A 72,089-nucleotide genomic window follows, 5' to 3' on the forward strand; every position below is an offset into this window, starting at 1 on the left:
TGTCTAATGGCTCGCTCCATATTTATCTGCTACATCAATGAGTGCTTCCAGTAAGAGTTGAAGCTCAAAGTTAACAAGATTACAAAGAGAGTTGGATTCTTGTCGAATCCGCCTATCGGCAAGGAATATTCGAGTCGATATTTAATTTTAATTGTCTGTTTTACTTGTTTTGGATGTTCGGATTTAAAAATAATTAACTTCTCGCTGGACGACGGAGGATGGCGTCGAGCAGGGTATAACCCTGCCTGGTCGTGCAGTTTGCGCGTTGGACTGTCGTTTTAATTTTACCTTTCTTTTTTTTTCTTTGGAAGGGGGGAGATGTACTATTATTATTATAGCTTTTATATAGCGCTACTTTCATGCTTATAGCATGCTCAGAGCGCTTTTGGTCCAATCTCATTTGTGGACCGGTGGGGGGGAGGGGGTATCTAGGACTTGGTTTTCCGTGCTGCCTTTAGGCGCTCAATAAACACAACTCTGCCCAAGAGTCGGGTGTCAAACCTCGAGCCCCCTTCTAGGTAGCCAAGCCAAGCCATGTTCAAGCGCACTTAGTCTCTCGACCACTCTTCCCACCATCGGTATGCGCGATGGGCAGTCGTCTCGATGGTCCTTGGTTCATCCCCTGCTCGCTGCCACCCCCCCCCCGTCATCCTTCGGAAGAGTGGTCTAGGAAGTAGATGATCTAAATATCTTCAATTTTGAAGGAACATCCGAATCATACATTTTTAGACAATATCCAGCCTATGGAAAAGATATATATATATTAATGTCAATTAAATGAAAAAAAACCTACTTTCATAAAATCATGCATCTTTTATTAGCTGCGTTGTTCCTATCGAGACTTTAATTTAAACACAAAGTGTGATCACGTTCATGTCATTATTATATTTTTCTAAACAGTAATAAATTTAAATTAAAAAAAATATTTAATTACATCTAGAACATTTGTTTCTTCTTTTAATCCACGCATTTCTTTTTTTTTTTTTTTTCTTTATTAGTTTATCAGCGGCATTGATTTTTTGACCACACTTGACCTTGACTCCTAATCCACCACCTTTCCATCACCCCGACCTCTCTTCATTGCTTTATTTGCAGCCAAAGTCTGAATTACCTCCACCCCATCTCCCCCTTCCACCCCTGTCCACCAAAAGGACCCAGCCGGGACTGACTCGACACCTTCCCATTACGAACAAAAGAGCTGGTCACACTTTCTATAGAGATTGTACATGCCAGGCTCATTCTATCTAGGTCTACTCACAGCTTTTGGTGTTTGTTCATTGTGTTCGATTTAAATATTAAAAAAAAAAAAGATTACGCCATCCTCTAGCTTTTAAAATATTAAATAACTAAATATGGCAGTGTTTCTCAAATTTGTATCTACTGTGCCCCCTCCCCTCTCTGTAAGTTCCCTCAGGCTAAGTACTGGAGATTTTTTTGAAACATATTGACAAGCATTACATAGATGCTTTGTGTGGAAACACAAACTCATAAACTACCCACGAAATTTTTTTTTTTAAATTATTTTAGTAAAAAAAAAAAGTTTGTATCTATGTTTTAAGAATGTAAAAAAAAAAAAAAAATCACTACATGTACTTAAAAATAATATAGTCTACCCTGTTATTAGTATTAATAGTAACTAGTTGTAAAAAAAATATTTTTCTGAAAGAATTTCTTGCATATTTAGTTTTAAAAATTAAACTTTTCGTTTTCAGCAAAGAAAGAAAAAGCCGTTGCATCAGAACTTTGTAAGATCAAAAATATCATGATGCCTTATTATCAATATCTTTTCTAGTAATTATTCAAACGGTAGGACGGACAAACCAGGACAGACAGACCACAGAAAACTAATAGCAGCTGTTCCACTTTCGGGAGCCGTTAAAAAAAAAGAGTCTAAAGACACTTAAATATAAATTTATAACATCTCTCCGATTATTCCCTTGAAAAACAAATATATTGAGCCCCTGCCAGCGTTATTGCTAAAATAATAACAATAACAATCGCGAGACTGTGCTTATGCTGGTTACGTCAAGGGAAGTAATTCATTGTATACCAAAGACAAACTCTTACAATAAGATCAAGGGTTCTCAGCCCTTGGTTCGCGTTCCCCCTTGGGGGTAGAATGAATAATTGCCAGGAGTCATCTAAGACAACCGAAAATTTGGATTTTTTCTCTATCCATCATTGAATTATATTTTTTTTTTGTCCATTGTAACGTGCTGTAACAAACATATCTGAACCGTATTTGATATTCAAACTATTTCATATCCCGTTCTGTTTGAGATTGTGATATCGCTTTCCCAGTACAGAAGAGCAAATCTCTGCGAAACAAGGTTTTCCAGCTTGTAGTTATTGAGCCCAAATTCAGCAGCAGACTTGATGCAGAAGGTGACAGTCATTGTGCTACTGAATTCCTGATCTGGTGGAACAAAAAATAAGCCCAACCTTCGCACTACCATTGGCTTGTTTGTAAATACTGTCAAAACACTATTTCTGTAACAATGTAGTTTACTGTATCAAAGATTGTTATCCATGCTTCGCCATATTAATCAAATTGTCACTTAAGTATGCAGCATGTATATTAGTAAATACGCACTAGAAAAGTAAATGAATGCAAGTCTGAATAATAACATTTTTTTTAAAAACTTAATTATGAGCACACGTTTATTAATCTGTAAACGAAAAAAAAAATTACGGTTTGGGGTCGCTGCCAAGTGGGAAATTATATTAGGGGGTGGTGGAACTAGAATGGTTGAGAACCACTAAATTAGATGAACACACCCTGTACTCTGTCCCCCTTTATCCCCCCCCCCCCTCCTATTTTTTTAGTGTAGGCAAAACGTTTTGAGATCAATTACAAAACGAAGTATTAACCGGTAGTGGCCAAACGATTTGGGCTCTTGGCTATCTATATTATATTAATGCATGCATCAGAAAAATTTCGGGCCGAATATGGCTTGCGGATCTTAGTAGACCATGATTACATTTATATGTATATGTAGATATGGTAACCTGGAACATTACAAGTCCTGTATGGTGTGACGTGTTTACGATGGGTCATTGAGAACACGGAAATGTGAGAGACTTATTGACCGAATAGTAAAAAAAGGGGGGGGGGGGAGTCCGAATTTGACTCAGAAAAGAGTTTTACTGAGATGGCGGAGGGTTATGAGATTTACTGATAAGGCGTAGGGTTAAGGCAACGTGGTTGTGATGTGCCACCTTGAAGTGATGCGTGAAAAAAAAGGACGCAACCAACTGATCAAATGAAGCGGAAAAGAACAACACATAGACTGAAAGAAATAATGGTTCAGCTGGAAGTTTTTAAACAATCAGTATATTTACAAAACTTGTATCAACTCTGTCAGTTTGTCTGTCTGGTAAAATGTTTGTACACGTTATTTTCTCCCACACCCATTCTCGGATCAAGTTGAAACTTTCACAATTATTTATTGACATAGACAAGACATGAATCGATAAAAGACAAGGTTACAAAGACAGTTTGTGTGGAAACACAAACTCAAAATTGGCCCCCGAAGTGGTCCACCCAGACAGGCTTCAATATTTTCAGAAAGAACATCCGAATGAAATTATATCAAAGACAAATGAGAGATAAGAATGGAGAAAGAAGGTGGACAGATCTTGTGTAGTGCCCCAACGGTCCAGCAGATCAAAGGATAGGTGCAAGTGAATGCAAAGTTTGAACCTGGCCTAACTTATTCCCCTTTCAGATCTTGTGGTCTATGGGCAGATGATGTAAAGTTCATCTGTTTTTGTGGCCTACGGTTAACTAGGGTGTCATGTAGCCAGCACAACGACCAACCGCCTTTGCTTTTCCCCAACTAATGTCAGGTACCCATTAGAGCTGGGTGGACTCAGAGGCGCCCAAGGATTCCAAAGTTGAAAATCCCAGTCTTCACCAGGGATCGCTCAACTAACGCGCCTCTCCTGGCCTAACTGAAGTCTTATAATTAATGTAATTGTTTTGAAAAGGGTCAATCTCATATTCAAATTCTCAAAAAAAAAAAAAAAAAAATACATGCCTATAGTTCCATTTTAAATAACTTTTCCGAAAATGCAGTTTATAAGATTAATATTCGTTTTAAATTAGGTCTAACTTATAATGCATACTAAACAGCTTTTTCTCTTTAAAAAACTGCTTGCATAAGTGATTTTAAAAATTAGATTTTTCGCTTTCCTAACAAAAAAAAACGAAAACTAATGAGTTAAAGCTGGGTGGGTTTTTGGACACAGATCTCGAAAACGGCTCTAGAAATTGGACACTTTATTATAATGTGTATCTGCTATCAAACTCGATCGACGGTCGGCCATAAAACACGGACATATTGACTCCCCCCCCCCCCCCTCAAATAAAAAGTGGGGTCAATTAGCCTGGTAAGCGGATGGTATCAGCATCATACTTACTTCTATTCGGTGCTTTTTTTTTTCTAAAGAAATAGGTGCCGGTACTCACTAATAAATTAATAATAAACGTTAAAATACAAGAGAAGTAATATTTTTTCCCAAAATTGAAAAAGGTGCCGGTAGGCCGTATATACATTCTATTTACATACATGCGAATGTTTGCTCTTTCCCTACGGCTATGTGGCTATCGTCCTCTAATCTTGTCCACTTTTTTAACATATCTATGCCATCCAGTAATTAAGGTCAATCCTCTTAATACCTACGTCGTTCCTTTCCTCCATTTCTCCCCATTGGACAGTTTGGCACATGACATAGCGCTACCAACCCTGACCCACCCTCACAGACACCTAAGTAATAATCTCATTTGTAAGTGATACATTTTGTTCAACAGGCCTGTTTGTAACTTTGTTTTGTTACAGAACTATAATTCAAAGTTCTAAACAAAAAAAAATGTGGGAGGAGAAATTAAGTGGACCAATTAGATAATACTCTAAATTTTTGGCATTTTTAGGATTCAAGCATAAATTGTGAGTGATAGTCCCAAATGTATTAATACAATAGAAAATATCAGATTGAGTAAAGGTTGCAAATAGGCGACTATATAAAGAATATTAAGGTTCAGAACTCATCTCAATTTTTACTCTTATACTGAATAATTTTGTATAAATTCTAAATTTGCCAAAAGAAAGTTTTTCTTAAAATAATTATGATAAATTCATGTGCAATTACATAAACTCTGACCGCCCTCTCATTCAGAGGGCTAGAGTGGGGAGGGCAGAAGATGAAATCACCTTCCCATCCCACCGAATTCGCCAAGATACCAGAAGGGTAGCGATATAATATGAAAATTATATACTAATTCCCTACCCCACCAAATCGGCCAACATACTACAGGGCGAGTGGGGGGGGGCGCAAGTACCTCCCCCACCCCTGGATCCGTCAATACCTTCCATCCCCTGATAAGATGTGACCAACACAATTCACATTCTCATTTACGTTTCCCCTACACATTTCCAATTAATTTCCAATATATATTAGAGTTTTATAAACAGTTACAGATATCAGTTAGTGCTTTAAAAAAAAAACATTCTGTACACTCGGGAAGGAGCCAAGCAGAAAATGGAAGAGAGATAGGAAGCAATAGCGGCCATAGGGTGTAGCTAATGGGGCAAGCACCCCAGGCCCTACGTCTGAGGGGGGGGGGGGGGGGCCGCGATCGGAGATTTTATTGTCACAAACGTGATCACTGCATATTTTCAGCCTAAGTGTTTTATAGGCTACTGTGCATAGACACGTTTAACCAAGCTACGACATTAATCCGAGAGTGGGTACATGGCAAGTGGTTGAAATCCTGGGATGGCTCCAACAAAGCCCGTGGAGTCTGGCAACATTTGCGTCGCCCGGACCGCGACGATCCATGGTGGAGGCTAAAAAGGTCGAAACAATCTATCATTGCGCAGTGTAAAACGGGGCACTGCCCTGTTGGTGCTTACTTTGCCAGGTTCCGGCCAAATTTTGATGCCCGTTGCCGACACTGTGGAGAGTCGGTGGAGACAGTGGCGCGTCTCTTGCAAGAGTGTATGCAGCTCCGAGAGCTGCGGGATAGTTTGTCTGCAGTCACTTAACCTGTATGGGAGCTTGAAGGTACTACGCCTAACAGAAGAGTTTCTCTCCAAGGCTCTACGGGAGGACTAATCCTTCCAGTCTTGTTACCAATTGGGGTTCATCTCAGGTGCATAGACATCGAATGTTCAGACTCTTGTGTGGCATGACTTCCACATGGAGATCACAGATTTTTCTGCATCGTAGAAGCCCATTAGAGTGTATCTTGCTATCAACTTCTACGAGAAGTTCAGATGACTCGTGCAACTTTGATACACTCTTGGGCTCTCCAGCTACTGCCTTAAATGCATTGTAGATGAGAAAAGGTCTCATCTTTGTTAGGCTTTTCCCCTCTTCTGTACACCTGGCCACCAGAAATGATGGCTTGTGTTAGACACTTTATTTATATAGGTTAGTTATTTAGCGACGCACCAAAGAAGACGCATATTGAACGGGACTAGTGACGTTTGGGATATGTTGGGTTAGAGACCGGAAAATAAGTTAGCAATAGAATACTCCAGGGTAACGACGTGTTTAGTGACAGAGACTTTTACTGTGGCCTTTTTATCAGAATAAATCCATGTTGAATAGTTCATCAGAGTTGACTACATCTCTTCACTCGTTAAAAACCGATGTGCCTGTTCTTGTATGTATTGTTGTTCAACTACACGGAATACACCCGAACATCTATACTCAAACGCTTGCAGAGTAATTTGGTTGAAATCCAACAGTCATCCATAGTTGACTTCAAGACAGCCTGAACTAGCAACATCACAGTGGCGACCCCGAACCTCGAAGCCGGACCCCCGACGCCCCGAAGCCCGAACATCGAACCGGACCTCGAAGCAGAACGTTTACTCAGGTGAGGGTCGTGCACTCGAAGATATAAAGTTTCATAGGAGTACGGCTGAACACAGCATCATCGCAGAGTGACTTTGTTCTAGATCTACATGTTCTTGATCGTACGTTCAACGAGCCGTTAACTCAGGGTGACCTTCGTCAGGACAGTAATCATCGCAACGTCTGGTTGAGTAGACTTAACCAGTATATTATCAACGCCTGATCTTCATATGCTGAATCGACCTACAACCAGAGAAACCGTTCATTCATAACGGGTGAGAGATCGTTGGTGAACCTGTTGGACATATTTTTTCTTCGCTTGAGAAAGCAGTCGTAGGAGCCACATCGAGTATCAAGTTTTACCTCGTCAGTTTCGAGAAGGACAGTTTGCCCGCTGTCAGAAGTATTGTGAGTACTACAAGTTTGGTAGCTAACTAAATCGAAATCGCTCTGTCGTCTTACCCTTTGAGAGATTTATGTGGAGCAGTTTGCTCATTGAACCGGTTGCTTGCCACTTTTATAACGGTCACTGTGTTTAACCTTTGGAAGGTTAGTGAAGTAATATTTATCAGTACTGAACATTGATATATTTAGTATTCGTTGGTCTAGACCATATATAGACTTGTTGATAGTGAAGTAGTGGAAACAGCTACATCCACATAATTTCGTTGAAAACCGTTAATCGTATAACGGAACGTCGTCGGAGGTGACCTTGGTCTCACCTAGTCTACATTGGACAGTTTGGTCTAGTGAAGCAGAGTACAACAGCAAACTTCGTCATACTACCAGAGTAGCAGCAGAAGCAGTGAACTATTTTAGAAAGTCGTTATTCGTCAGCCCAGATCAAGTCATCGTCAAGAAAGCCGTTATTCGTCAGCCCAGATCAAGTCATCGTCAAGAAATTCGTTATTCGTCAGTCGTCCAGATCAAGTTGCCGTCAAGAGACTGTTATTTGTCAGTAGTCGTCTACACAAATCAAGTCATCGCCAGAAGAACCGTTAACCTATTCGTCAGTAACTGTGTACACAAAGTCGTCGGAACTACACATACGGTCATCAACAGTCGTCGAAGAAACTGGAACATTTTGTTGTGGCATATCAGGACATCTGTGGCATTACGTGGGATACTCGACACGGATTGTATCCACTGGTAGCACCGGAGAACAGAGTCAGAACTAGAAGAGAGGCAGTGGAATTTGTTGTGATCTATCATATTCGGGAATCCGAACAAAGGGATCTTTCTTATCAAAAGCTAAGTGCCATTTTTCTTATTAGTATATGTTTAGATTGCCCTTAGAAATAGATTTTGTCTAAATTTGGTATGTTAGCCTGAGTAAAATTCAGGTGGTGCTGAAGCCTTAAAACCCGTTCGGGGTAGAAGACATAATTTAGATGAAAAGCTATATTATACGTTTAGGGTTGTAATTGTTTTGTTTGTGTAAACGTCATATCCGTTGTTGCCTGGTTACTTCGTGACGTTATCATTGTGTGCCATATTGTCATATCCCAACCCATAGCGATAGTCTCATTTAATTATTTCATTTGTTTATATTATTTTAAATTATTTATTTTTATTAATTTAATTAGATCTGTATTTTTTTTCACTTAATGATAGAAAGTACAGGTAGGATTCTTTTATTGTGAATCAGACTAAAATAATTTTAGTTTGAGCGGTTAAAATCAAATATGATTTTGCCATGAGAATAATGCCGAAACTGGCTATGTAGTCAAACACTGTCGTCTGGCTAAATTTAGATCTACAAATTGTTGTACATCTCTTTGGTACATTTAATCATCTAGACTCTAGACTCTAATTTGGGAATATTATTAATTGAAAGATGAATGAAGGTATTACATTCTAGATATATATATCTTGTTGAAGATATATTTGACATTGTATACATATATTTATTTCGTATGGTTAAATAGAACCATAATCTACTCTAGTCTCTAGATCTAGACTCTAGACAGTATTTGAATTTACTCTAGACATTTCAGTCACATCAGATTTTAAAATTGATCATAGTTATTCATACTAATTATCATAGTGCTCTTGATAACTATAGATCTAAATGGTATTATTATACATACTATAATATACTAGATTTAAATTTGTGTGATACTAGATCTAATATACAGATTTGAATATAACTCAGACTAGATTTACACATTTACTAAATCTATAGATAGAGACATAACACTTAAAACTTGTATAAAAGTGTGTAAAAACTTAAATATAAAATAAGTTTAAAGTATAGCCATAACCAATATAGGCTAAGTAAAAATATATAAATTTGGGTGAAAATAATACAATGGCTACATCATCATATATGGACCTTAAGGAGGTTAAGGAAACAGCTATGCAGGATGGAAAGGCCATGGAGTTAAAAGGAAAGGACTTAGCAGCTTATGTACAACAAGTTGTGAGGGAAGAAATGGAACGTCAAGATAAAATAAGAAAAGAAGAGATAGAAAGGCAAGACAAAGAGAGAGAAAAAATTAGAGAACATGAAGCTAAAATGGAGAAGATGAGATTGGATGCAGCACAAGCCAGAGCTCAAATTGAACAAGGAAATAACACAAATAACGCAAATAATATTACCACACAAAGAGACAACCCTAATTCGCAAACATGGCTAAAGAGAAAGATACAAAGTTTTGATGAACAGAAGGATGACATTGGTGATTTTTTGAAAAGATATGAGGCAAAAATGTCTACATTTAATATGCCTGAAGAAGAATGGTCTGAAATACTGATAGACTTTGTTCATGGTCAAGCTCTAACAATATGTCAAAATCATGACCATCATATTGATGATAGCTATCAGGTTTTAAAAAGAGAGTTGTTGAATGCCTATGGTCATAATGCTACAACTTTCAGAAAGAAATACTTTGACAATATACCATCATTAGGAATAGACCCCCAAACCACTATTAATATGGAAAAGGATTTTTTCAATAAGTGGGTAAAATTAGAAAAAGTGATAAACTCTTATGAAGGATTAAAAAATTTTATTCTAGTGGACAACTTTGTAAATAAATGTGATCCTCAATTACAATCTTTTATTAGAGAAAGAAATCCAAAAACTATAGATGAAATAACAGAGATAATGAGAGTATACAAAAATGCCTATCCAAATAAACCATTTTCTGATAGGGATAAGAGCAAAATAGATTTAATAGGATACAACAAAGAAAATGTTGATAGAAGTACAAATAGAAACAGATCAAATAGTGGAAATAGAAAATATAGTGAAATAACCTGTTTTAAATGTCAAGGAAAAGGTCATATAGCAGCTAACTGTAGAAGAGGGAATAGTAGGTCTGGAAGTAGAAATAGATACACTGAACAAAATAACAGTAGATATAGGAGTAGAGATAGGAATGACAGGGGAAATTATAGAAATAGGAGTTACAGTAGGGAATACAAAAATAAAGGTACAGATAGGATATATTTCATGGAAGGAAATAGGAACAATTTTGCAGTGTACCCAGGGTTTGTAGATAGAATTCCGGTGGAATTAATCAGGGATTCAGGTTGTAACACTTTGGCAGTAAAAACTAAATTTGTCAAACCTCATTGGTATAAAGGGTTTACTAAGAAAGTAGAATTAGCAGATGGCACCGTAAGGGAATTTAAAGCTATAAGGGTATACATTGAAACTCCATTTTTCACTGGTTATTGTGATGGCATTGCAATACCAGAAATGAGATATGATATGTTAGTAGGAAACATAAAAGGAGTTAAAGAATGTTCAAGAAAAGAATTAGAAGACTGGCAAAACAAATACAAAAACATAAGACAAAATCATGAAAACACAGAAACACAAAATATAACAAGTATGGTAATAACAAGATCAATGGATAAAAAAGATGAGAAACAGGAAAATACAATAAATGTAATAAGTAATGATAAAGAAAAAGAAACCAGTAAAGTAATACAAATAGAAAATACAGATGTTAAGGAAAGTGAGATAGAAAATGAAACACAAAATAGTCTTGAAACACAAATATCTCAAAGTGAAAAAGAAACAACACCCACATTTGCATTAGAACAAATGAATGATAATATTATTGGGAAAATATATTCAAGAATATCAGATAAAAACAATAATAATCCAATGGAGAAATTTTGTATAGAGAATAAAATATTATTTAGACAAACAAGTAATGATAACAAAAAAATAAAACAACTTGTCTTACCACAGAAATATTGGAAAGATGTTTTAATCATGACACATGATAATAATTTAGCAGCACATAGGGGAGTAAAGAAATGTTATAGGAATTTATCAAAACAAGTATTTTGGCCCAAAATGAAAGCAACAATAAACAAATACATAAACTCATGTGACATATGTCAAAAGAGATCTAACAAAAGTTTAGTGAATAAAGCACCCATTCAAGAAATGGATGAACCTACAGAACCATTTCAGAAAGTATCTATTGATTTAATAGGTCCTTTAATTCAAACTGAAAATAATAACAAATACATTCTAACAGTAATAGACATGTTTAGTAGATACCCAGAAGCAATCCCATTATCAAATACAAGTGCAGAGAATATCATTAATGCCATAACTCAAAAAGTAATTACAAGACATGGTATACCTAAAATTATATTGAGTGATCAGGGATCTCAGTTTAAGTCAGAACAATTTAAGAAATGGACTAAACAATACAATATACAACACATATACTCTTCGGTTTACCACCCAGAGAGTAACGGTTTATGTGAACGGTATGGTGGTTCACTAAAAAGATCACTAACAAAAATAATTCAGAATAATCAGAACAAGTGGGATCATTACATTAACTATGTACTATTTGCTAATAGAAACAACATCCATGAAGCAACACAATTTTCACCATATGAAATAATACATGGAAGAAAACCTAGAGATGAATTAGATGTTTTTAAAGAAAATCTAATAGACAATGAGAATAAACTAAATAATGACAGTGAAACAACAATCACAACAGAATTGAAAGAAATATGGACTCAAGCATATAACAACAATAAGAAGTACAAACAAAGTGCTCATGAGAATCTAAATAAGAAAAGACAATTGAAAACACTAGAAGTAGGAAATAATGTATTAATATTAATAAATGACCTGAAAAATAAAATTGGTAAACAATGGAAAGGTCCATTTAAGGTGATAAAACAAATTAATGATGTGAATTATCAAATTGAAATAAATGGGAAAATTAAAACATATCACATAAATAATTTGAAACTGTATCATGATAGAGAAGATGAGTTGATACAAAACATTCAGGAGGAAATAGAAAATACATTTTCAGAAAGAGAAGAATGCTTGATGATAATAACAAATGAAAATCACAATGAAAATGATATTAAGGAAATACCTGTAATAGAAACAAAAGAGAATCAAACTTGGCAAAAGATTAATCTTAATAATTTAACTAAGGAAAAGTCAAAAGATATAACTAAAATAATACAGGAATACAAAGAAATTTTTTCCAGCATACCAGGAAAAACAAATATTATTAAACATGACATTAAAGTAACAGACCCAAAACCTATCAAGCTTAAGCCATATAGAATACCGCTACATTTACAAGACAAAGTAAAGAAAGAAATAGACAATTTACTAGAATCAGGTATAATTGAACCATCAACATCTCCTTATGCTTCACCAATTGTGATAGCCAAAAAGAAGAATGGAGATATACGGTTATGTATTGATTATAGGAAACTTAACAACATCACAGAATTTGACCCATATCCAATGCCAAATATAGAGGATATTTTACATAAATTAAATGGAGCAAAATTTTTTACTAAATTGGATTTAACTAAAGGTTATTGGCAAATACCTTTAACAGAAAATGCAAAACCTTACACAGCATTTGTAACACCATATGGTATTTTTCAATGGAATTATATGAGTTTTGGATTAGTAAATGCACCTGCCACATTTAATAGAATGATGAACATGATAATTGGAAACAAAGAAAATGTTATTTGCTATTTGGATGACATATGTATTTTTAATAATAGTTGGGAGGAACATTTGGTAGATGTAAAAGAAGTGTTCAAAATAATAAAAGAAAGTGGACTTACAATTCAAGCAGAAAAAGTAGAAATAGGATTGGAGGAAATAATTTTCTTAGGACATAAAGTAAATAACAACATGATTAGCCCTATTGAAGATAACATAAAGAAAGTACTTAATATTGAAATACCTACAACAAAAAGACAAATTAAAAGCATATTGGGAATAGTAAATTATTACAGAAAGTTTATAAAGAACTTAGCAGAAATAGTGAATCCATTAAATGATTTACTTAAAAAAGGAAAACCTCAAAAAGTAGTCTGTAATGAGGAATGTATGAAAGCTATTGACAGAATTAAAGATGTTTTTAGTCATGAACTAATATTAAGACTACCTGATAAAGACAAAATATTTTATGTCACAACTGATGCATCTGGTAGTGCTATTGGTGGTTGTCTAATGCAGAACTATGATAACTTACATCCTATATTATATGTAAGTAGAAAATTGTCAGAGGCAGAGAAAAAATATAGTGTCATTGAAAGAGAAGCCTTAGCTGTAATATGGGTAATTACTAAGCTAGAGAGCTATCTAATAGGAAGGAAATTTATATTATTAACTGATCATAAACCTATTCAGTATATACAGCAAAAGAGCATGAAAAACAGTCGTGTTTATAGATGGTTCTTAACACTACAGGAGTATAAATTTGAAGTGAAAGCTATTAGTGGATCTGTGAATATTGTAGCTGATCTATTGTCTAGAATGACATTGAATTTGAAATAATTTTGTAAATAAACTATGATTATAGTGATTATGTAATATATATTAATATATTGGCACAATTTATATGTTATGGAAAAGGGAGATAAGTAAATTTGATGTTAAGCATTTGAAAGTAAGTATGGATATTTTTTTTTGTGTGAATCATTTCATATATCATTGACGAAAGTTAGTTCTATGGAAAAGGGTGAGTATAAAAGAAAAATGGACAAAAGCGTATAAAAGGGTGGTAAGAAAAAACTTATTGAATGTGGAAATAAAGTCTATAATTGTTTTTGAAATATTGTATTTTGTCAGATTACTGCCAGTGAAGAACATTTGTGATGTATGACGTGCCCATAAGATGCCACATTTTCTTCCATGATGAACTGTGTACTAATGAAGATGATTCTGGAATGTTAGGAACATTGACATGAATATGAGGAACTGTCAAGTCAAGATGAAGATGTCAAGATTTTATGTTTGTTGTCTTCCCCTTAAATTGAAAATGCCCTTGTAAGACTTGACAGTAGTGGAAAAATATTGACATATTTTTTTTTCAAGGGGGGGAGGAATCTGTTAGACACTTTATTTATATAGGTTAGTTATTTAGCGACGCACCAAAGAAGACGCATATTGAACGGGACTAGTGACGTTTGGGATATGTTGGGTTAGAGACCGGAAAATAAGTTAGCAATAGAATACTCCAGGGTAACGACGTGTTTAGTGACAGAGACTTTTACTGTGGCCTTTTTATCAGAATAAATCCATGTTGAATAGTTCATCAGAGTTGACTACATCTCTTCACTCGTTAAAAACCGATGTGCCTGTTCTTGTATGTATTGTTGTTCAACTACACGGAATACACCCGAACATCTATACTCAAACGCTTGCAGAGTAATTTGGTTGAAATCCAACAGTCATCCATAGTTGACTTCAAGACAGCCTGAACTAGCAACATCACACTTGATAGAGTTTCTTGTGCCCTCCTTCTTCCTTTCTTGCCCAGACATAAATCTGGGGCAAGTAGTTTTTTTTTCTGTTGTCCATAGACAATTGTGGCTGTTCATCACTTGTGCTCCCCACCCGCCATCGAGTCCAACAAGGGTCGAGCCATTCGGGTGTCCAGAATGAACCCACCAGGGCTATACCGGTGCTTTACCGAGTCAGCTGCTGCATCCGACATGTGTCCGATACATTTGCTCCATGATTGACCCTTTAGGTCGATGACATATGCTGGTAGCTCAGCGCGACCAGCCGATTGACTCAGAGCGGGCCGTCTTTCACCGTGACTGAGCAGGGCCTGAGATATCTGCGTTTCACCACCAATATACCCAGCAAATTCAGTTGATTCAAAATGCTCTTGCTCGTATTTTTTATTTATTTATTCCAAATCAACGTTTTGACTCGTACGAAGTTGAAGAACTTTCTAATATTCAAACCTTTTATAGTGCAAAGAATTGCAAGCCTATTATTAGATGTACATGATTGACCATCATCATCTCATCTCTGCCTGTGGTCCCTTATGGGACATAGGCCACCAGCCAGCTTCTTCAAGGCGTCTCGGTTCTGGGCGTGTCTCTCCAACTGTCCCCACGTCTTGCCCATCTGCTTGACATCTGCTTCCAAATTGCGGCGCCATATATTCCTGGGCCGTCCCTATCTTTCTCTTTTTAAGTCTGTCGAGTATGATGGTAGTCAGTCTGTTGTAAATATTATCTTCCTCTTCACTGTCATCCAAGAAACGTACAAGATTTACCAACAGAGATGTCTGCAAGTGAACTTTGACGACTACAGGTATAAACAAATAGTTTGAGAACATCGCGCAGGATGGACAACAGAACAAACTGAGCGTGCTGGTACGAACCTCGCCGATAGCGAAAGAAATGAAGTTGCCATAAAGAAGGGGATGCACAAGAAAGCAGCTCTGTTAGATAGCCCTGAAACAGGAGCATTCAGATACACGAACAGTGGCTAACTTTGCCACTTCGGAATCGGCTTACTTAGTAAGATCCGATTGTTCGTGGACTCAAAAAGAAACACAAACTAGTTTTTCATGTGAGTACATTATTTACATCCTTTGTCTTTCAAGACAGAAGGAGACAGTCGGCAACCTCGTCATGGTGAACAAAATGTCCATTTGTAGCGTACTCGTCATATACACATTACACATCCAGTTATGGATTTACGGCAGTGCGTCAACCCTGTGCCTATATTTCCGCAAACCTAAAAATATACAAAATACACATTTTTTGCTTGCATATTTAATAATTATAATTATTTTTAAAGTAGAAAAATAAGATTACATACTCTAAAAAAAAAAACGAGGGCAGAAAAAAATGTATTTAAATACGTATTTAAAATAAAAAAAACAGTTAACACACGATTAGATTTATAATATTATTTTTTTAGCAAAGATACGTAGGTCTATAATTAATTAATAATATATTAATTAAAATTCCCCAATTAAAAACATAAAATACCATCTAAACATTAATAGTTATTCCAAGAATAATTTGTACAAAAAAATCTAAATCTATATTACATAGATCTACGATTTAACGTACTAAAAGAGGAGAGAGAGAGAGAGAGAGAGAGAGAGGGCAGTGACCGGGCGCGCTCTGCGCGCGAGCAGGTGAGGTCACGTCAGTACGTCATCATACGTGCGGATAGACAGCTGCCAAATAATTGACCTGAAAAACTAGGGTCCTTCGATGTAAAGTTTTACCTGGATGTAATTTACTTCAAATATGAAGGAACATCCGAAACATGTACAACAAATTCCACGTATATTAACATTATTTTTTTTTCAGATGTCAGTGAAATCAATAACAGATGTTGATGATAACATGGCGGAAACTAAGAACAAACTTCCGTTCGATGACTCCTCCTTGTTTACAACTATAGCTTCCGCAAGTTCGTCAGAGATTGAAGAATTTTTGAGACTGTGTGATTCAAAATCTACAGACGTCTCTAACCACGCCCTAAACTGGGCAGTCCTACAGGCTTGTAATATAGGCCACGCCCATTTACTTCACTTTCTCCTCCAAGATGGCACGCGATTGGAACTCAGGGACGACAACGGAAACACACCTCTTATGATTTGCTCCATGCGAGGTTTTCCAGGCATTGTGGGTACACTTCTGGGCATGTCCGCAGACGTCAATGCTAAAAATAAGAATGGCGACACGGCGCTAATGTTGGCTACATCAATGGAAGTAATCAAATGTTTAATAGAGAATGAACGTTTACACCTAGATGAACAAAACTCCACTGGGAACACTGCCTTAATGTCAGCCATAGAAACATCTCATCTCCAGAAAGTCAAATTGCTGATCAATGCTGGAGCTAACCCGAAAAGAGAAGTCTCAAAGACTTGTCAGACTGGATTACTTGTCAATATTTCAAATGAAAGTGCCTTTGATGTGGCCAAAAGAATGGGATTCGGTCAACTGTTTGACTTGCTATATCATGCCAAATTGGTCAACTCAAATCCTTTGCAGTTGGCCGCTGTTGAAAATGACTTTGAGACCTGCATCTCGTTGCTGAAGTATAAATTATGTGATAAAGGTGAAACTCAAAATATTCAACCTGACATCCTCTGTCATGTTCTTCGACAGATACAGCTAAGGAAAGCTATTCTCACTTCTGATGTTGAATTAGTTCAAGAGCTATGCAGATTAGGCATGGATGTCAATAGATGTCAGTGCTGTAAGAAGTCTCGCATGGAGCTCGTGCTGGACATAGGAAGCTACGAACTTGCTGAAATTTTCTGTGCTCACGCCGTTCAGGTTACTCACGACGATCTGGTGTCCGCTGTTAAGGCAGACCATGTCCGGAATACTCACCTTCTAGTAAGCCATGGAGCACCAGTTAACAAATTCAACGATCAGCGCCTTTTGACGTACAAGGATTCTGCTCTAAATATTGCATTGCAGAGCTCATTAACGAGTGCAGCCAGCGTCCTTCTTTGCCACGGTGCTGAGCTCGACGCCGACTGTGCTGTCACTCAGGCCTTCAAGAGCAAGAACATGAAGACGCTCTACTTTCTTCTGACAGAGTGTGCTGAAGCGACCAAGGCTGTGGTGCGAAAACCAGAATCGTTGATACAAGCAGTAGAATTAGGAGATATTCAGCTCATACAGCTTCTTTTAGACGCAGGGGCGAACATTTACGGAGCCTACGAAAATAAGACTCCACTAATGAGCACTGTCAACATAGAGGTCATAAGGTTTTTATTAAACAAAGGAGCAAATATAAATTTTAAAACCACCACAACAGCTTTGATCTACGCAGTATCTTGGGATTATTTCCTAGATAACTTGACCTCACACCCTCAGCTAAGGTATGAAGAGATTAAAGAAAAAATATTACCAGTGATTGATTTGTATCTCAAAAATGGAGCTAATTTAGAAGACTATAATAATCATGGGTGCACGGCTTTAATGGAATCCGTTAAAGGTTTCTTTAGCGCAGAGGTTCTCAAATATTTGCTTCATACGGGAACCGATATAAACCGAAAAGATGATGAGGGTTTTACAGCACTTCACGGTGCAGCGACGCATAACAAATTAGATTTTGCTGAGGCTTTTTTAAAGTACGGAGCTATTGTGAACCTGAAAAGTTTCAATGGGCGAACCCCTTTACACGAGGCTGTGAAAGATGTAAATATCACTAAATTGTTATTGGAAAATCAAGCCAAAGTAAATGCTAAGGATAAGAATGGAGACACACCACTGTCGCTAGCATCAAAGCATCCCGGAGACACGGTCGATGTCGTCAAACTTCTGATTACTTCCGGTGCTGATGTCAACCATAAGAACAATTCTGGCATGTATCCTTTATGGCTGGCCGCCCAAAACTTCAAAATAAAATGCCTGGAATCGTTAATCGAGGCGAAAGCTGATTTGAGTCACGATGACCAGCAGCAGAAGTCGGCATTGTCCATACTGCTCAACGATTGGTCCCCCAGTGGACAGAGCCAGAAAACAGCTTTGATACTTGCTCAACATGGTGCTAGTGCAAAATTTGTCAGATCTGACGTCATTCATCGCCTCATCGCAGCTGGAAATGATGGCATTCTGATTCAGAAACTAATAAAAAGTCGTTTTTCTCCTACAGACATCATTCTGAAGAGTCCTGTTTTGAACTGGCCTGATACTTGTGTCTCTCCTCTTGCCGTTTCATTAATTTTAGACAGTGTTGACTTCTTCTGTTATTTTTGTGAGAATTGGTATTTGACCAATTCAGACATCAAAATTTTATCCAGAAACAAAAGGATAATAAATTTCTTACAACAACGCAGAACTAAAGCTCTTTCATATCTGAAGCAAGTTTCCCGCCAACCAATGAGGTTGGAGCTTTTGTGCTTCATTACAGTCTCGTCTGCTTTAGGCTCTGACCGGGGCAGACGAGAAAGAGTACAAAACTCTAAACTTCCTGTCCTTTTTCAGGATATGCTCTTATTCTCGAAACTAGAGGTCAAGGTCCTTCAACAAGTGACTCGAGACGGGACCGGTTTGCTTTATGAACTGAGCAACAACCAAGTCGACGGGAATGATGAGGACAAATGTTCAAGTGAATACATTTTATATGAGAGGTGGTTCCACTAGTGTTCGCCATTCAGTAGCCCTAAGACTTAGAAAGCTTTGATGTCGATGCAAGAATACATTGTTTGTAATCGTATGTAACCTTATAAGAAAAAGAGGGGAGGGGGATTCTACCTGATTACTGTAATTGACAAAAATTACATTTTGTTTGTATTAATTGAATGTTTTAAAACCTTTCTAGTAATATGTGTCTCTGTATTGCATGTTAACCATGTTGGCTTTATATTAAACGTTTTTTTTTTAAGGAAACCTTATGTTAGTGTTTTTGAATATAACATTGGTCTTTAACGTGAACAGAGTTGTCCAGGGGGAAGAATTCGGGGATACGCTGGCAGCCAAAGGGGCGGTATTGGTCGCTGGGCACAAAAGAGGCATGCAATTGGAGCTTCTCTGAAACAAAAACAAAATTTCTTCTAAGATGATTAGCTTGCTTCTAATTTAAGAACAGAAACAAATGTAAGTGATTTAATTATGCTATATTTTTGGACAACGGCTTTGTCTGTAACAGATGAGTAAAAATATGTAGGTCATAACTAGGTTTCTTTAGTCATAGCAATGGTATAGTCATATTTATATTATATAAATATATGATGGTAATATATATATTATATATATATATATATAATATATATATATATTAAAGTTGAACTAAATTGTCTACATTAAGTATAAAGGGGACTAACGTTTTGCAAACTTTTTTTTCAATTGCCTTGCAAAGTCAGCACGCGTATCTATGTCTCAATGTAGTGGTGATCCGTGTTACTTCGACCTAATTCTCTACACAAGTTAGCCTGGCTAATCGTCGTTCGACCCTCCCTCAATGGGGTCGCGATCGACAGGTAGAGAACCCCTGAATTAGATCAGTTCGATATTCATTATAAGACATTAGTTAGGCCGGATACACATATGACCATACATCCACGTTCACTTATCCTTTGGTTTGCAGGACCGCTGGGCACCACACAAGATCTGTCAACCTTCTTACTCCATTCTTCTCTGTCATTTGTCTTTGATCGAATTTAATTCTGATGTTCTTTCTGAAAATATTGATACCTGCCTTTTTACCTGCCTGGGTGGACCACTTCGGGGGCAGTGGCGTAACTAAGGGGGGGGGGAGGGGGGGAGAAATTTAAAATCCCCCCGGGCCCCCACCTAGGGGGGGCCCCCAAATGGGTGTCCGAAATTTATTTGTAAATACATAAATTAATATATTTGATTGACAAATAGTGTCAACGGGTGTCTTTTTTTTCAACATTTATGGATTAAAAATTTATCACAAAGACTAAACCTAGATCTAGGTCTATCAGTACGTTGACTTTGTTGACATTTAAAAAATATTTTTTCCCACAGAGATCAAAGTTTTTTTTAAAGTTAGTTTTACATTTTAAACTTTGTTGCCAGGAATAAAACTGCATGATATACAGCGAATTCCAGGTATCTTGTTACCTTTACTAATAATAGATCTAAATGGCTACTCTAATTAACCTTGAAGCAAAATTTACAGAATCGAGTATAACAGATCCAAAAGTTATTCTTAATAATGCAAGAATAGTCCATTATTAGGGTTTGGTGTCTATAATTTCAGAATTAAACTTCACACTCGAGTTATTACCCCTCTATTCATCTTTCCTCAATCCAATGGAAACTCTATTTTTATTTCCATCTAATCCTTTTGCTTTTGTACAAAACATAAACAACAAACAATAACGTAATATCATATAATATTAGCACATCCTTCCTTTTGAAGTTATTATCACACCCTTCCTTTTAAAGTTCTTAAGAGTGATATCTACCATTTGCGGGGCCCTATGCAAAACGGATCGCGCGGGGCCTAGTCTGGGTAGGGATGAGCATAATGTCAATATTATTTTTTTAAATTAGAAAATAGGCCTACTTTCGTCTTTGCAATAAATTTTTATCAAATGAAAGCTCGCAATGCCACTTTTTATTTATTGGCACCCCAAAATGTCAATTTCGTCTATTCTTCAGGAGATTTGAATAAATTCAAAAAAGGTTCAGGACTTTATCGTATATTTTGCCTTTTCATGAGATTTCCTGGAGGCCCTGGAAAATCAGGAGGTCACGTAAACCCTGTTATTTTATATACGTTATAATGTTTTAATTTAATAATGTACACTTAGAATTAGCGCGTGTCCTATGAAAGCGCGGGGCCCACTGCGACCGCATAGGCTGCAGTGGCCTAAGGCCGGCCCTGTCTACTAGGAACTTTAACAATTCGTTCACTTCTGGTTGTCTTGACTGGCACAACAAGTTCTCTAGACGTTGGTCTATAACTGTCTATTTCGTTTGTTCCAACAGTTTGCAGTTCATTGTCTCCATCGGTATCATAGTACCCAGAGATGTCTTCATCGAAACTCTTATTCAAAAAGCGTTGATTTCTTCTGTATGTTTTTCCGTTGTCTTTATGATGTAAGATCTGGGTGCTGAATGTTTTTTATGACAACTGCTTTCTGCCATGTTTGACCTAGACGAACTCTCCGACAGAATAATCTTTAGGTAGTCTTGCTTTTGCTTTTTCATCTGTCGTTCGTTGAGTAATGTCTCTGCATTTTCAGCTACCGATGGTTTCAATAGTTTGGGATCAGTTCGAATGATTCCCTGAGTATTCTACTCGTCACCAGTTGTGATGGTGAATACGGCAGTCCACTTATCGGAGTATTTCTATACTCGAGCATAACGAGATATGGATCTTTCCCACTTTTGTATGCTCTGAATCCTTTTGCTTGCGCACAAAACATAAACAACCAACAATGACGTAGTACCATATAATATTAGGACAGAATCTTCTTCATGCAGTGAAAAATTAAGAATTTTTTGCCTATCTTGAATTCTGGTCAAAGCTCTTGCTCCCAATTAATAAAGTTCGGAAGAAACTACAAAAGTCTGGACTGCATATATGGAAAGCTGCTAAAGAAATGAGTACCCTTTCATGCTTTCTGCAAAATGATGAGAAACTGACAAAAACCCAATCCATCAAAAAAGCAAAAGAAGGTAGTGAATACTATGGATTCCCTGTAATCCCTGTGGGAAGCGTGGTCGAGAGGCTAAGTGCGCTTGAACTTGGCTTGTCTTGGCTACCTAGAAGGGGACTCGAGGTTCGACACCCGACTCGGGCAGAGTTACGTTTACTGAGCGCCTAAAGGCAGAACGGAAAACCAACTCCTAGATTGGACCAAAGCGCCCTGAGCATGCTATAAGCATGAAAGTAACGCTATATAAAAGCTATAATAATAATAATCAAAACAACCAGAAGAAAGAAAAGACTTGATGGGAAGTTGAGTTCTAATGTAGGACTGTCAATAGAACTGCAATTCAAACGTGTTGCGACAGAAGTGCTGGACAGATTTCACATGGAGATGAAGGGAAGATTTCAAAGGCTGGAAAGAAAATGGATACCTTTGGGTTTCTTCTTGAACCAAGACACCTGTTACAAACTGTGCTACTTTTCCTGTTTGTATGATGAAATAAATGGAAAATCGCTTTTTCAATGATGTCATTGATGCACGAGCACTTTTCATCAACAAACCAGTAATACAATCACCAATAGACATATTGAGGAAACAGGCTTCATATGGTAATTACGTGTGCTCAAACCTTGCAACCTCCTCCGAATACCGCTAACTCAGGCCACTTCCATTACGTCATGTGAGAGATCATTCTCAAAGCTCAAGTTCATCAAAAGCTATCTCAGGAGCACAATGACACAAGAAAGGCTTATCATGGCTTTAATGTCAGTGAAGTCACCAATACTAGAAAGTATCGATGTAGTTGATGTTATAGATGTCTTTGCTGCACAGAATGCACGACGTGAAGCGATATCAATTGAGATTTGTCACTTGTGCATTATTTAACTAATAAACAAGGCTTTTATTCATTAAAAGAGTCTTGATTACTTTTTGTTAAGTTTACTGATATACTGAACCAATTTGATTTGGGGCTTATATATTTTTGCGTACATTATTCCATGTCATATGTCGAATGTCAAAATGCAAGGGGCCCCCAAAGAGGTCAATCCCCCCGGGCCCCCAAATCCCTAGTTACGCCCCTGTTCGGGGGCCAATTTTGAGTTTGTGTATCACATTTGTATTATTTCTAAAAAAAAAAAAAATGTGTATAAAAGTTTGTGTGTATATGTTTTGTTAAGTTTTTAGGTTTAACGTCTAACGTTTTGTAGTGTGTGAAGTTATCAGCGAACATTACGTGCGGGGGAAGTTATGAAGGAGTCCGTTCTGAACTGAAGACAAAATTTGAAGTGAGAAACCTTTAAGACTATTAGGGTGCACAAAAAAGGGGTGTGTCCAAAAAGAGAGAGGGAGAGAAGACTATATCGGCTAGAATTGCGATGTGCAAAAGTGCAAGAAAGAAAGCTCCTGAGAGAGAGATAGAGAGAGAGAAGAATTGACAGAGAGAGAGAGAGAGTGGAATTGACAGAGAGAGAGAGAGAGAGAGAAGTATAATGAAAGTGAGAAGAAGAAAAAAAATATGAAAATAAAGACAAATAGAGAAATAGCGGGCCGTAACGCCGTTTCAAGTCATACATACATACATACGCCGTATGGAATGGGTTGCCTGATCCAGCCAGGAAAACCAGTAACTTGGCAGACTTTAAATCATTGGTTAACATGTATGACTAGATGTTTGACTCGTAGAACGTATATAATCATCTTCTTTTTTGAAGTAACGTCTGTATTATATAAAAAAAGGGCGGTCCAGAAAGAGAAAAAGAGAGAGAGAGAAGTAGAGTGAGAAAGGAAAGAGCAAAAGATAAAATAAAACGGAGAAAGAAGGACAGGAAGAGAGAGAGACAGAGAGGAGATAAAGGTAGAAATAGCGGGCCGTTCGTAAAGGAAAAAACGTTTCGGCCCAGTCTTCCCCCACCCCCCAAACAAAAATATATTCTGGGAACATAGCTACAGGCCTTTATCGGTGTGCAGGTCTATAGTATATAATGTAAGATAAGATAACTGAGTAAATGTAAAGTTTCTTCAAGTTTAGGGAAAGATTTTCTAAGATTTACTTTTATTTATATTTTTTTAAAGTAAATCCAATATGGATCTAGATGTTCTAAATCAGAATTCTAGGTCTAGTGTTAGATCCAGATGTACATATAATGTCCATATAACGATAATATCAATAAATAATCCCAAATTATAATTTCTCCCAGGCCGAATAGGTATAACTACGTGCATTTAACGATGTCAAAATCACTCGCTTCGATATCAGGTTTGAACCAAATTTTAAATTATATTTTTTATATTTCATTATATTTTAATTTGTATAATGGAGGTATTGTCTTTAAAAAAAAAAAGTATTTTTTAAATGTTTTTCTTGTTATATTATACAACCTAAGTTATAGTTAAAAACACTATTGACATTTCTTGAGAGTAGCCTACTGGCCTACTTACAAGTATATGTAATTTTTTTCTAACTTAGGCAGCATGAACCCACGGGGGAAGAGAAAGTCTGGGAGACCAAAGCAAACTTGGAGTTCATTGATAGATCAGTAAGCGAAGGTGGCTGGACAGACATGGACCGTGACCTCCTTGACCCCAGGCCGTAAGACTGGTTCGTGACGTAGTAGGTCAGCTACCATTGTTTCTGATCGTAACCAGGGCCTGACTGCGTGTTAGCATTTGCGCTTAGGCGAAGTGTTGTAAAATGTAACACAACCAACGTGTAGTTGTTGTCCTATAAACAGACGTAGACAAATACTAGATCTAGACTTAGATCCTCATAACAACAAAAAAAGACGTATTATTAAAGTAGACAAACTACTAGGTCTAGACTTAGATCCACATAACTATAAACAGACGTATTATTAAAGTAGACAAATTACTAGGTATAGACTTAGATCCACATAACTATAAACAGACGTATTATTAAAGTAGACAAATGACTAGATCTAGACTTTGATCGTGACCTATGTCGAAGGCGCCGAATCAAATCGCGGATAGTATGTCTTTTGTTGCGACGCTAGGCTCCACTTGGAGTCATAAAGATTAAGATTAAATATATCAGGGGCGCCGACCTACATTTTCAAGGTCGTTGTCTCAGATGGTCCCTTAGATGTTCTAGTGTAGTGTATGTTCGGTAAAACTACCCATCGAAGGACTCTTTCGAAGAATGTTACGCAAGTGGCAGCACCGCACTGTCTATCGCTACGGTTATCAGGTCACAAGGTCACTACCGGCTAGAGTCTGATTGCTTTGTAAATGGTCAATCTCTAATTCCTCAAAAAAAAAAAAAACATTTCGTAAAAAAAAATATAAAAAAAATATTTAAAAATTTCTTTAGTTAAGTTACGACAGAACTTACTTAATTTAGCAATATAAATGTAAAAAAAAAAAAAATAAAAAAAATAAATAATAATAATATTTTTTTGACAAAAAAATCAAAAACCGTTTGCATAAATTTGTTTAAAATACGGTGTATAGTCATCTCCCCTACTAAAGAGTCTCCAGTGTTTGTTACTATTAATAGTGAATAGTTGTAAAAAGTGGTGTATTTTTATGAAAAAATTGCTTGCATAAGTGATTTGAAAAATTAGACTTTTCGCGTTTAGAAAAGAAAAAAGTAGCCGTTGGATGGACTAAAATATTATGATGTCGGATTTTCACTATCTTTTATAGTTTATGAGATCTAAACGGGACGCACGGAAAGACAGACGGACAGACATTTCACACAAAACTAATAGTGTCTTTTCCCCTTTCGGGGGTCGCCAAAAATGGCAACATTAATTTGGTTTTTAAGTTTGCACATCAAAAAGTCCTATACTATTGTATAGTTTATTTTTTCTTCTTAATATAATCTCCCTAAAAGTTATATATTGTTTTTAATAAAGTGTATTAATTTATGAATAAATTCCGTTAATAATTAATTTTGGAAACAAAACTGTTCGCTTTCAGAAGATACAAAGTAAACGACGCAATGCTAAATCTACAATCTCGTATTATCAAATTTTCAATATCTTTTCTTTTTTGTTTGTTTCTTTTCTAACCGTGACGGATGGACAAAACTAATAATGGCTTTTCCCCTACCATGAACTGCTACAGAAATCTAACAAAATGAATAATCACTCAAATGTGACTAGACCTAGATTAAACATGACATGTACACGTATTAAAGCCCCGAAGGTGTGACGTGTTCTATTGTTTCAAACAGGATCTGCTGGAGAAAGGTAGAGGGAAGGGTGGGAAGTGAGGCGTAATGACCATATGGTGGGGGGGGGGGGAGTAGTTCAGAATTTTAAGAATAAAAGCATTAGAGTGAATGCAGGGATATGACAAGGTGGTGGATGAAGTGTTTGTTTTTTTTTAAAGACGCATCTAATTGCCTGATAAGCTGATGAAGTAAAGTTTCCTTTTCAGACCTTGTGGTCTATAGGGCAGATTATGTAAAGGTCATCCATTTCCGTGTGACCAGCACAACGACCAACCGCCTTTACATTTCCCCAAATTGTTAGAGCTGGATGGGCTCAGGGGCGCCTAAGGATCCCGAATCTTCACCAGGATTCCGACCCGGTACCCCGGTACGAAAGCCAAGCACTCTAATGCTCAACCACCGCGCCTCCGATGAAGGAAAACGGGGTGGGCGGGGAACGTGGGGAAAAAAACAGAGGAAAGAATGGTCTTTTTGGAATTGTGTATTTGTTTCTTTAACTCTTTCTCTTCTGATTAACGATTCCATCGTTGATTTGACTTCATTTTTCGGTTTATAGACATTAATTTGTGTCATATACAAATGGAGTGAATTTTTCTATACCAATTACATCATTTTCTGATTAAAAGAAAAATGTTTCTGGCGTTTAACCCTAACAGGCTAGTGAAATACAAATAGAGAAAAAATGAATAATTCCTTTTAAACGCGGAAAATAATTACGAGTTTAAAAAAAAAAAAGGTCAACACAGCGAACAAACACTAAAATGTAACTTTTTTTTTTTTTTTTAGGATACCTCAGCTTTTTAGCTTTTGACTTCAGTTGTCGAGCTGTTTACATCCTAGGAATCCTTGGGCCTTTGCCTCTTTTCTTTGCCTCTTTTTTGGGGCATTGCCTCTTTTTTTTGGGCTATTTGCCTCTTTATTGGAAAATGTAACTTAACCTAGATGTAATGAAAATGACAGGACCATCTTGGAAACAATACAATTGAAAAGGTGGGACATGTTCAGCTGTTTGAAAAAAAAAAGGGGGGGGGGGTAAGAGTAAGCTCAGGCTTGGGTCGTATGGTGGACAGGAAAAGGGTGGGGAGAGGAAGGGGAGAGGTAATTAAGACCTTGGCTGAGAATAAAGCGTTTTTTTTTTTAAAGGCGCGGATTCAACAATGTGGTAGATGAAGCGTTGCGATCATGCGTGGTATAAAAAATACAACTAATTTAAATTACAAAGAGAGTTTGTTAAGAGGCGCCGCCGATGTATCATTGTTTTATCACTTAGAAACTAACAGAAAAAAATAATTTTACTGATTATAATCATTGTGAGTCTTCTGGAAGGAAAATTGAATCTAATACACTTATGATTAGCGAATTTAACCAAGCTTTTAGGAATTAATGTGTTGTTATGTGTTTTATTGTTTGTTTGTTTTTCACTAGTTTGTTTGATAATTGGAATAAAATATTATCGATGATCAGATTTCTGGACATTTAGGCAAGAGAATTAAATGTAATCTAATTTAACACAGAGTGGTCAAATGGAGCCCCTGCACCTAAACTTTTCAAAATAAGATGAAGTTAAATCTCATTTTTTTCTTTTCTAGTTTTTTTTTTTTTTTTTTTTTTTTGCGATTTAAATGTGACGGACAAACCACAAACAAACTATTTGTGCTTAAAACAACAACAACAAATGATTACTCAAGTCATTTAGTGAACTTACGTACACGCCACTGTAGGAATCCCGATGAAGTAAATGTCGATTCTAATAAAACAAAAACAGCCTTTCGGTCTCTATTACTCAAAGTATTGATTATATATAATGTGCTTACATTCTCTGTTAATTTTTAGTAAACAATGTGCCAGATAACGTCACCTAATCAATATATATATATATATATATATATATATATATATATATATATATATATATATATATATATATATATTTATATATATATATATATATATATATACCTTGTTTTACGGCGTACCGGCACCTTTTTCAATGTGGGGTAAAAATTACTACTTTTCTTGTATCGGTATTTCAACGTTTATTCTTAATTTCCTGGTATTTAAAAGTTAGACAATCCATCACCGAGTACCGGCACCTATTTGTTTTTTTTTTACACTAAAGCATATTATATATAACAGTAAGTTTGAATAGTTAATTGAACAAAAAACGGTTCGCTTTAAAAAAAACAACAGCTTCACGAGCGTTTTCCAAGATCTAAAATATGATATCAAATTTTCATTATCTTTCTAATGTGTATGATCTAAACTAATAGCGGCCAACTTCCGTTTCGGGGGGTCACTTAAAAAATTGCAAAATTCTCTGAATGGGACTATGTATATTTTTTATTATTTTTATTACTATCAAATAAATATATTTGACATTTTTGAACACTAAAATGAAAGACAACTACATGTGAAATAAAATATTTAGTGAGAAATATACTTTTGTAATATAGACCTACATGCTGTTTATTTTTAAATACACCTTTACAACATCTGTCAATCAAATAAAAGTTCTATTACGAACTCGGTGGTAAACATTTTTTGTTCGATTTTAGTTAATTCATTAAAGGCTAACGATAATTTATTAACTGCAGAAATATGAAGTACACATTTTTATGGCTTCAACAACACACAGATAAAGGGTGCCGAAGCGTATAGTAGATTCTAGTCTGTAGGCCTATTATTGAGCTATAAGCTTAGATTTAAAATTGTACGAGATCCAATAGCGTTATAACATTGTAAAAAAAAATAGCCTAACATTTTCATTTCCACCCTTCCTGCGGACAATGTAAGAAATAGACTGTATCCGAGTGATTTCAACAACCTGGTCAGCAGTGGCGTAGCTAGGAATGTTCCATCATTTTGGGGCCCGGGGGAGGTCTTGACCTCTTTGAGGGCCCCTGCATTTTGAGTAATATTTAATATTAAAAAAAACAAAAAAACATTCATTTTGAGGCCCCCTCAAGTGGGGGCCGTGGGGGGTCAAATTCTCCCCACTCCCCCCCCACCCTAGCTACACCCTGCTGGTCAGATGTAAGCCTACCCATGACGATGACAAGACCGCCTGGCCTTTTCTTTTCCTTGCGTAATAGTGATTATTTGTAGGCTATGTAGAGTGGTCAGGTGAGAAAACACATTGGCGTCATGAGTCAAGATTGTAGATTGACCTATACTTTAGTTTCACAGGTTAATGTTTAGGCCTATCACACGCTGCCTAGGACGATTGGTCTGGGATACGTAAATGCATGACCGATGCTCCAAGATGGCTACTGATATATAAAAGACACGCGTGGACGTTGGTCACTAGACGCTGCTCAAACCATTTCCTCTCTCTCACGTTTAAGTCGGTGTGTGTATTCAGTGTGTGTATTCGGTGTGTGTATTCAGTGTGTGTATTCTTGCATGTAAGTAAATACGTTTTAAAAACTTGATACATTTTAGATGATTTAATAGTCAATATTTGTCTACAGATCTTGGTCTAATTGATTGATAGACATCATAGTCTATTTTACATTCATTGGAATTTGTAATTTAAAAATCAACATAATGTATGTAGGCCTAATATAAAATAAAAGTTTGTATCTTATTAGCGGGGAAATACTAAGGTTGCTCCAATTTTAAAAATATTTTAAATTAAGCAATAGGTTTTGACAGTTTTGTCATCAAAGAGGAATATTGACTCAGGATAGTAACAAATGTGAGCAAAATAAGTAAAATAAAAGAAAAATACTTTATTTAAAAAAAAAACTCGCTAATATTGAATGAAACAAGGTGGATCTACATCTATCCAATCTCAGCACTTCATTCTAGATCTATCCAATCGCATCGCTTCATTCTTACAGTGGCTGCTGGTCCTAGTGACAGCCTATTCCATATGTTGTGATAGTTATTTATACAGTTATGCATCAGCAGCGTGGAGATGGGGGCCGCCTTATCTGTAACGCTTTCGGACTTTATACATTCTAAGTTTATACAAGTACTGCAGATTTCATTCAGGTCAAGTCACGTGATAGTGTTTGGTTGCAGATTCGAACTTTTACAACATGATACTACCTCTTAGAAAAACATTAGTTTAGGCACTCATCTAACTTTTGAAATAGAATAAAAAATCGAGCTTATATTACTATTACTTTTGGCTTATTAGGTAGACTTTATGGCAGTGTTTCTCCTTTGGTAATGAATCTTACTCTTTTGTCAAGTGTGTTTTTCATTCATGGTAGCATTTAAATACATTTTGAAGTTTTTAGATTATTGACAAGTAGTTGAAACAATATAGACATAGATCTATTTATAGAAAAGATTTTAGTCTATTGGAGTGATGGATTTCGTTGAAAAAGTTTTTTTTTAAATATGCTAAGACAAGTTTGTACAAATACTCCTTCTTCCATAGTGCCACTAGAGCATGGAATGGGTTGCCTGTGTCAGCCAGGAAAAACAATGACTTGGCAGAGTTTCATTAACATGCATGACTAGATTGACCTAGAGACGCGCGTAGGACGTAATCATTTTCTTTGTTTAAAGTAACGTCTCTATTTCTCTTATCTTATACTGTACATTACAGACGTTACTTAAATAACAAAGAAGATAATTTCGTCCTAAGCAATTCATGTGTCAATCTAGTCAAGCATGTTATTTTAATAAGACAAGATAAAATCATGTAGCTTACAGTTGATTACTAAAGTATATTTTTACAAGTTGTTTCTCAGTGGCGTAGCTAGGGGTTTGTGGGCCGGAGGGCTTTACCTCCGTAGGGGTCCCTGCATTTTGACATTCGACGTCATGATATGAGATATTGGCGTAATATTTTATGTAAAAACAAATTTCGGAACCTCATTTGTTGGACCCCTTAAGTGAAGATTTAAAAATTTGGACTCCCCCTCCTCCGCCCTAGCTACGCCACTGTTGTTATTATTAAAATTTTAGTGTAATGTCATATAGAAGATCAAATACTATTTTTGTATCGTAATAAACGTGAAGAAAAAAAACAACAAAATTAAATGTTGACCGTTTTATTCTTCTATGAATCCACCTGTTTTGTTTCTTTTTCTCTCTTTATTTATTTGTTAGTCAATTAGACGCATCAACGGTGAGCCATACAGCCGAAACGGTCGTGATGCTTCATTCACCGTCTTGGCAAATCCCTGCCTTCACAGTAGAGCTGTATTCTAAACCCGAATTCGGACAATGTTCATTAAGCCTCTCTCTCTCTCTTTCACTCTCTCTCTCCAACTACACATTAAATCTCAATTTTCAGCATGCTGGACATTCCACGCTATATAAATTCTAAGTGTGTACACGTGGCGTTCATTTAATAATATTCTAGTAATTTCTGTTTGTTTGTTCTGTTGTTATTTTTTAAATTATATTGTTTTGTTTTTAACCGGAACCTCCGCTTTTGTATTCATTAGTCCTGTATTTAGTTTAAACCGCTTGGCTTCCGAACCAACGGGTTCTGGGTTTGAATCTCGGTGCAGGCAAGGATTTTAAAATTAAGGTACTTAAACCCCAACCTCTAGTGATCAAATGAGCGTGGTTATTTCTAAAGGAATGGGCATTGCAGTTAAACATTACAGAATAACTACCTTAGAGTCTACCTAATACATTTTAACGGATTGGTAATAATTACCAATATTAATTTTTTTTTTTTGGGGGGGGGATGTATTAACTTTAAAACACCCCTGGCGACTCTAATTGAATTGGACATTGTCACAAACCGCTGTGAGCCCAAAACCGTTTGTGTGTGTGTCCACTACCATGGCCTTAGTTATTGTGTAAAGTTTTAAGTTTGTTTACTGTTATTTATATTTTAGATCTAATGTCATTATTTATGTTTTAATATATTTTAATTAGATTTGTTTATTATTGGAAGGGGGAAATAAGTATTTTTTTTTTGGTGCTTTAATGTTTATTTTGTTGTCACGGGACCAGAGTACCTACGCTACAACGAGGGCGGGCAGTGGTCATCACTGGTCAGATACTGATGATGCATGTAGACGTAACCACTGAGGTTATGCGTCACTGATGATGCAAGGGGACGTAACCACTGTGTTGCGGTGTAGTCCACGTGGGAGGGTTCTTTTTGCTCTGAAAAAGGGATAGTTAGTTGGCGTGGGTTTTGTAGAGCGGACGGTCGTATTTCCCGCTTCTGCTTGTCTTCTCAATATTGTATGAGAAACTGATAGTGAAATCTAACGTTGATAGCGATTAGAGACCTTAGTTTAGTAGTTGATGTACCTGTACATAACGTTTCATTTGGAAGATTATATGTTGTGTGTAAATAAAGTTACAGTTTAAAGTTATAGTTTCTAACTAATATCTCTAAACCCCAAAAGCAAAGGGAGAGGGGGATAAACTTAAGCCCTCTTTTGGCTACGCCGGGGACAAGGCGGAAGTTAATTCTCAAAACAATCTTTAGCACACTAAATTTGATTTGTGAAAACTTTGCTCCCCCACAGTTTTAGAAAGACATTATTAATTCGATTTTCTTTCACACATTTTTAAGCATTGCCTGTTCTACACGGAATGAGCAAAGATTACAATATAGCCTACACAAACACTCACATATGCCAATACACATGTATAACAGATTTTCTAGGCATAGAGTGTTGGTGTGGCATGCGCTCTGGACGGTCAATCATACGTCTCAATGGTCCCGGATTTAAACCTCACTCCCCTCTTCCCCTGCTGTCCTACGGGAGGTTTGGATTAGGATTTTATTATTTCAAATGTAAAGAAACATCCGAAACATGTACAACAAATTCCACGTACATTAACATTCATTTTTTTTTCAGATGTCAGTGAAATCAATACCAGATGTTGATGATAACATGGCGGAAACTAAGGACAAACTTCAGCTCGATGACTCCTCCTTGTTTAGAACAATAAATTCCGAAAGCTCATCAGAGATTGAAGAACTTTTGAGACTGTGTGATTCCAAAAGTACACACTTCTCTAACCACGCCCTGAACTGGGCAGTCCTACAGGCTTGTAATATAGGCCACGCCCATTTACTTCAGTTTCTCCTCCAAGATGGCACGCGATTAGAACTCAGGGACGACAACGGAAACACACCTCTTATGATTTGCTCCATGCGAGGTTTTCCAGGCATTGTGGGTATACTTCTGGGCATGTCCGCAGACGTCAATGCTAAAAATAAGAATGGCGATACGGCGCTAATGTTGGCTACGTCAATGGAAGTAATCAAGTGTTTAATAGAGGATGAACGTTTACACCTAGATGAACAAAACTCCACTGGGAACACTGCCTTAATGTCAGCCATAGAAACATCTCATCTCCAGAAAGTCAAATTGCTGATCAATGCTGGAGCTAACCCGAAAAGAGAAGTCTCAAAGACTTGTCAGACTGGATTACTTGTCAATAGTTCAAATGAAAGTGCCTTTGATGTGGCCAAAAGAATGGGGTTCGGTAAGCTGCTAGACTTGCTATATCGTGCCAAATTGGTCAACTCAAATCCTTTGCAGTTGGCCGCTGTTGAAAATGACTTTGAGGCCTGCATTGCGCTGCTGAAGTATAAATTATGTGATAAAGATGAAACTCAAAATATTCAGCCTGACATCCTCTGTCATGTTCTTCGACAGATACAGCAAAAGGAAGCTATTCTTACATCTGATGTTGAATTAGTTCAAGAGCTATGCAGATTAGGCATGGACGTCAATAGATGTCAGTGCTGTACGAAGTCTCACATGGAGCTCGTGCTGAACATTGGAAGCTACGAACTGGCTGAAATTTTTTGTGCTCACGCCGTTCAGGTTACTCACGACGATGTGGTGTCCGCTGTTAAGGCAGAACATGTCCGGAATATTCACCTTCTAGTAAACCATGGGGCACCAGTTAACAAATTCAACGATCGGGGCCTTTTGACGTACAAGGATTCTGCTCTAGATATTGCATTGCAGAGCTCATTAACGAGTGCAGCCAGCGTCCTTCTTTACCACGGTGCTGACCTCGACTCCGACTGTGCTGTCACTCAAGCCTTCAAGAGCAAGAACATGAAGACGCTCTACTTTCTTCTGACAGAGTGTGCTGAAGCGACTAAGGCTGTGATGCTAAAACCAGAAACTTTAATACGAGCTGTGAAGTTAGGAGACATTCAGCTAATCCAGATTCTGCTAGAGGCAGGAGCGGACATTGACGGTGTCCACAACAACATGACTCCACTTATGAGCGCTTTCGACATAGAGGTCATAAAGTTTTTATTAAACAAAGGAGCCAATGTAAATTTCAAAACTACCACAACAGCTTTGATCTACGCACTATCTTGGGATTACTTCGACGACATCAACTCGACCATCCGTCCTAAGCTAAGCCCCATAGAGATGGAAGAGAAAATGTTACCTGTGATTAATTTGTTTCTCAAACATGGCGCTAATTTAGAAGACTCTGTTGATTATGGGTGTACAGCTTTGATGGATTCCGCTAAAGGTTACTTTAGCACAGAGATTCTCAAATATTTGATTCATACGGGAACCGATGTAAACCAAAGTGACGAATTGGGCTTGACAGCACTGCACGGTGCAGCGACTTATCACAAATTAGATTTCGCTAAGGCTCTTTTAAAGCACGGAGCTGTTGTAAACTTGAAAAGTTTCAATGGGCGAACCCCGCTACATGAGGCTGTGAAAGATGTAAATATCACACATTTTTTTCTGGAAAATCAAGCCAAAGTAAATGCTAAGGATGTCTATGGAAACACACCACTGTCACTAGCAGTGAAGTATTCCGGAGACATGGTCGATGTTGTCAAACTCCTGATTGCCTCTGGTGCTGATGTCAACCACAAAAACAATTCAGGCATGTCTCCTTTATGGTTGGCCGCCCAAAACTTCAATTTAAAATGCATGGAATCGTTAATCGAGGCGAAAGCTGATTTAGGCCATAGTGAGCAGCATCAGAAGTCAGCATTGTCCGTACTGCTTAACGATTGGTTACCCAGTAAACAATGCCAGGAAACAGCTTCGATACTTATGCAACATGGTGCTAGTGCAGAATTTGTCAGATCTGACGTCATTCATCGCCTCATCGCTGCTGGAAATGACGGCATTCTGATTCAGAAACTTATAAAAAGTCGTTTTTGTCCAACAGACATCATTCTGAAGAGTCCTGTTTTGAACTGGCCTGAGACTTGTGTCTCTCCTCTTGCCGTTTCATTAATTTTAGACAGTGTTGACTTCTGTCTTTATCTAATTGAGAATTGGTATTTGACCAAATCAGACATCAAAATTTTATCCAGAAACAAAAGGATACTACATTTCTTACAACAACGCAGAACTAAAGCTCTTTCATATCTGAAGCAAGTCTCCCGCCAACCAATGAGGTTGGAGCTTTTGTGCTTCATTACCGTCTCGTCTGCTTTAGGCTCTGACCGGGGCAGACGTCAAAGGGTACATAACTCTAAACTTCCAGTCCCATTTCAGGATATGCTCTTGTTCTCGAAACTAGAGGTCAAGGTCCTTCAGCAAGTGACTAGAATGGGGACCAGTTTTCTTCAAGAACTGTCAGAAAACCAGGTCGAGGAGAACGACGAGGACTGAACTCATTGAGTTATATGACATACTAGCCGAATAAGACCCGCGGACCTTAGTTTGAATATTACAGTTTTATTAAGATAAATTTAGGTATTATTTACAAAGCTTATATCAAATCACTCTGTCGTGTCGGCTGAAAATTTTGTTTACGTTATATTGCGACACCCAATCTTGGATCAAACTGAAATTTTTCACATTATTTGTTCTACCCGACAGCACCAGAGTCAATTTAAAAAATTAACCAATTTGTGAATAAACTATTAGTTAATAATTATTTTGTTTGGTATCTTGAATAAGAAAAAGAAATTGAATTTGACTGATATGGTGGTATGAGATGAATTAATTCCTTTTATGGGTTGCCGCTTTAGTAAGTAAGAAACAAACAATAGATAACTACAATATTCAATTTTTCATAAGCACCTCACTCGCAGAGTGGTTAGTATGTCGGCTTAATGAGGCTTGAACCATGAGTTCGAATTCAGATCGCTTTGTTTTTGTTTAGTGCTATTTCACGCATTTAGCTTTCTTCATATGCTATGTTCATATCACTTGTCTGGACCAATTGGAGAGGGTTGGGGGGGGGGGAGGGGGAGAAGAGCTTTCTTGGTAATCTTTTTAAAAAGGTGAACGACCTGAATTCGAACTTGTGGGCTGAAACCTATTCAGCATCCTCAAGGTAATAGATCAATCATGATGCCAGGAAAGTGACTATGAAAATAGAAGGTTTTATGGTTATCTGTTGTTAGTTTCAAACTTGTCTCTTTACAAAGTATGAAGGGCCTAATTTATTTAATACCACCTTATCAGTCTAGTACAATGTTTTTCCTTTGTTCTCGATACCAAAACAAAACATTTAATTAGCAGTAGTTAATAAACTAATTAGTTGTTTTGTTTAAATTGATTTCAGCTTGATCCGAGATTGGGTGTTGGAGAAAGAACGTTTACGAACTGTTTACCAGACGGAAAGACAGAGTGACCTTATATAAGCTTTGTAAAAAAAACGAGTATACTTATTGATTACTACATTGAATAAAAATATTACAATTTGTTGATATATGTATAATTGGAGCTATTCCAGTAATGTCCCTTTGTTTTAGATTATCACCATTGCCCCATGTAACGATGGCTTAATATTAAACATAATATTAAAGGTTACAACTTAAATCTAGTGTATGTGTTCTTGAATATAATGTAGAAGAACAAAATATCTGGAAACTACTGCGCTATTCATCTCAGATATTGACTTCATCATTTTAAACCTTCAGCATAATAACAAGAACAAAGATACGCTTTTTCTTTTCAGATTGGATTTCTCTTGTGGGTTCACTTACGGTCTATAAGTACTGGATATGGAGAACGTAGAAGAAGAAAACATATGTTTTGTTTCCTTACTTTGCATCCAACTTTTAAATTAACGTTTTCTCTAGCTTTCTAAAAATATACTTTGCTTTGTAAAAGAATCAACATTCTCATCCCCAGGAAACCAAAACATATTGCTAAATTTAAACCAAGTTGAAAACTGATATTGATATACAAGACAAAGGGATCCAAAAATAATTAGCTAACATAAAACCAAGTAAGGCATCTGAACATAGTGGTATTCTAGTCTTATTGCGCAAGGAACTAAGCAGTGAGATAGCACCAGTGTTCAAAATACATTTTCACACATCTCTTAATCAGGCTAAAGTAGCGAGGGACGGAAAGAAGCCAACTCCTATTTTAAAAAAGAAGAAAAATCTGACCCAGGAAACTACAGACCAGCATCACATTTAAAATACTATACTAAAATACAATATGTATGTATAGAATATTCGTATTACACAAATAACAAACTAGTGTTTAAGAGGGAAGACATATAAGAAACTTCATTTATTCTGTAAACACAAGCGGTGTTGCACGTACATACCAATACCAATATGTTACACAGACCTGCCTACCTAAAAAAAAGTCTAAATGTGTAAGGCTGATGGTCAAAATGTGTATTTTGGGACCAGAATGTGGAACACTTGCGCAATCAACTATTTTGTCATATATATATTTATTTTAGGTGACATTTTAATACTAAACCATCACTTGCCCCAGCGCAGCAAAGAGGGTTTTGAGTTTAAAACCCCTACCAGGGGGTTTTGCAGTTAAATTCCCCTCTTCTATAAAAACAAAACAAACAAAAAATAATGCAAACGACAATCCTCAATTCCAAGAGCTTAGTTAAGGAAGATTTTGATTTTAAAACCCTCTCCAAAATTTACTATAAAATTCCCTCTTCAATATAAAAAAGCAAATTACACATTCAAAAATCTTTGAGAGTAACCAAAGGGGTTTTAAGTTTAAACCCCCCTTCAACGGGTTCCAAGCTAAAAAATACCTCTTCAACATAAAAAATAAATTAATTACACTCTCATCATCATCATCATCATTAAAATCCATTAGAGTGAGGACTTGAGAGGCTTAAATCCTCTCTTGCAAAAGCCCTGGACAGAAACCCTGCTGTCTTGCGTAGTGCATAAATGTCGCCATACAGGTCGAGAATTTTGGGTTTCCCAGACCTGTCGAGACGGAGATCAGCAAGTCTGGGGCAATCAATCAGAATATGAGGCACGGTTTCCTCTTCTTCCCCGCAGCGGGGGCACCGTGAATCAAAATTTGGCCATAGCCGCGAGAAATATGAGCCAAAAGGGCAGTGGCCTGTCCTGCACTGTGCTATAATAGCTTGCTAAGGCCTGGACAGCCTCCACCACGGGGAAGTGTGGTCAGGGTGCCTCATGCGCTCCCAGACTCCACGGGCTTTTTGAGACTTGTCCCAGCACTCAAACCACTTTTCCATTTCTGTTTTTTGTATTATAGCCAGGGCTTGATGAAAGCTTACAGCCTGATCAGTGGGTGGAATTTGCCTTCCCTGGTGGGCTAAAGAGTCTGCGATTGTGTTGCCAGTCACACCTATGTGACTCGGTACCCACTGCATTATTACAGGGGTGCCATAGGGTTGTTTGATGTTATGTGAAGCCATGATGACAGTGTTGATATTGGGGGGCCATGGTCCGGGGCTTTGCAAAGCCTGTAGTACAGATTTTGAGTCAGTGACCACAACAATCTGTGTTGCCCTCAAATGTCCCTCGCCGAGTTGAGAGTCAATGACTTTTAAGGCTTCACGGACTGCCATGGTCTCCGCATCAAAACTGCACACTAAATTACACACTAAAACTCTTTAAGCTTAGCCAAGCCAAACGGGGTTTTTTGAGATTAAACCCCCCTCCTCCAGATGGCTTTTTTTTGTTTAAAACCACTCTAGATGGTTTTGAGTTTAAAATCACAATAAAGAGAGTTTTTAGGTTGAAAACCCCCTTTTCAATATTATTGTAACGCAAACTACACTCACCAAAATCTATGAGCCTAGCTAAATGGGGTTTTCAATTTGTTAAAAAAAAACTTCAGAAATTTTTTTATTTAAAACCCCACAACAGATGATTTTGACGATAAAACTTCCCTTTTCGATATAAAATCTAATGCCAACTACCGTCACCTAAATCGAAGAGTGTATAATAAATAGATCTAAACCATTCTAGACTCTAATAGTAGTAGGCCTACTATTTGAATCTCAGCCTAAATCATAATTATTTGAAATTAATTATTTAGATCTAAATTAAAAATAGTAGATCTATTATCTAGAATCTAGATCAACATCTTCTAACTAGATTATCTAGGGTCTAGATTTATAAGCTTAAGAAAGGATAAATTAGATGTCATGATTAGAATTGATTAGATCTAGAATCTAGATTGTAGATCTGTCTAGATTCTAGATATCTAGACCTAGAGTAGCAATGAATGTCTCCAGTAATAAAAGCAAGCCTCCACAAGACATGGGCGGTCCAGAACTCCTTAGGATATTTTTTTGGGCGGGGTTTATAGTTACTCGCCCTCCACGCATGCCCCTTTACTCTAGATCTGGACTCGAGATTTTTACCGATCCCGTGGATCCGCTAGAGCGGCTAGATAAACGTAGATCTAGGGCTAGGCCCCTACTCCAAACTTTAGTAGGCCTACCTTGATTCTAAGAATCTAGAGTTAGACGTTATCAGTCTAGATCAGTGGTTCCCAAACTTTTTTGTCTCGTAGACCCCTTGCCATGTTTTCTGGTTTTCGGTAGACCCCTGCTAAACTTGCTCAACTTGTACATTTTTACAAATTCATTAACATTTTTTTAACAAATTTCTAACTGTAGTGAGTTGAAGAGTGAAAAAGTGATTTAAAGCTACACAACTACGGATATTATGTTTCATATACAAATTTGTTGTTCTATGAAGTAGTCTTTCCAACATTAAATATTAATTAATCAATTTATTAATTTGCCTTAAGTATCATTGTAAAAGGTTTCGCAAAGAGCAGTTTCTTGTGTATTTCTTGATCTTTCACGTGTGGCTCAAATATTGAATCTGCGGAACGGTTTTCATTAACAGGAGAAGGGTCGAAGGCGAGTAATTGGAGTCTAAACCAGTAAGCTTCGAGCAGGAAGGGCTCATTAACCTTGTCTTGCTACCCACCTAGCAGAAGGAAAACTGAATTCAAACCTCTGCTGCCTTGCTACTATACCGAAACATGGGAAAGGTCTCGCGGGTCAACCCTAAGGAAATAAAAGGAGACGGTGACCATTAAATTAGCGCCATGTATTCCTGGGCCGTCCCCTCTTTCTATTTCCTTCGGGGTTCCAGGTTAGGGCTTGCTTTGTTATGTTGGATGCAGGCTTGCAAAGGGTGTGACCTATGCATCTCCAGCGTCTCTGAAGGATATCTACTTCAATGGGCTGCTGTTTTGTTCTTTGCCACAGTTCCTCATTCGAGATCTTGTCTGGCCAGCGGATTATAAGAATCTTCCTCAGGCAGATATTGATGAATACCTGGATTTTTTTTATGGTGGTGATGATGGTTCTCCAGGTCTCCGTGATTTGGAAGCAGATGCCTGTAGCAGATGGGCAAGACGTGGGGACAGTTGGAGAGATTCGCCCAGAATCGAGATGCCTGGAGGAAGCTGGTTGGTGGCCTATGTCCAGAAGGGACCAAAGGTATAGATGAGATGAGATGGTGACTATTAGACAGTTTGTAGCACACAGCGCTACACCTTCTCAGACCAAATTGTATTTATGTCGTTTGCAAAGATTTACATAAGAAGCTTTTAATTTTATAACTCATGCCACCGAAGCGACTTTGAACTTTTGCTTAAAGAAATTCTTTTAATAATATCAGATGTAGGTTTGTGTAAAACGGCTGGTAAATTCAATGTTTGACCTTTGCTGTTTTCCGTATTTTGCTATAAGTAAAGAAATCTTGTAAGACTCTCACAAACCATCATCTTCTCTATATGATGTCGAACAGAGATTTTGTGGGTCTATATTGAACTTTTGAGTGTTCGAAAGTTTTTCAAATCTTAATTTTTGTCAGAGTGGCATTGTCTCAGATGATCCTCCAGCGTAACTGTTTCATATCGTCATAAAAAAGTCACTTAGGCAACTGCTTGTTTGACAAGTAAGGAATGAATCCCAATTTTAAATAATTAATGCTGTACTATCAACATTTCTTTTTTTTTCTAAATATTAGTTACAAGTAGACAAAATGAAGCTATTTAAATAAGTTTTGAAATTGATTACAACAATTTTTCATTTGAATAGCAGATAAATATTTAAAGGATTAACGAAGGTACAAATCAAATACTAGTGAATGAAATAATTACATTAATGGAATGTGAAAATTAAATGAAATCTATTATCGTAGACCCCCGTGGACACCTCATAGACCCCCCAATTTATTTTTTCACTTTCGTAGACCCCATGGAGGTCTTCGTAGACCCCTGTGGGTCTATATAGACCACTTTGGGAATCACTGGTCTAGATCATACTGGAGGTCTAGATCTATATAGATTAGATCTATATAGGCAGTATACTTTAAGTATACGATAATAAGTAGCCTATAGTCTAAGCACTAGATCTATTCCTTTATAATACGTAATATAGATCTAGAATTAAAAGGAATACAGAAATCGGGGATTTTTTTTGCATTTGACTTTTTGTATTTAATTTCTACTAAAGAACATAAAAAAAACTTACAAAAACATTACGTTGGTGTGGCTGCGGTGTAGCAGCTAACAGTCAGCTAACTGATTGGTATCAACCCGCCACTCCCTCACTCTCGCGTTCTTCATTTCCAGTCTGACATATTATTGCTATTAAAAACCAATCAACGTATAGATCTGGGCACATTGTGTTCACCTGGCGCCTTCGGGGTCACGGTTCACCCCATCTTTTCTGTTTCCCCCCTCTCCCCACAGGACGGCTTAGCGTGACCTCCATGACCGCTTGTAAGCTATCAAGAGGAGAAAAAAAAAAAGGATACGAAATGCCTAACGCGACAGGTTAAATTCGTATTTGCATACTGGCGGTCATTATTAGGAGATTTTGCGTAACGAATACGCATTTTGCGTAACGGTAGGCAGGTCTGAATTGTTACAGTAGGAACATCAAAACAACTTATTTAAAAATAATGTTCTTTCTTCAACCAACATGTGCTTTTGGAAATATAGGTCATGTGAAACTAAACTAATGGGTCTAATTGATGATTTTTCAAAAAGGCATGAGCCATTTTTTAAAGACTTTCTACGTCATTTGACAAGGTTCACTACAAAAAACGCCCTAAAAAAATGCATTCAGGATTTCTTGATGGGAAGAGAACAAATTGTAATAATAATTGGCTCCAAACCAACACCACTAATAGTAAACTTAGGTGTACCTCAAGGAACAGGCTTGGCCAGGCAGTTGAGACCGCTACTTTTCTGATTTACATAAATGACCTAGATCTAATTAATTACACAAGTTCAAAAATCAAAAGTCAACTTATTGTCATATGATAGACATAGAACAATAAAAACAACACACAAGGCTTAAATTGTACAAATATATTTAGAAGAATTACTGAAATGGGAATCAAAGCAGAAAAAATGTCAATGAGCAGTAGCGAAAAAAAAAAAAAAACTAAAACAAATAAATACTAATACTAAAATACCTTAGTCGTGCTAAAACAGTTACACAAACTAAACTCAAAATTTCGAGGTGTTATAATAAATAACATATATTAACAAATCATTACGGTTTATTAAAATATTTTTACTAATGAAACAAGACAATAAAACTAGAATGTTATTTAATTAATTTTGGTTAGGTTAGTATTAGAATGAGCGTCCTATGTTTGGGTCATATCAGCTTAAGAATACAAGGAAACTAGAACAGACGCCAAATAGAGCTTTGAGGTTTATAAGAAACGATGTTCACATTTGATTAGAGCAGTGATGCCCAACCTTACTCATCCATTTTAATTTTCAGCATTCGTGTCGCGGGCCACATCAACACAAAGATACAGAAATGAAAATGTAATTAACCTGAAACTATTTGAAAGTGGAAACTCATGGATATATTACCTGTAGTTTAACAAACTTTTATTTGCAGCTAAAATCAAGAATGCCGTTTATATGTTGTTGTTTTTTTAAACAGCCACATTTTAAGGAACAAACTTGTTGACTTTTTATAATGGTCTGCAAGCAAGTAAAGGTTCTCTTACTTTTCCTGGTTGATTCTACATTCACCGTCCCATCTCATAAACGCACAAATGTTAAAGGCTGTGGTAGCTATCCATTAGAGAATAAATTAGAGCCCTAACGTAGGTAAAGATATACTTTTAAACCACTTAATTGTATACACCGACATTTCGGAGGGCCGAATGGAACCACGACGCGGGCCGGATCTGGCCCGCGGGCCGTATTTTGGGCATCACTGGATTAGAGTAACACCACTAAATATGGAGACACCTGAGCCTCCTCAGGACAAAAGACTAAACAAAAGTAGCAATAATACATAATAGTATCTTATCTTATGTGATACAGACGTTACTTCAAAAAAGAAGATCATTACGTCCATGCATTCAGTCATGCATATTAACCAATGACTTAAATTCTGCCAAGTCACTGATTTTCCTGGCTAGCTCAGGCAACCCATTCCATGCCCTAATAACACTAGGGAAGAAAAAGTATTTGTACACATTTGTCCTAGCTTATGGAACGAGGAATGTGCCTTTATCTTTGTGTCTTTCTGAGTAATAATAATAGTAATAATAATAATAGTAGCAATAATACATAAGACACTGAACCATAACTAACAGATATAACAACGTTACAAAGATAGTTTGTGTGGGAACACAAACTCAGAATCGACCCCCGAAGTGGTCCTTTCAAGCGGGTAAAAAGACAGCTGTCAATATTTTCATCAAGAATATTAGAGGCTATGAGCTAAAAACTATCAGCAACCACAACTCTTTATCTGACAATACAAAAAGAAGATATGTGAAATGAAAGTTTTGCCGACTGACAACATGATCCGCTTTATACAGAGATACGAGCGTATATTAATTGTATTATTATTATAACAATGTTATTATTCATGTGTATTCAATTAACCGTATGATTAGGACAATTTGGTTCAACGTGAACCTGACTTATCTGAACTTATTGAATGACTGGTATTGAATGATTGGTATTGAATGATTGTTATTGAATGATTAGGCCTACTAATTGATCTCTCAGTCAATGCCTCAATGAAAATAAAATTGCTTGCATATTTACTTTAAATGAATCGCTTTCGGAAAAGCGTTAGAACTTTGGAAAGTCTAAAATATCATGATGTCGGTTTTTCAATACCATTTCTAGTTTCTATGATCTAAACGAGATGGAGGTATGGACAGACAGACCGAACAAAAATAGCAGCGGCTTTTGGGGGCGGTCAAAACACAACCTCATAAAATACTCAGAAGGACACAAAGATAAAAGGCACATTTCTTATTCATTATAACAGAACAAATTTTGGAAGTACCTGTTTCATTGTGCTGTTGCATGGAATGAGTTGCCGGAATCAGCCAGGAAACTAATGCTCCTTCTTACCTTGTGCTTTTAAAGCATGTAAAGGTTTGCCTGAATCAGCCAGGAAAACCAACGACTTGTCAGTTTTTAAGCTTCAGACAACGATACTTGTGGGACGTAATCATCTTCTCTTATGAATTAACGTCTGTATCTTATACTCATTAATACGAAGCTATTGACAAGAGATTACTGACATTATCAATGAAGTTTCATTTGGTACTCCGTGACCTTGGCTGACCCGAAAAAAACAAAAATAGTTTAAAAAAAAAAATAATCATATAATTACGTCTTATAGATATTCACGTATCAATCATGTTGGGGTCTAGCAAGTCATTAGTTCTTCCTGGATACACTTAAGATATTGCGTTTTATGCGCTAATGACAATAGCGCATAAAGAGCACTTGTCCTAGCATGTGGAATAAGAAACGAAGGTTTGTCTTTGTGTCTGAGTATTTTTAGCTGCTTCTGTAAAGTGATTAAGTCCGCTATTAGGTTTGTGTAAAAAGTCTGTCTGTTGATCTTAAAAAAATAGAAGTAATAGAAGAGAAATGAAAAACATCATTTCACCATGCGTTGTGGCTTTCAACGTTTAGGTGCAACGGCTACTCTTTTTTTTCTAAAAGGAAACTGTTTTGTTTTTAAATTTATTTTTTTTTCATAAAATACACCTCTTCTAAACCAATACATAAAAGTAAGGGAGATTATATATTTACAATATGTCAACAAAGTAATATAATTATATGTGTATTTTCAGTATTATTTAGTCAAATATATCTATAAAATGAACAAATAATGTTTAAAAAAATATATAAATATTAACTAACTGTGTCTTTTCTTTTAGGCCTACTAGCTACTAAATTAAAAGAAAGCATTTATGATAGAGCTGAACATCCTGCCATAATGTGTTAAATCGACTCACCCACATTTCCACATTTTCGGCATTTGTTCTCAACATTGAATTTTGGGATATACTTCTCGTAATTTGTTGCCCTAAATACTCTGTTCTGTAGTGCTGCAACAAAGCCTTCTATTTCAGGGTAGAGATGACCTGCTTTGAGCCATGCTAAGGAAGCAGCCTTGTTTCAGGGTAGAGATGACCTGCTTTGAACCATGCTAAGCAAGCAGCCTTGTCAATCTTGTCCCCATCTAATAGAGCCGGGAATTTTCCGTGGAGTGTTTTTTTCTTACCATTTGCGAATCTCATGCCCTACGTTATCCAAACCGACATTAACATCAGCATTGTTTAGGTTCAGAGGAGTTGCTTCGGAGTTCCATATTTGCGTAGGAAGGAAACTAGTTCATTGCTGCACTTAAATTCGCACCTACAATTCGTTGTTTGTGACAGAACTGTAAATAGTTTTGATTATGTTTTCACACAGAACAATGTTACGAATAGAGACAAAGGCCATTGATCAGTTTCGTAGAAAGCGTTTCATAGTTGCCATCAAGAATCAATATGGACAATAGAGAATATGGCATCCCAGAAAAATTCGTCCAGATTCTACGAACCAATACATTCAATCTAGTTGCTGCATTAAAACAGCAGAAGGAACAACCTATTTTTTAGCATCGAGACAGGTGTGAGACAGGGGTGCATCTTAACTCCCTTCCTTTTCCTCCTAGCCATCGACTACATAATGACGACAGCAATGAATCAGACTGCCTTTGATACTCCATGGAATCGAATGACAGACTTGTACTTCGCCAACGACTTTTTAAAACGTTTTAAAACATTTTTTTTCGCATTTTTTACATTCTGACCCTTACGGAAGACGTTTATTGTGCCCTAGAATAGGTTCTTCCTGGAATTAGTGGAAATCTTGTAGACTCCCCGCCCTTGCTAGCAAGGGGGTCTGGGGGAGCTCGTAGTGCTCCCCCAGTGCGGGGCGAAGCCCCGCCGCCGAGTACTATTTCTGGTATTGAAAGCCAACAAAATACATATTCTGAGGTATCTACAGTGCATTATCTTGCTATTAAAAAGTTTTATTTCAAAAACCTAATGTGCTATTCTTACTGACTTAGACCCTATCGCGCCGTTCGGCGCATTTTCCGGCAAGCTGTTTCCGCAACTCTTATTATGCGTAATTCATTTTGTCGGAGAACATGTCCCGCAAAACCTTATGCGACGCACTGTCACAACCTTACTAAGGGTTCGACTCCCAGTTCGGCATATGATTTCTTTGATTTAGACCCGATCTCTATAACTGACTCTTAAAAGTCTTAGCCATCTTTGTTGAGCCACATTTAGTGTTTTTTGAATTTCAGCAGATGACTATTCACACTTTATTAATGAAACCCAGCCACTGGTAGAAATTTGTAACCTCTCATGACTACGCTCTTGGAATTACATGCCTGTATTTCGCTTTAGATTTTATATCGAAAAGGAAAGTTTTATCGTCAAAATCATCTGTTGAGGGGTTTTAAAATAAAAAATCTCTGGAGTTTTATTTTTTGTTTTGTTTTTTAATTCAAAACCCCATTTAACTACGGTCATAGAATTTGGTGACTGTAGTTTGTTTTAAAACAATATTGAAGAGAGAGGTTTTCAACTCAAAACGCTCTGTAGGGGAATTTTAAACTCAAAACCATCTGAAAGGGTTTTAATTTTTTTTAAAAGCCATCTGGAGGAGGGGGATTTAAACTCAAAAACCCTCGTTAGCTTAGCTACGCTCAAAGAATTTTAGTGTGTAATTTGCTTCTTTTATATTGAAGAGGTATTTTTTAGCCTCAAAACCCTCTGAAGGGGGGGGGGTTTAAACTCAAACCCCCCTTTGGCTACGCTCATAGCATTTTCAGTGCGTAATTTGCTTTTTTTTCCTTTTTTTTTTTTTAAATTGAAGAGGTATTGTTCAGCTTCAAACCCCGCTGGCAGAGTGTCTTAAACTCGAAACCCCTTTTGGCTACGCTCATAGATTTTATAGTGTGTAATTTGCTTTTTTTATATTTAAGAGGTACTTTTTAGCTTCAAACCCTAACTGGAGAGGGTGGAGGTTAAACTCAAAACCCCTTTGGCATAGGATTTTGAGTGTGTAATTTGCTTTTTTTATATTGAGAGGGGATTTATCGTAAATTTTGGAGGCGGTTTTAAAGTGAAAATCTTCCTTAGCTGTTTTCTTGGAATTTGGGGATTGTCGTTTGCATTTATTTTTTTTTAGTTTTGTTAATAGAAGAGGGGGATTTAACTGCAAAACCCCTGGTAGGGGTTTTAAACTCAAAACCCCTGGTAAGGGATTTTAAACTCAAAACCCACAGGTAGAGGGATTTTTATCTCAAAACCCCCTGATAAGAGTTGTTTTTTTTTACTCAAAACCCTCTGGTAGGAGGTTTTAAACTCAAAACCCCTGGTAGGGGGTTTTAAACTCAAAACCCCCTGGTAGAGGGATTTTTATCTCAAAACCCCCTGATAGGGTTTTTTTGACTCAAAACCCTCTCGTAGGAGGTTTTAAACTCAAAACCCCCTGGTAGAGGGTTTTTAACTCAAAACCCTTCGGCTGTGCTGTGGTAAGTGATGATTTAGTATTAAAATCTCACCTAAATAAACAAAATTAAACCAAAAAATCAGTCACTGAATTTCGTTCCACCCCAAACCCCCCCTGGCTACGCCCATGATATATATATATATAGGCCTATATATATATGTATTATATAAGATAAGATAAATTGCGGAGTGGAGTAAAAATCCCCCCCCCCCACACCGAAAATATATGACATGCCATTTGTGGGCCGGTTTATATGATAATGCCCGGTCCGATTTTGATGCCCAGTCCGCCCGGCGCCTTCGACATTGTCACGGAGGTCACGGTCCGCCCCTGTAGGTTGGTATGAACATTTTTGTTAGTTAAAATATATTTTCCTGATTTTAATTTTTTTTAATCGAAAATTTCAAGAATATCATAGATCTAGATCTACTTAGATCTATCTTCAAAATCTATTGGCACCCCTCTAACTAGAGATCTAGATCTAGAAATCTAGATCTATAAGTGAGGTTCCCGCATTGAATAGTTGGATAGTTACAAGGAAGACGCGACTTAAAACATCTGGTAACAATATTATATACATCAACTCTTTGATCCCTTTTCCTTGCGAGTCATTAAAAACCCCGATTTTTATAAAAACAATTAGATCTATGTGATGCAGTTCCAAAATTATGTCCTTGTGCCCGGTAATGAAATATTAGATCTAATTAAAAGGATTAATGTACTAGATCTAGATACTTGATGACTGTCATTTTAGCGCAGTATTATCACTAGCCTGCAAAAATGGATATTTTTGGAGCAAATTGTAAACAAAAGGGGGAAAACACGTGGAATTGTCTACTTTCGCTTTCTCTCGACCAATCGACTGCAAGTGTCAATGCCTCAGTTTCAAATCATAACCAGGAATCTCCGCCATATTGGATTCGATTTGATTGTGAAAAAATGTCCCTTGACGGGCAATCTCTTCCTCAAATTCAAGTAGAGAATGTTATAGGTATGTTTTATTAGTACAATAGAACTGAAATCCACAATATTTTGATTAAACGGTCAACTATTATCTTCTTAGAGGCGTTTGTTTTCATGAATCGGGACCTACATTCCTCACCCCTGTGCCGAGAAAGGTTCCGGAGGCGTAAGAATACTATCATATCAATATTCCTACTCGGTATCATTACTGTCATTAGTGTTGTTACGAAATTTGTATTTTGTCAAGCTCTCACAATACTATCAATTTAAAGAATTAACTCTGTAATTAGATCGAGGGTCTACATACTACATGTAGATTGTATATATACAGTTATACACTAGTTCTAGTGACTGGTCGAGTCTACTCTACAATAATTGAATATAAAAATCTCCCCTCTAACTAAGCCGACTAAGGCCAAGGCTCTATTTATAATTGAATAACAAATGACAAATAAAAATGAACAATAAATAACAGACCTACTAGTAAATCAGAGTACTACTACTAGATTCTAGTACTACGAGTCTAGATTCTAGATCTGTATTATTACCAATCTTCCTTCAATTTCAGTTTCATTACGTTTTCATCATAGTATTCATACTGATCCCCCGTCTCTTCATCTTGATTAATTCTAAAGATCTTTTATCTAGAATCTAGATTAATTAGAAGAAGAAGTCCTAAGAACTTAAGAAGTAGATTATGATTAGTAGATCTAGAATCTAGATTAGCTAGATCTAAATTAAGATCAATATTCTATAATAATACTAATACTATATTATAGGTTCTAGAAGCTAGATTTATTAGATTTAGATCCATGCCATAGTGATAGTCATAGTAATTTAGACAATTTAGTTGTCAATACACTTGCAGTAGAATCTAGTTTTATTAGATTTAAATTTTAAACTAGACTATAGACACTATAGTAGATCTATTAAATTAATAATTAAATTCTATTATTATTTTATTATTTAGATTCTAGAGCTTTATGAGTTATCTATACTTTATACTGACACTGCCTATAGATTAGTATAGATTACTATAGTATAGATAGATAGATTTATTTTTTAGCACATTTAGGTCTAGGTTTCAGACTTGTATATTATGATTAACAATTGAATAATTCTACAAGAGTAGGTAAGAGTAAGGAGTCTTCCCTAAAATTAAAATTTATAGATTCTAATTATATGAAATCTAATTGATGCCTACAAAGTACATGTAACATTCCCTACATCTAGATCTAGATCAGGGGTGGGCAACCTTTTAGTATAGAAGGCCGCATTAAAAAAATTTGGGAATAAGGGCCACAGAAACAGAGGACCTTTCCTTTACACCATTAGCCCTATAGATTGCAAGGTGTGAAAGCGGAGCTTTATTTCTATATTATAGATTAAAATCAACTTCTATTTATGTAATGTTGAAGAGTCTCAGTGCATTTAAAAAAAAAAGGTAATTTCATATTACATATGGTGTAAAAGGAATTTGAGTAAACTATGGTGACATCCTTGTCGTTTGGTTTGCACACTGTCATGGAACAGGGTTCAAAACCTTCCCAGCTGCTATCCCTCGCCGCTATGCACGAGCTTCATTTCGTAATAACGTCTGAAATTTACTTCTCTCTATAAAAAACCCAGCTGATATTTGAAATCATTTTTTGCTGTTGTTTAATGTCTTTGTTTGACAGAAGCTTCTTAAAGTTTTCTATTCTTTAAGTCTTGTGCTGCATCACAGTCAGAGCATACAAGGATAGTGTACAATCATGTTTCTCCATTATGTTCTGCTTTTAATTTCAATGTATTCGTTTATCCTACAGGCTATCTAAGTTTCCCTCTTCTTCCTTTTGTCACCACAAGTAATATGCAAGTAAAAATAACTTTATAGGTGGAAAATTGCAGTGTGATGACTCCTGTGTCACCAAAACCTTTTTTTTTTAACCCATATTCTAGTTTTGATGAACTTTTATGACCCCCCCCCCCCAAAAAAAAAACAACACAAAAAACCCAGACTATTAGCTATAAATAAATAAGATATATATTGCATCCCTTAGACCTATTTGAGTAACAAAAATAAATGTCAGTTATGTCATTGCATAAATCACAAAAACTATTTTTCTTCTTTACAAGTAATTATTTGCTTTTCCTTTGAGAAACACGGATGAACTTGTCCTGAATATCTGAATATTTAGTAATTTACAAAAGATGCTTTTTAAAAAAGCATAATTTCTTGAGTCTATTTATATACATATATTAATTGATATTATTGCCATAAAAACTTTTTTTTTTTTTCAGATTATCATAACATATTCCATGTCAACTTAGATCCAAGTCTACAAATTCAAGGTCTTCACAGCTTACAAACTCTTCCAGATGGCACGACTGTGGCCTTCATTGACCCTTCGTTATTTGATTCCTCTCAAATATTTGACAGTGGGTCCATTGAAGTTCACCAGACTTTACCGGATGGAACTTTGGACTTACAGAATGTGAGCCCTTGCAACCTATTCATTTGTTTCTTACTATAATATGATTGTTTTCTTATTGGCATTACATTCAGCTAGGTTTGGAAAAATTGTTAAGGATGACCTGTATGGGGTTGATTTTTATTTTAATATTAGACCTTTTAGTCCTCTTAACTTAGTCTGAGATCTGCAATTGATTGTTAGTATCAAAGCATTAGGAGAATACTTGTCTAATGAGTTTGAAAAAAAAAATTCTGTTCAGTGTCACCAAGTTGTCTTGGAGCAGCCTACCATTATTGAACAGATTGGTGAACAATCGTCACTGCAGTCTCTTGATGTCAAGCCTCCTATAGGAAAGGTGAAAAATTATTCAGTAATAAATATCATTAGCTTTACAATTTTTTAATTATTTTTTTTTTTAAGTAGAGAAATGGTTTAATTTTAGTATTATATTTAATATCAAAGTTTAAAAAAAAAAAAGGTGACGTTTTTCCTTTGTGACCTTATGAGCAGATGATATAAGGCTATGTTTCTAGCTTCATTGGTTGTTAGGGTTGTCTTATGGCCTGCATTATGTCTTATTTCAGTTGAAATGGTGTAAAGTTCCCCTTTTAGACCTTGTGATATATGGGAAAGATGATGTAAAGGTCATCTGTTTGTGTGACCCATGGTTAATGAGGGTGTCATGTGACCATCATAACAACCAACTGCTTTTACTTTCCCCCAAATTTTGTCAGATACCCATAAGTGCTGGGTGGACTCAGAGGTGCCCTAAAGTTTAAATAAAAATCCCATTTTTCACCATGATTTGAACTTGGGATCCTCAGCCACCATTTGAAATGAAAGCTTTAAGAAATTTGTAGTCCAAAATATTCAAGCTCAAACTATTACTTGTAACAAATTGTTTTTCAGGGTCCATTTAACTGCAGTCTTTGTGATAAAATCTTCACTAAGTGGAACCAGTTGCAGAGACATCTGAAGACACATGATGAAGACAAACCATTTAGGTGATTCATTGTTTTAAATAGTTGTTTTTTTTTACTTGATTAAAATAACCTTTAAGTAACCCTTTTTTCTTTCTTTGACAATGTAGAACTGAAATAAACTTAGAACACCCATGACCAGCTGTCTCTTATCATTTGCAGGTGCAGCCAGTGTGGCGTCTCATTTAACATTGAAGAGAACCTCTTACTCCACATGGCCACCCATGTTGGCCCAGACAAAGAACCCATTTGCCCAGAGTGCGGTAAAAAGTTCTCTCGTGTGGCCAGCCTTAAGGCCCACATTATGATGCATGAGAGGGAGGAGAGCCTGATGTGTCCAGAGTGTGGGGATGAGTTCAGCTTGCAGGTCAGTGCAGTGCTAGAAGTTGGTTAAATATTATTTTAAAAGAAAAAAAAATTCAACGGATAAATGCATTGTCTAAAAGTCGATGTGGAACCTTTAGTATAGTGACGGTAAAATGTGTTGACCTGTAAAATTGGCTGTTTTTTTTTAAGTTGAAATTATTGTCTTCGCAAACAATCCTACACTCTTGAAACTTAGTAAGTACAATACATATTAATACAGTTTTTACATTTCTAAATAAATCAGACCTGCCTACTGTTACACAAAATGCGTATTTGTTATGCAAAATCTCCCAAAAAATGACCGCCAGTACGCAAATACAAATTTAACTTGTTCCGCATTTCGTAACATTTTTTTCCACTCTAGACTGACTAGCTTACGAGCGGTCATGGAGGTCACGCTAAGCCATCCAATGGGCGGGGAGAAAACAGAAAAGGTGGGGTGAACACGTTGTGTGCCCAGATCTATACTTTGATTGGTTCTTGAAAGATTTAGTCTAGAAATGAAAAACGCGAGAGTGGTGGGATCGGCGGATTGGTACCATTCATTTAGCTATTACCCCAAGGTGACTTTTTACAGTTCATAAGAAATTTATTATTTTGGAGCTTAAAAAAGTCGAATGCAAAAAAAAAAAAAAGATTTCTTGATTCCCGTATTCATAATAAGAAGAAAAATAGCGAAGCACTATTGATTAAAAAAAAACATATTATAGCTATTAGGTATATAGAGTCTAGATCTACTTATTATACAGGACTAGATCTACTTATTATATCTTAGATCTAGCTTGTAGTGGATCCACTGGATCGGTAACACTCACTTCAGATCTACTTCATCTACTTGATCTAGATTTAGATTTAATCATAATAACACGCACACGTTTTGAATTTAGGAGTGAAGTATGGTACTGAATTAGGTAGTTGTTATTTTTTGAGGGGTTAAAACAAATCTGATAGGTCATTGTGCTGGCTGCATAAGATCCTGGTAAATTCTTAGCCACAACAAAACATGCCATAACATCTGCTGCTTGGAAGGAAACTTTTCTTTAAGATAAGGAGATTTGGGTAGCTGTATTTTTATGTGTAGTAACATTGTAAACTTTTTTAAAACCCACAGCATCAGTTGGACAAACATATGTTGGAACATAGACAAGAAGGCATGCGGGTGTACCAGTGTCGGCAGTGCAACCAAGAGTACAGCAAGATGTCAGCATTGAAAGAACACATGAAGCAACACTACAGAGTCAAGTAAAAGCATCATCTTTTTTTTTTTTATCTTAACCCAGACCTGACTCAATAGAAACATGATATTTATACTTGAATATATATTTAGAAAAGAAAATTGTATTTTGGACTCCTTTAAGTAAGCATGGTTCTAATTGACTTAAATATGTGATGGCTGTTTGTGTGATGGTCTGTTGACACAATGGTTTTGAGTTTAATTAAACCATGCCTGTGGCCATCCTGTATGAGGATTGGCTAGGATGTAAACATTTTCATCTGACTGAGTGTGAAAACTTAACTAGTTTTCTCTAATCTTATGTTCCTTTAGTTAGGACAGATCTAAATTATTGTTGCCTAATTGTCTAAATACAATGAGTTGAGATAAGAAAAAAATGGATTAACTTAGATTTTGAATGAATGGATCCTTAATTCATTTTTTAAATTACTTTTGTACAATGTATATTTAGTGCTCACTGCACTATGGTCCAGTCTTTTTTGTGGACCAATGTGGGGAGGGGTATCTGCGAGAAGGTTGAGGTGCTCAGCAAACACAACTCAGCTTGAGTCGGGTCTCGAATTCGAGGCCCTTTATGGGTAAATAAGCAGTTTTTGCATCTCTGTCATGCATCCCACCATAAATAATAAAGTAAGTAATACATTTTAAAGGATTACTTTATTATATTTTGATATATTATGTGGAAATGTGATACTTTCATGAGTTTGTTTTTTCTTTCATTTATCTTTATATTCTATTTTGTTTATTCCAGAGCATCATTGCATCACAGAAATTACAAGAGAAATGTAGACAGGTCAGGATATAGCTATAAGTGTCGCACATGTCAGAAAACTTTCCAGAAACCCAGCCAATTAGAGCGTCACGAGAGAATTCATACAGGTATGTAGCACTTGCACATTGTTATAATACAGGTTACAGAGCATGCGTTTAATTTTAACTCATCATAACTTTTGTTGGAAAGAAAGAAAACATCCTTAAAGCAAAAGGTGAGAGAGAGTTTGTGATAACAAATAAACATTTCTCTTTATATATCAGTCGTTTTTTTTTCCACAGGTGAACGTCCCTTCAAGTGTAACACTTGTGACAGATCTTTCAACCAAAAAGGTGCACTCCAAATGCACATGACCAAACATACTGGTGCAAGGCCACACACCTGTACTTTTTGTCCCATGACCTTTGCACAGAAGGGAAATTTAAGGTCCCACATCCAGGTATTTAATGTCTGGATGGAAACGTCTAGATAGATGTAATGAAATGGTAACTGAGGACATAATTAATGGTTACTGTTAACTGGGGGAGTCAGCACAGATGTATCACGGCAATATTTATTAACCTATTAGCTCTTTCCGTAGTCGTGAACATATTCTCGTTTTTGTCCGAAACTGTTGTAGAATGTTTCTAAAATCCCCTATTCAATATACTTGCTTTAAACTTTTTAAATAAAAGATTTCTTCTAGTCTCGTTGCAAGCGTGATTACAAATCATTGTGGAGCTTACCAATTGTATTTTTAGTAAAATCAGAAAGATTTTTGTAGCTAGAAATAATTTTTCAAACAAGCAGGCCCATAGCCCCTAGTGTTTAAGCCCCCACCTGGGAAAATTTGTATTTTTGAAGCTTTTTTTTTTATATCCCAAGGTATTAAAAGTATATATTTTTTGAAACTAGACATATTGTTCTATTTTTTATTGTTTGTTAATTTATCAGTATTAGATTTCAAATTTGATTATTTTTCAAAAAAAATATTTTTCAGGATTTTTAAAATTCGGTTACCACTCTTTGCTTAAGCTTGGGAAGTGTTTTTCCTAACTGGAAATAGGAGCTATTGGGTTAAAGTAAAGGGCAATCTCATCAAGCCAAAAAGAAAAAAAATGAGTTCAATAAAACTATAGACTAGACTAAAATGTTCAATTTTTTTTTTTTTTTTTCATACTTGCTTATTGTTTCCAGAAAGTTCACACGCTAAACAAAGATGAACATGGAATGGTTTTTGAATGTGCTGAGTGCAGCTGTATGTTCCGCAGGCTGGGCTCTCTGAATGCTCATATCAGCAGAGTTCATGCCGATCCAGGTGTAAGTGTCAGCTTTAGGGATCATAGCTTTTATACTGATAATAAAATGACTTCATTTTGAAACTTGTAATAATAGGTTAAAGATGTCTTTTCTATATTCTACTTATATTAGTGCACTGCCATGTTATTGTTAAACTTATAACTTTTTTGTTTGTTATCAAAATGTTATAAAATATTGAATTGAAGGGAAATGAATGCCCTTTTTATATAATACAAATTAATTTTTATAGGAACCCAGATTATTTTAAATTTTAAAAAATCACCAATTCTAAACCTAGTCAAGACCTAGAAACTAGATCTAGGAAATATTTTATAATCCAAATTAAATATAAATTATTTTGTATGATGTTTATCCATATTTACACAAAATTTTACAAATAACACCCTTAAAAATTCATAAATTAGAAATCTAGAGATTATTATCCAAAGTCACTACCATAGGAAAATGGTAATAGAGAAAATTTAGGTACCCTGCTTTAAACACATCATACTCGTTCATAACCAAAGAAAGGGGGAAAATCTGGATATTTAACAAAAGGAACCTATTGAAGATGATAAAAGAAAAGAATTAACTCGTTTTATATATTTGCTTTTTTTTTTTTAATTAAACTTTTTTTTTTTCTTCAAAGTACTTCAGTTGTAAAGATGAATCAAACTGATGTGATTCAGTAAGGTTTTTGTAGCCATTGTTTGTTAGATTCTTTTACAAGAGAATATTCTATCCTAAGATGTCCATTTTCATATTTATAGGATTCAAATCAAGCCACAGTCCAGGACATCAAGGTGCCTCTGCAGTCGCACTCACTACACCACTTGCAAGACATCAGTGACTCCTCTATGATGCAGGAGGTCCTGGGTTTGGATCAAGCAGGTCTTAATGGTGGTTCACTGGTGGATTCACATGGTATTCATGGGTCACTGGATCAGGTTAGAGAGAAACTTTAAAAGCTGGTTTCTACACAACCAAATATGTTATAGCATTAGGACTTTTAGAGGAATCATGTCGTAAACATAAGTCTTTTTCATATGGAAAGAAAAGATAACTATAAAATAAAAAATATTACATAAATAAAATGAAGACCAAGTCAGGAATTAATTTCATAGACAAATTAAAATTCATAATTATTTTTCTACATGTACTGATTTTAGAATAGATAAGGGTTCTATAAGTTTAGATGGTTGTTGTTTTTTATGGTTAATATTAAAAAGATTTCTGGCTCAGCAATAAATCAATACTTATTTCATCAGTGAACCAACATGTTAATGCTTTTTTTCTTATCCACCGTCTTAAGGGAGCTTCAGATATTTTACAGCAAGCGTTGGAGAACAGTGGTCTCCAGAATACGGTGGAGGATGACCATGACACTGATAAAGAAGGATCCGGCTTGGTTAACATGACATCCTCCAGGTCTGGCCTCCCTGGGACAGGTGGTCTTCGATCTGGTGGACATTTGACCAGGTTGGGGACCATGACCATTCAGGATTCAGCCACAGGTCTGCTGAAGAGGCATTACATTAGAAAGGTAAAGATATTGATCTTCTCTCTGAGGTGTTCTTCCTTCAACACTTTAATACCATGCAGCCTTGCTAATAACTGAATGTATTCCAGCAAGCCCAAAGTGGGTCGGTCAGTTAATTGTACAAAAGAAACATTTTTTTTTTTACTCATATGATTCATTGCTTTTAAACTGTTATTAATTATCCTGTTTTTTTTTTTGTTGTTACTTGCTTTGTAATTGTGGATAATTTGTATTTACCCTTTACTACATATTAAATGCCAGTTCAATTATAACAGGTTAAACAAAAATAAACGAGTTAATGTACTTAACTATAATTTATTAACAGATGAAGGGTGATTGTCTAAGTCCAAATATTGTCATCTAACTATAACAAATTAATATTTATGCCTGCAGTCCTAATACTAGATTGAGCACATGCTGTTACTTTTATGTGTTCTTCTCTGAAATCTCATAATTCTGTGTGCCACATCACTCATTTTACCATCTCTAAACTAAAGTGCTCATTTCTGTATTTAGTCTACTCTATCAAACAAGTGACTTTTTTTCCGTAACATTGGGGAGAAAAGTTTTTATTTGTCACCTAGTTCCAGTAACTGCGTCACGTGTAAGTGAGGATCAAATAGAAATAATTCTCCCTCTGTAACATCTTTTCAGTGAATGTAACAAAGGAAAAGTCTTTCAATGATGTCTAGTCTAGTAGGTTGTTGATTCAATGCATGTGTGTAACACTCAATGTGTGGTTGAATGCCATCAACCGCTTAGTTACTTATCAAGGGGGCTCAAGCTGGAATAACACTGTAAGCTAGGAAATTAGAATTGGGGTTGGACTCCAGCTTAGTTTTGTTGGGTCAGACCCTAAGGAACTTCAGAAACTTAAACCCAGATACCTCCTCCCCACACAAGAGGTTAGACCAGAACACACTGAACATTCTTTAGCATGAAAGATCTGTTATACATAAGCAAAGAAGAACATTTTTGACAAAATAAATTCTTGTTGTTTAATTGACTACCATTTGGATTTAAGACAAGTTAAGTCTTGATAGGCATTAATAAACAATAAAATCATCAATTTTTCATCTTAAAGGTGGGAGGAGGCAAAAACCTACATGTTTTTTATTCATTCTATCTTTTCATATGTTAGATTCACAAGCTTAATTGACATTGAGCTGGCCTGGGACATTGATCTTTTTTTTTTTTTTTGTCTTTTTACAAGAATTTTTTTTTATCTCATCCTAAAAGATGTATGGTTTTGTTTGTTTTAGGTAAACGGCATCCGGTGGCACCAATGTACTTACTGCAGTAAAGAGTTTAAGAAGCCCAGTGACCTTGTTCGCCACATACGCATCCACACCCACGAGAAGCCCTACAAGTGTACACAGTGTTTCCGTGCCTTTGCTGTGAAGAGCACCCTGACAGCACACATCAAGACTCACACGGGGGTCAAAGAGTTCAGGTGTGAGGTGTGCAGCAAAATGTTTTCTACACAAGGCAGCCTCAAAGTTCACTTACGTTTACACACAGGTTGGTTGAAAGTGCTCGGCTTATAAGCTCTTTTTACCTTTATGAAAGCCAAGGAGAACCCATGTCTTTGTGCTTTTATGCTGTATTTGCTATCCTATTGTTGATATCATTTCCTTTTTCTTCAATCTTTTCTATCTTTCTAAATCTACTCAATATCTTGATGTTTATTCTATCGTAGATCAATAACTTAATTATTTCTACTTTTTCATTTGAAATTGTATCATCACTTAATAGATATCTTGTCTTACAGATTTATTATATATATATATATATATATATATATATATTATAATTATTTTTATTAATGTTTGTTATGCTGTTTTTAAATATTTATTCTTAGTACCTAGTGAAAAGTCACTCATACCTTATTGAGAATAGTTATGGATCCTTCAAATAACACCAAAAAAAAAACTTTTAGAATACATCATTACAGTAAACCTTCCTGTTTGTTTATAATTAAGAAATTTTGCTTTTTTTGTTACACTAAATTGTAAAATCTATAAGTAAAAGTTTCTAATAGAAGAATAATTTTTTTGTAGGTGCTAAACCATTCGCTTGCACTCAGTGTGATAAAAAATTCCGCACTTCTGCTCATTGCAAGTCACACATACAGTCACACTTTAAAGATGTAGACATAGCCCCTCGGCCTCGCCGATCGTTCAAAAGAGAGGCACGCAATGATTCTTTATTGTCAGACATTCCTCTCCAGGAGCCTATTCTTATTACAGATTCAGGTATGATGATGTATCATTTTTACCATTTATTGCCTTTTAAGATGATGTCAACATTATGTTATATCTTTAAAAAAAAAAGGTGGAATAATATAAAGGAGATTTCAAAACTATTTGACCATTTAGAAAATGGAATGATCTTAAAGCAACTATATCCCCAATAATATTTTCATATTTTAATTTTGATAATCAAAACAGTGTTATTGCTAAATAAATGTCTTTCTGCTCCCATTTTTTTTTTAACTATCTCTGAGAATAAAAATTGCTAAAACTCAGTATAATAATTATAGTAGGACACATTGTTTAGCATAATGTTATTAATAGATTGTGAATTCCATGACAACTTCTACCTGTTAGCTTTTAACCATTTCTTGAATTATTAAAGTACAAGAGAAGAAAATGTCTTGTCTGTATGTGTAGGTTTGATCCAACAAGCCCCGAGAAACTCCATGTTTCCACCATTTACGAGTGAGAGTGGCCATCCTGACAGACCATACAAGTGCCATCATTGCCGTCGAGGATTCAAAAAGTCCAGTCACTTAAAGCAACATGTTCGGTCACATACAGGTGAAAATTAGGGACATTTTTTGATTTTGTGTAATTCCTATTCATGTTTACCATAAAGGCACATTTGCCCCCCAACAGCATAACTTTGTAAACAACATAGTCTTTAGGTACTTTTTCCTCCTTTCTTGTCAACATAGTCTCAGTAGACGTCGGCCAAATTCACTTTTAGATTCTTTTAATTTATTTCATGTCCTAAGCAAGTACGAAAATATCGGCTTAGTGGCATTGTGATATTTTGAATATTGTTTACTTTTTCTTCTTATAGCAATTTTTTTTGTTTTAAAGAGCAAATATTTTGTTCTTAAGTTACTGTTTTAATATATAGTTACTGATTTAATATATAGTTACTGTTTTAATATATAGTTACTGTTTTAATATATAGTTACTGTTTTAATATATAGTTACTGATTTAATATATATATATATATATATATATATATGAGAATTTTCATCCTTTGTTGTAATTATCATTCCAGGTGAAAAACCTTACCGGTGCAATCTTTGCCAAAGGTCGTTTGTTTCCAGCGGAGTGCTTAAAGCCCATTCCCGCACCCACTCTGGTGAGAAATCTTACAAATGTGTAGTCTGTGATGCCATGTTCACAACGGGCGGCAGCCTCAAACGACACATGTCTACACACAGTGAAGTCCGCCCGTTCATGTGCCCCTATTGCCAGAAGACTTTCAAGACATCTGTGAATTGTAAAAAGCACATGAAGACACACAGGTAATCATTTTTTGTAGAGGAATATTTGAAACTGTGATCTTGTAGATGTCTCTCTCAATATATACATTACAGTTGGAAGTATTAAATTTTCCAAGGCCCAAAAGCTTAGACTGAGTATTAGTTCAGCATGTACACAATTTGTGCTGGGCAGAGAAAATATTATTCAGTGTTTTTTTCCCAGAAAAATTATGGCTAGGTGACTTTTTCAGTACATGGATCAAATGTTAGGATCTCAATCCCCACTGGGCTCAGACAAACCGCATGCTTCATTGCATTCAAGAAAATTTTAAGGCCTGCATAGTTACAGCTTAGATCAGTTTGCCATCTCAATTCTTGTTTTTATGTCTGTTATGTTCTCATGGCGCCTTGAACCTGTTATGTTTGTGTTAACAGTGATATATATATTATATTATTATTATTATATTATTATTATTATGAGAAAAAAAATCCAATCTGGTGAATACTAACTACAAAATACAGCAGGGATACTGTATGTTCAACTTTTTTTTTGAAGGCATGAACTCGCCATGCAGCACTATCAAACTGTGAAGGAAGGGGAGGGAACTGTCACCATTGGAGATGGAGCAGACGTGAAAGACGATGATGAGGCTGAGATTGTGGAGGAAGATGGACTGACTGGTGCACAGGCCCTGGCAGACCTGGATGTGCTCCAGGAGCATGAGATTGGTCACACTACAACTGTTACACAGCCTGACCTCCAGGTCAGAAAATGGGGAGGGGGGGCACTATGAAATAAAGCTCATGACTAAAACAATAGTTGGGGTTCAAGACTGCAGTTTAATTGTTAAGAACAATATAACAACAAAAAATTACTGATAAAGTGTATTTTTATTTGGTTTTTAAAAGTTGCTGGCATAATTTAATTAGCTATAATAAAATACATAATACACAAACATGATGACCAAATGTAAGATACTTCTGTTCATTTTAAATAAAAGTACCAACATATGTTCATTCACTACAGACTGCAAGAATACACCTTGTCTTCTATAGCTTTTCCTTGAAAACAAGCTCTGCTTTCATAGTACAATTTCCCTTCTAAATTTAGAAGCTCTGTGGACAAAATAAGTGGCCAGCGCTACCTACAACTGCCATTACTTTTTAAAACACTAACTATTTACCCAGTTGAACTGGATAGATATTTAAGGGTGACACAAAATACCCAGTCTTTGCCAAAAATATAAATTCTAAGTGCTTAAACCTTTCTGTCATCACATAAACCAGAATATTTTGAAGTAACTAGTATGTTTTATTATCAACCATCCATGTGTGTAAACAGTATCATTGCTTTTTACATTTTGTTTATTTAAGATGCAATCTACTTTAAATTGAAAATCATCAGTAACTTTTTTTTCTGTTCATTTCAGTCTGTGGATTTGGGTCACCCTGACCTGCAGACAGGGGGAGTGAGTGGTGAGACCATGTCAATAGACTCAAGCCTGCAACAGGTAAGGGGTGGGGTGTGCTCTGTTTCTCACTCAATTCTCTTCATCTCTCTATTGATCCAAAGTGTTAGTGGGTGGAGAGATGGCATCCCTGATTATGTTTTGGGTACATTTGTTTCATCTCCATTGAAAACGGGCCTTTGTAGATTTATGAAATTTTGTTTGAAGGAATGCAGTAGTATTACATCTTCACCTCATTGAGTCATTATATTTATCTTTGAACTTCAACCTTGGCTTTTTATTATATTTGACATTTTTCTTTCTTTTTATTTTTCTTTTCCACACCATATTTGATAAGTTTTTTGTCTTGCTTTCTTGTGTTTGTTACTGATACATGTTATTATGGCTATTGGTGCCCCTCTTGTTCTTTTTTTTTTTTGTAAAATTCAGGGCATCCACCAAAGTTCTAGCCCTGTCGTTAAATTTTGTATAGATCTATCTCTTTCCTTCTTGTAACATTTTATTATACATTATACAACAGTATACATTATACAGTTAAATATCATTTTCTTGGTGAACTATCAGTAAACTCGGCTTGATTTTATTTATGAACAATCTTGACCTGGAACAAGGTTGAAATTGAGTGGAAATCTAAAACCAAAATGACCAACATTTGATAGCTTCTTGGCTTTGAAAAAAATGCATGTTGAGTTCATGATCATGTGATTTTATTTTGTCAAACTGCCATAATCTTCCTAGATTAATTGGAATTGTTAATTGGAAATTGTCAAACTATAGAAGTTTTAGGTTGGACTAAGTTCTTGGTATGACCAATTCCTGTGTATTTCAGATGCTAGGCTCCCACTTTACTCTGGTCAACCAGCAGCCATTTGTCCAGCTGACCACACAGAGCAACCAGCCCACCATGCAAGAGGAGAAAATGAACAGAGAGTCTGATGGTGCTATCCCTAGGGTAAGATAACTCAGTTTTCCAGTGCTTATTACAGCTTGTGTGTTCTTACTGCAGCATGTGCATTGACAAGAGTTACATCCCTTTAGTTATTTATTGCAGATTTGAATTTATATGTGAACATTTGTTAAACACAATACAAAAATTTAGGATGTAATCAAAAGGAATATAGTTAACAAACCAAATAAATAAAATAATTTGCATGTAAAACATTTTGTCTTTAACATTTTGCTGAAATGGTGTCTTCTATAAATTGCCAGGTGACAGTACACTTGGAAAGCCAAATGAACCCACTAGTCAACTCTTCATTGGCTCAGCCTATGAGCGGTTCCACTGCAACACAGTTTACATATCAGGTCAGATTGCTTTCCTTAGAATGTTAAACTTGTTTGAAGTATATAGGCCAGTGACAGTGTTGTTAAGACAATTGTTCTAACACAGTGATGCTCAAACTACGGCCCGCGGGCCAGATGACGTAGTTAAGACCGGCCCGCCAAAACATCAGCACAAAAGATAGGAAATAGAAAAAAATTAAAAAAGGTTGAAAACCTTGCACATATGCGAAAACCATTGCTGGGTATGATCACAATGTTTACAAGAACTTAATTTAGTGGAAAAACTTTCAGTTACAAGACGCCTGAAACCATTGTTGCATATTGACTTATGGGTGTAAGTAGATCTACACTAATCTACAGCATACATGGGATTGTGATAAAACTATTTAAAATGGTTTAGTCTCTATTTCTTTTTTTTTTTATTATCTTTCATTAATGTGGCCCGCGACACGAGTGTCGGAAATTAAAATGGCCCGCAGGCCGTATGAGGTTGGGCACCACTGTTCTAACAAATACATCAAGTCAAAGTTGTTGTTTTTTTTTGTTGATCTTAGCTGCAGAATTAATTTTTATGTTCCAAGACTTAAATATCAGTTGAGACTTAGGTCCAAGAAGTTTTTTTTTGAAGGTTTTGAAATTGTATGCTCACACAAAATAATGTAGCAGTGCATTGTACACATTCAGTCTAATATTGAAACTAGACATAGTAGGAAAAAACTAGGCTACCATGTACAAGTTAATAGAGATTGATGTCTTAACCATAAGTGCAAGATATAAATTACATTTGTTAGAAGTTCAGATTTTTTTGTTGAGTTTCTAAGTTCAATGCCTAAAGTGACAATGTATAGATTTGTAGCTTTGTGTTTACAATAGAAGCTCAAATTCTAACAGTGCAATTGTTATACATTTATTTATTTTCTTTTAAGCCAAGGAACTGGAAAAATAATATAACTGATGAAATGTCCCTAAAGTTTGACCAGCAACAGCAGATTTTTATCACGTGAGTTTACCAACTTTCCTATCCTACATTCTTAACTTTCTAAGGCCATGTTATGTTCCTGGTCAATTCTGGCATTGACACACTCAATGAAATAGATTTCATGTTGGACTTGTTGAGCACCTGTTTATCAAAGTCAAATTCTGTAATCTGATATAATAGAATATTCTTTTTTAGCTCCCCTTTGTGTTCACATAAATTATCTGGAATTTTAGACCCTCACCTGGGATGTTTTAAGCCTGTTGTGTGGCAGCCCTGTTTTAGTTATAAATTACATAGCCTTCCAATATCTTTTTTTTTTTTAGTTTGTAAAAAGAAATATAACGAGGTGTATAATATTTTTAAGAAAATGTTTTTAAATATTACACTTTTTTTTTTTCAAGCTCATACAACTTTGTTCATAAATCTATGTGAGAAGATGTTAATTTGTTCTAAGTGATTACCTATTACAATAATGAAACTGGTGTTCTATTTATTTTTTACAAAAGAAGACTTCCATTGAAAATACTAAACTTTTTTTTTCTGATGATCATTGATTAATAATCATGGATTGACAATCAAATAAAATCTTTAAAATTTGTTTTCTTTTGTTAGGAGCTTACTAAACATTGATTTGGATGTAGCCAGATTTGTTTAGATATGTCTATTCACTTGTTCGTGCATTTGTACAATTATTTTATTACTTTTCAGCGATGAGGTACCTAACAGCCAAATGGAACAATTGGAAGAGGAATTACATGAGGCTGAAGATGCCAACTGCCTGGTTCAGTCAAGTGTCAGAGTGATACAACCAGAGGTGACCCATAATGTTTCCACCAATAACAGTCGCAGGGGCCACCGCTGCTACATCTGCAATAAAATCTTCAAGCAGGCCATGCATCTGACCCAACATATGAAAAAACACAGCGCAGACAAGTCATTCCAGTGTACAGAATGCTCCAAGTCCTTTGGCTCTGCCTTGGTCTTCAAGAACCACATGCGCTCCAGCCATCCTGAGATCCAGCAGGCCTCACAACAGCTGAATCTTCACCTGTGTCCAATCTGTGATACTGCTTACCCCACCAGTGTGGCTCTCCGTAAACACAGTCAGCAGCACCATAACTCCACGCCCATTGAATACATCTGTGGCATGTGTAATTCACAATTCAAAACCGCTCTAATACTAAAGCGACATTTAAAAGAGTGTCAAGGTAAGATAACTTCTAACAACCTAAATCAAACTTTTGCCTTTAAACTATTGTCAACTTAAATCAAACCTCCCTTTTTTTTAATCCTACTACTAGTTTACATGCTCTTCAAGAGTGACCTCCCTTTTTCATTCAAACAACTAGCTTACATGCTCTTCACGAGTGACCTTCCTTTTTCATTCAAACTACTAGCGTACATGCTCTTCACGAGTGACCTCCCTTTTTCATTCAAAGTACTAGCTTACATGCTCTTCACGAGTGACCTCCCTTTTTCATTCAAAGTACTAGCTTACATGCTCTTCACGAGTGACCTCCCTTTTTCATTCAAACTACTAGCTTACATGCTCTTCACGAGTGACCTCCCTTTTTCATTCAAACTACTAGCTTACATGCTCTTCACGAGTGACCTCCCTTTTTCATTCAAACTACTAGCTTACATGCTCTTCACGAGTGACCTCCCTTTTTCATTCAAACTACTAGCTTACATGCTCTTCACGAGTGACCTCCCTTTTTCATTCAAACTACTAGCTTACATGCTCTTCACGAGTGACCTCCCTTTTTCATTCAAACTCCTAGCTTACATGCTCTTCACGAGTGACCTCCCTTTTTCATTCAAACTACTAGCTTACATGCTCTTCACGAGTGACCTCCCTTTTTCATTCAAACTACTAGCTTACATGCTCTTCACGAGTGACCTCCCTTTTTCATTCAAACTCCTAGCTTACATGCTCTTCACAAGTGACCTCCCTTTTTCATTCAAACTACTAGCTTACATGCTCTTCACGAGTGACCTCCCTTTTTCATTCAAACTACTAGCTTACATGCTCTTCACGAGTGACCTCCCTTTTTCATTCAAACTACTAGCTTACATGCTCTTCACGAGTGACCTCCCTTTTTCATTCAAACTACTAGCTTACATACTTCATCTTGGGTAGGTGGAAGAAGAGTTGGGCAAGAGTTTGAAGTCAGGAAATTCCTGCAACTGGCTGTGAAGTTAATAGAGCAAAGATTCTCATACTGTCCAATTAATTTGTTTCAATGACTATCTGATCAGATTCTATGAGATTCATATTGATTTTATTTCAACTGAACACAAATTAGGAATGGATTAGGAATTACACTTGTTTAAACATCAAAGACTCATTATACTCATCAAGATTTAACTGTGTTTAAAAGTTATCAGTTGAAAAGCCAAACAAAAAATTATCTTGAAATAATGATGGTCAGTTACCATAATAAAAAAAAAATGGAAATGGGAGGACATATGGTGGCTGTGTAGTAAGTACTTGGTTGTTTAATTGTTGTGAAGAATATCTTAGTTCATCCAGCTGATACTGTTTTTTGTTAGGAAAATGTTGGTCATTACTTGTCCTTATGATAGTCATTTGATAAAGACATTGTTTACATTGCCAAAGCAAATGGCTTTCTGATCCTGTGGTATGCGCTCTGAACTTTTGTTTTGATGGTCATGGGTTACAACCCTGCCTGCTGCCATCCCCTGATGTCCTGTTTGGGTTAGGATGTAAAAATCTTCATTATTTGAAAGAACATCTTTCATCAGGTAAAACACCATTTTACACTGACAATACATTCTGTTCATATTACCCTGCTCCACAGCCTGCTGTAAATGTTGTGACAATCTGCATGTCAAGTCTTAATGTTATTCCTGATATATATATTTCATTGCCCATGTTTTAGGTGATGTTGTGCCTACTCAGCACTTTGTTATACCCATCAAAACTAATGACGAGAATCGGGCTCCCAGAAGAGGGCCCAAGAAGAAATCTCTGGCCCAGCATCAGTTCTCAGACGAGCAAGTCTCCATCTCAGAGAAGATCTACATGGACTCAACAGCAGAAAAAGATCGCATCAGTGTCCCTAAGGTGAGTTCTTGTTCCTCATTCCTTTCCACTGAATTGGGTTTACCATTTTAAAAATAGGAAATATACAATAAGCATTTGTTTTGATTAAACTGTTTTCAAAAGCAAAATGGCTGTCATTACAGTTCTCTTAGCACTATCAAAGATTGATCAATTTAAAAGAAAATTATTCTTTTTAATACAAATAGTTATAAATTAACATAGCCAAGAGGTATAGGAATATTTGTCTTATTTGATGCACATGTTAAAGTTGCCTTATAATATAAATAGCATTTTTAGTTAAAATATAAACAGAATGTTTTGTTACACATTAGCTTTGGGAACTTCAACTTTCTACACAGAAGATTAAATAAAGAAGGGGACATGACTAATAAAAAATTTAGTACCCGAAATTTCAACAACTTTTCAATATGAATTTGGGAAAACTGTAAATAGATAAGATTAGCTTGTATTGTGGCCCAGTTCATTGAGTCTTTAAGGTTCAAACTTCATGTGAAGTCTAGTGCTGTGAATTGATTCTAGAATTTAAATCCCTTTGTGTGTTATTACAAGATGTATAATGCTGGTCTCTCGTTTGATTGTTTCAACTTCAAAATTGAAGGATTCTATTTCCAAGATACTTAATGCCCCGGTGTACAATTGGTTATTAGGTCATCATATTTAACTGCTAAAAAATATCCAGACTTATTAACCAACAAAAACCACTGTAACAATTTGTACAAGCTGTTTTTTTAAGGGCGAATATGATTTTGAAATAAAGAAACTTACCCACTTCTTTCTTTATCCTAAAACCGTATCATTTTTTACTCAACTATCATTGGTGACTTCCTAAACAGTCCCCTAAATTTAACTTTTTAAAATTGAGCTCTTTGGAGTTAAAATGTCTGCATCGACTTGTGAACTATTTCTACAATCTAAACATTGTAATACTGTAAGCATGTGACTTATGTTGTTGTACTAAAAATCATGACATTTGTTTGTTTTTTTTTCATTTTAGGACCTCCAGAATCAGGTCATACGCCGCGGGCGCTTCGCTAACATGTGCAGTCATTGCCCCAAGAGTTTCAAGAAGCCTAGCGATCTTCAGAGGCACTTACGAATACATACTGGGGAGAAACCTTTTTCCTGTGAGATTTGTCATCGATCCTTCACAGTGAAGTCCACTTTGGACTCACACGTAAGGACACATAAAGCAGGTATGGCACAAGTCTTATAAACTAATTTTACTTCATAGTATTTCTACATAGTCACACCACTTCAAAGCAGGCTAAGATGTTGAAAGGTAACCCACAGGTTACCGCCATAGAAAGAATGTAAAAGTAATTTAGTAAACTTAAGCACTTGGCCATACAAAAACAGCATACCTCCATATGCTACAACTATCAACTAATGACAATTAATCCATTGAATCCAGTTCTTGCAACAATGTTGTTACAATGAAGTTAATCTTGTGGTTCAACAATTGATAAACACAAATATGACCAGCAGAACATCTCACTCATGTCACAACTGGACTGGAAAATACAAGCTAACAACATTTCTTATAAATTACTGTACAGACCTTTCATTAAAAAATTATGGGCCTGCCTTTGACCTATTTTAAAAACTTGTTTCTCTTATCATTAAAATCTTTAAATATTTTTGTATTTTAATATACAATTCAGCATTGAAACAAGCTATTTTGTCCAAAATGGCCGGTCCAGTTGGTTCATAAGGATTTTTTTTAATCATTTGAAGCAAGAATGTTTTAGCTTTTATGAAATTCACTTGTATCATCTTCAGCGGAGAAATCTTTCCTGTGCCATGTGTGCAACTCTTTGTTTTCAACCAAAGGCAGTCTCAAAGTTCACATGCGGCTGCACACAGGAGCAAAACCATTCAAATGCATGCACTGTGATCTGAAGTTCAGAACCTCTGGTCACAGGAAGAGTCATGTGGCATCCCATTTCAAAGGTAAGATTTTCTTTATTTCTATTTTATAACATAGCTTTTTTTTTTAAGACTAGGATAAATTTGTTTAAACCAAGCTCTTTCGACAAGATCCTTAGCCAAGTTGTGATTTTACAGCTGATGGTGTCACTAACAGTAAGAAAAAGTCCAAGTCTAGTACTCAGCCTTTACTGAACTCCTCCCAGAGTGACAACTTGCAGCCTTTATTTTTAATCACCCAGACTCCCAACTCTGTGCAGAACACAGCTTTGAACAACCAGGTAATTTTAATGCTGTCTAGGGTTTGCGTTTGATTGGGCTTAGAGTATGTCCCTACTCTCTCATTAAATTCATTTCTTAGGTGTGAAGCGTGGTCAAGAGGCTAAGTGCGCTTGAACTTGGCTTGGCTTGGCTACCTAGAAGGGGGCTTGAGGTTCGACACACAACTCGAGCAGAGATGTGTTGACTGAGCGCCTAAAGGCAGCACGAAAAACCTTCTCCCACATACCCCCTTTCCCCCACTAGTCCACAAATGAGATTGGACCATAGCGCTCTGAGCATGCTATACGCATGAAAGTAGCGCTATATAAAAGCTATAATAATAATTATAATGTTCACTTAAACATACATTTACAAAGTTCCCCTTTAGGGTGGATGATGTTAAGGTCATTTTTTTCTTAGGCCAATGATTAATGAGCAGGGTGGCCAGCACAACGACCAACTGCCTTTTCCCAATTAAAGTCAGGTACCCAGTAGACTTGGGTGTATTCTTAGGCACTCTAACAATGGAGAAGTTAAAAATCCCATTCTTCACAGAGATTCAAACCCAGGACTATAGGTTCGGAAGCCAATCCATTAACCACTCAGCTACTGCACCCCTTACATACATTTAGACCAAATCAGTCATTTTGAAATCTATTTAGAAGTCAGAATATCAGGTGAAATTTTCCTATTAGAAATATTTTCAAAAGAAAAAAAGAAATATATGTTAATTGTACATTCAGTATAATTATCAATATTATGTTAATGTTATTATATTATGTTGATCATTAGTTAATTAAAAAGATTAATTTGAGATTTTCTTTTGTTATTAGAACCCTTATGAGGATTATGTTGATTATTAGTTAATTAAAAATATTAATTTGAGATTTTCTTTTGTTATTAGAAGAATATTATTTTGAGGAACCTTGTAAAATAAAGAAATATAAAAACTTTGGGAATAATTACATTTGATACAATAGTGACAAAAAATTACTGTCAAGTTACTGCAACAGTAGTGTTAGAGTACATTTATTTTTATGACATTTTGTTTGCTAAGAATTATTTTTTTTGCATTAACAATTGAAAACATCATGTAGAGTCTTAATATAATCTTTTACTCTGTTTTTTCCAGCGAATAGTGGGCATGAATCAATCACTTCCTCCTCAGATAGTGTCTGTAGAGTCATTACAAGGTGGTCAGGTGATCAGCGTGGACCAATCCATGCTTCAGAATTCAGGAATGATGCCTGTTCAACTAGCTGTCAGTGACAACTGTAATGATGGGTCAACGCTACCGTCTCAGGTAATGTAATGATGTTTGGTGTCGTTAGTTCAGCTTGAAAGTTCATATTCTTCAGTCAGGTTTCTCATTAGAATTTTTAGATTAAAAATAAAAAGACATTGGTAATATAGGTTTAACTTTATCGAAGTATTTTCCAACAAATGTTCAACTCTCAGTTATTAGTTCTCTGGTGACGTCTGTGCATCATGCTCAACAGCAGCGTTTCTGTCCAGAGCTTTTCTCAGGCCCTCAATTTAATGAAGTTTGAATGATGATGAGAGTCCTCTACTGCAAT

The 72,089-nt window shown here is 36.1% G+C and overlaps 3 protein-coding genes across 3 annotated transcripts in view; all 3 read left to right on the top strand.

Annotated features, from left to right (window-relative positions):
• Positions 1-16,497: 16,497 nt before the first annotated feature.
• LOC129927327 (putative ankyrin repeat protein RF_0381) lies at positions 16,498-19,260 on the top strand. Its single transcript, XM_056035829.1, has one exon. It carries the CDS (start codon positions 16,498-16,500, stop codon positions 19,258-19,260), a length of 2,763 nt encoding a protein of 920 aa, XP_055891804.1.
• A 10,392-nt stretch (positions 19,261-29,652) lies between these two features.
• On the top strand, positions 29,653-35,990 carry LOC106051626 (ankyrin repeat domain-containing protein 17-like). Its single transcript, XM_056035830.1, has 2 exons — positions 29,653-29,843; positions 33,231-35,990. Exons 1-2 carry the CDS (start codon positions 29,685-29,687, stop codon positions 35,988-35,990), a joined length of 2,919 nt encoding a protein of 972 aa, XP_055891805.1. The 5' UTR covers positions 29,653-29,684.
• A 13,326-nt stretch (positions 35,991-49,316) lies between these two features.
• The window catches only part of LOC106063759 (zinc finger protein 236-like), a 39,356-nt gene continuing 16,583 nt past the window's right edge, over positions 49,317-72,089 (top strand). Inside the window, exons 1-26 of the mRNA XM_056034493.1 lie at positions 49,317-49,404; positions 51,660-51,853; positions 52,092-52,187; positions 52,742-52,836; positions 52,975-53,179; positions 54,290-54,420; positions 55,164-55,291; positions 55,466-55,623; positions 56,361-56,483; positions 57,233-57,409; positions 57,775-58,005; positions 59,265-59,523; positions 60,063-60,257; positions 60,675-60,821; positions 61,298-61,547; positions 62,062-62,269; positions 62,936-63,016; positions 63,804-63,926; positions 64,184-64,279; positions 65,185-65,258; positions 65,946-66,445; positions 68,141-68,325; positions 69,320-69,518; positions 70,105-70,275; positions 70,390-70,532; positions 71,645-71,815. Coding sequence (XP_055890468.1) covers positions 49,353-49,404; positions 51,660-51,853; positions 52,092-52,187; positions 52,742-52,836; positions 52,975-53,179; positions 54,290-54,420; positions 55,164-55,291; positions 55,466-55,623; positions 56,361-56,483; positions 57,233-57,409; positions 57,775-58,005; positions 59,265-59,523; positions 60,063-60,257; positions 60,675-60,821; positions 61,298-61,547; positions 62,062-62,269; positions 62,936-63,016; positions 63,804-63,926; positions 64,184-64,279; positions 65,185-65,258; positions 65,946-66,445; positions 68,141-68,325; positions 69,320-69,518; positions 70,105-70,275; positions 70,390-70,532; positions 71,645-71,815 — 4,392 coding nt within the window. The 5' untranslated portion in view covers positions 49,317-49,352. The remainder of the gene's footprint in view (positions 49,405-51,659; positions 51,854-52,091; positions 52,188-52,741; positions 52,837-52,974; positions 53,180-54,289; positions 54,421-55,163; positions 55,292-55,465; positions 55,624-56,360; positions 56,484-57,232; positions 57,410-57,774; positions 58,006-59,264; positions 59,524-60,062; positions 60,258-60,674; positions 60,822-61,297; positions 61,548-62,061; positions 62,270-62,935; positions 63,017-63,803; positions 63,927-64,183; positions 64,280-65,184; positions 65,259-65,945; positions 66,446-68,140; positions 68,326-69,319; positions 69,519-70,104; positions 70,276-70,389; positions 70,533-71,644; positions 71,816-72,089) is intronic.

This window comes from Biomphalaria glabrata, chromosome 7 (assembly GCF_947242115.1).
Source record: "Biomphalaria glabrata chromosome 7, xgBioGlab47.1, whole genome shotgun sequence".
Lineage (NCBI taxonomy): Eukaryota > Metazoa > Mollusca > Gastropoda > Planorbidae > Biomphalaria > Biomphalaria glabrata.

Coding starts and splice junctions, on each gene's coding strand:
- LOC129927327 (XM_056035829.1), top strand. CDS start 16,498: ATGGCGGAAACTAAGAACAAACTTCCGTTCGATGACTCCTCCTTGTTT.
- LOC106051626 (XM_056035830.1), top strand. CDS start 29,685: ATGACCGATGCTCCAAGATGGCTACTGATATATAAAAGACACGCGTGG. Junction 29,844..33,230: donor CAGTGTGTGTATTCTTGCAT/GTAAGTAAATAC, acceptor TTTTTTTTTCAG/ATGTCAGTGAAATCAATACC.